A 72,089-nucleotide genomic window follows, 5' to 3' on the forward strand; every position below is an offset into this window, starting at 1 on the left:
CAATATGTCTTTTTCGAAAACTGTTAAAGATCCCAGAAATTTCTCAGGTGGTATCAGTGTTCTTAAGGAGTCATTCACAGGGACATGGTCATGTATTCTGGACAGGGCATTGGCCTTGGTGTTACGAGAACCTGGTCGGTAGGTGATGCAAAAATCGAATCTGTCCATGAAAAGAGCCCATCTAACTTGTCTAGAAGACAAAGTTTTGTTCTTTTTTAATTACTCCAAGTTTCTGTGATCAGTGTATATTATAAACGGAAACCTTGTTCCCTCTAGTAAATGTCGCCAATTTTCTAGAGAACTTTTGATGGCAAGTAGTTCCTTGTCCCCAATACTATAATTACATTTGGCCGGAAGTAATGTCCTGGAATAAACAGCTATTGGATGAAGCCTGGAAGTGGACTGGTTATGCTGAGACAGAACAGCTCCTATTCCTGAATTCGAAGCATCTACTTTGAGTACGAATTGAAGCTTATGGTCTTGGTAGAGTTAATATAGGAGCTATAGAAAAGTCTTGTTTCAGACTTTCAAACGCATCTTGGGCTTCAGTGGTCCATGAAAATCTATGATTCTTCTTAGTAAGTTGGGTCAAAGGTCTTACTTTGAAAGAGAAATTATGAATACATTTTCTGTAAAAGTTTGAAAAACCAAGAAATCTCTGAAGAGATTTTATTGAAGTAGGTGTAGGCCAAGTAGTGATTACTGTGACTTTATCAGGATCCATCTGAATGTTATTGGAAGATATGATATACCCAAGGAATTTTATTTTTGTTACATGAAAAATAAATTTTTCTAATTTCCCGAATAATTTATGTTCACGTAAACGGGTGAGTACCCATCTGACATATTTTTGGTGCTCATGTACATTTTTTGAGTAGATGAGTATGTCATCTAAATATATAATTACACACATGTCCGTTAGGTCTCTGAAAATCTCATTGATAAAATGCTGAAATGTGGCGGGGGCATTACAGAGCCCGAAAGTCATAACATTAAACTGAAATAGACCGTATCTGGTTCTAAAAGCGGTCTTCCACTTGTCACCCTTTTTAATACATATGAGGTTATAAGCACCTTTCAAATCCAGTTTCATATAAATAGTTGCGTTACTGAGTCGTTCAAGTAATTCTGGGATAAGTGGTAAGGGATACCGGTTTTTGACTGTAACTGCATTCAGGGCTCTGTAATCGATTATAGGTCGCAAAGTTTTGTCTGCTGCAGGAGAGGTGGAGTGAGTTATCAAACCTTTTTTAAGGTTTTCATCTAAATACTCATGTAAATAAACAAGTTCCTGTTGTGACAAAGGATACATTTTTCCATAGGGTATCTGTGACCCAGTAATGATATCAATGGGGCAGTCAAAAACTCTGTGAGGTGGCAAACACTCTGCCTCTTTCATATCAAAAACATCTGTTAAGTCCTGATATACCTGTGGAACTACAACATCAAGACTGGATACAACAGTATGTGGAAAAAAAGTTTTAAGACAGTAATCTGACTGGAATGTTATAATGTTCTGTGTCCAGTCTATTGTGGGGTTGTGAGCAAGTAACCATGGATGTCCTAAAATGGTTTTATGTATTGACATGGGAATAATGTCAAATGTAATGTATTCAGTGTGACCTTTGTCAGTAGTTAAAAGTAAAGGAATAGTATGTTGGGTAATAGGTCCTTTCCGAATGAAAGTTCCATCAATTAATTTGACAAAAATAGGTGTATGCTTACACACAGTAGGTATTTTATTTAGCTTAACAAAATTAGCATCTACAAAATTTCCACATGCACCTGAGTCTATTATTGTCTCAGTTTGGATATGATGTTGATCCCACTGTAATGAGAAAGTTATAGTGAGTTGGGTAAGAGGTTTGGTTGAGGCAAGACTATGTACAACTATTTCCTTACCCTTCTTTTGTTTAGCCAATGCTGGACAATTGGACACAGTATGATCTTTGTTACCACAGTACAGGCAAAGGTTTTTTATCCTACGTCTAGCCTTCTCTTCCTGTGACTGAGGTCCTTTTATAGCCCCAATCTCCATCGGTGTTGGATAACTAGATGATTTATCCTGACCGAGTGAGAATGAGTGAGTACGTTTAAACATAGGGTCAAATGCTTGTCTTTCTGCTTTTCTCTCTCTAAGTCTTCTATCAAGGGTGGTGCTTAGTTTAATCAAGCCTGCAAGAGTGTCTGGCATGTCTAAGCGAGAGAGCTCATCCTTTAGAGACTCAGAAAGTCCTAAGCGGAATTGGGTTTTTTAGACTTATTTGATTCCAGAGTGAATCTGAGGCCCACATCTGGAAATCTGTAATATACTCTTCAACTATTCTTTTACCTTGTGTCAGAGTGCGTAATTTAGTTTCAGCTTTGATTTGAGTATTTGTATCTTCATACAACTGGCCATAGCCAAATAGAAATCATTAAGTGAATCCACAATGGGGTCATTATTTTCAAAATAGCGGTTTGCCCAAGATCTGGGTTTGCCTGAGAGAAAAGAAATAGTGGCACATACCTTTATTCTTTCAGTGTGGTAAGTTCGTGCAGGGCCGGACTGGGGAAAAAAAAATCAGCCCTGGAAATGTATGAAGACCAGCCCTGAATTCCATCGATTGAATGTACATGCCCCATTTTTGTCAAAGGGGATTACTGGGACACTCCTTCCCCAATATTTTTATTTTTCAGAATTAACTTATATTACTTTGTATTAAATAAAAATGTCAGATTGATGTTATATAGCAATGCTACAACCCAATTGCAACCATTAATCACCCCTTTAAATTGTAGCTTTCCAGCCCTAGCTGCTACAGCCCACCGGGAAATCTCCTGGTATCCTGGTTGGCCAACCCGGCCTTGAGTTTGTAGTCTCATGGTAAACAGTAGATTGCAGGCATTTCTAAAGTATCTCAACTCATGGCGTTTGCCAGAAAATGGCATTGGTGAATTGATATGTGGTTCAGGTATATCAGTTTGTTTAGAAGCCATGCTATCCTTTAACAAAGATTTCAGAACAGAATTTTCAGCTTGCACCTCTGTTAAACCCCTTGCAAGGTATTTAATCTTTTGATTGAGATTTGCAAATTCATTTTTTATATCAATTGGGTCCATCTTACCCAAAAAATAACTGGCCTGAATATTATGTAATATTATTTAAGTTGATCAGGGAAATTTTAACAGAGAGAGATAGTGGAAGACTAGACCAATCACATATAGATGTCAAGATTTTACTCCATAGCTGAGGCTAGTTTAAATCATACCATCATACCACTGATTAGGATCTTTAGCAAGCATTATTCCAAGATACTTTATCTTTTGCATTGCTAAAGAAAAGGGATTTTCAGTTAAACTGTTCTTATGTTTAATAATCCATAATATTTCTGACTTGTTTGTATTGATTTTATACCCAGTAAAAGAGCTATATATTTTCAGGATCTCTAGTAATTTTGGAATAAAGACCTTCGAATCCTTAACATATAATAGGATATCATCCGCATAAAGTGATAACTCATGGCTCCTTCCCCCGATCAAAACCCCTTCAAGCGTTTTTCTACAAGAAATTGCCAACGATTCTAATGAGATATTAAATAGAAGAGGAGAGAGTGGACAGCCTTGTCTAGTCCCTTTCTCAATATAAATATTTGGAGTTATATTACCATTAACCATCAAAGAGGAAGCAGGCTTACTATATAACAGTTTAATAAAATTTAGAAAATACCCGGATATCCCAACATTTTCAAGTGAAGTAAACAAATGATCCCATGAGATGGAATCAAATGCTTTTTCTGCGTCCAACGTAATTAATGCAAAATCTTCCACGCTCTGTTTCTTATTCTCCCTTATATTCCTTTTATTTTGGTAAAACTCAATGATTGTTAAAACCGTTCTGATATTTTTTTGTGCTGTTCTTCCTTGCATGAATCCTGTCTGATCTAAGTGGATAAGAGGATCTAAAACTTGTTTAAGTCGCTTCGCTATGATAGATGCAAGGATTTTATAATCCGTATTGAGGAGAGAAATAGGACAATAGGAGTCCATAGACTCAGGGTCCCTATTTTTTTGTGAATTAACACTATATTGGATTTTGTAAAGAGATTAGATAACATTTCATTTTGTAGATAATATTTGTTAGAAAGGGAAGCAAGGGTGGGAGTAATATGCTCAGTTAATATCTTGTAGAACTCAGCCGGGATCTGATCTGGTCCAGGGGATTTTAAGTTGGAAGCATCTTTAATAGCTTGTATAATTTCATCCTGTTGTATTTCCCTATTCAATTCAACTAAAGAATCTCTAGTAATTTTAGGTAGATTCAATGATCTCCAGAAAACTTCTTTATTACTTAATGAAATCGGGTCCTTAGCATAATTTTTTTTTAAATACTGAAAGAAAGCTTCCTGTATGTCTTTGATATTCGTCAGACGCTGCTTCCCTACTCTTATAGCTTCTATATTGTTTTCTTTTCCTACTTTTAACAATACTGACCAAAAAATTTGAAGATCTGGAGACAAATTTATCAAAACTGGCTTTATTCTTTATCTCTGCTTTGACCAGTTGTTTATTAACCCCTTAATGACCACAGCACTTTTCCATTTTCTGTCCGTTTGGGACCAAGGCTATTTTTACATTTCTGCAGTGTTTGTGTTTAGCTGTAATTTTCCTCTTACTCATTTACTGTACCCACACATATTATATACCGTTTTTCTCGCCATTAAATGGACTTTCTAAAGATACCTTTATTTTCATCATATCTTATAATTTACTATAAAAAAAAATATAAAATATGAGGAAAAAATGGAAAAAAACACACTTTTTCTTACTTTGACCTCCAAAATCTGTTACACATCTACAACCACCAAAAAACACCCATGCTAAATAGTTTCTAAATTTTGTCCTGAGTTTAGAAATACCCAATGTTTACATTGCTTTTTTTGTAAGTTATAGGGCCATAAATATAAGTAGCACTTTGCAATTTCCAAACCATTATTTTTCAAAATTAGCGCTAGTTACATTAGAACACTAATATCTTTCAGGAATCTCTGAATATCCATTGACATGTATATATTTTTTTTAGTAGACATCCCAAAGTATTGATCTAGGTGCATTTTGGTATATTTCATGCCATCATTTCACCGCCAAATGCGATTAAATACAAAAAATCGTTCACTTTTTCACTAATTTTTTCACAAACTTTTGGTTTCTCACTGAAATTATTTACAAACAGCTTGTGCAATTATGGCTTAAATGGTTGTAAATTCTTCTCTGGGATCCCTTTGTTCAGAAATAGCAGACATATATGGCTTTGGTGTTGCTTTTTAGAAATTAGAAGGCTGCTAAATGCCACTGCGCACTACACGTGTATTATGCCCAGCAGTGAAGGGGTTAAGTAGGGAGCTTTTAGAGGTAATTTTAGCTTTAGTGTAGTGTAGTAGACAACCCCAAGTATTGATCTAGGCCAATTTTGGTATATTTCATGCCACCATTTCACCGCCAAATGCGATCAAATAAAAAAAAAGTTCCCTATTTCACAAACTTTTTCACAACCTTTAGGTTTCTCACTGAAATTATTTACAAACAGCTTGTGCAATTATGGCACAAATGGTTGTAAATGCTTCTCTGGGATCCCCTTTGTTCAGAAATAGCAGACATATATGGCTTTGGCGTTGCTTTTTGGTAATTAGAAGGCCCCCAAATGCCGCTGCGCATCACACGTGTATTATGGCTAGCAGTGATGGGGTTAATTATGTAGCTTGTAGGGAGCTTGCAGGGTTAATTTTAGCTTTAGTGTAGAGCTCAACCTCCCACCTGAAACATCAGACCCCCTGATCCCTCCCAAACAGCTCTCTTCCCTCCCCCACCCCACAATTGTCCCCGCCATCTTAAGTACTGGCAGAAACTCTGCTAGTACTAAAATAAAAGCTATATTTGGGCTTTTTTTTGTTTTTTCTTATTTACATATGCTGCTGTGTAGGATCCCCCCTTAGCCCCCAACCTCACTGATCCCCCACCAAACAGCTCTCTAACCCTACCCCTCTGCCTTAATGGGCGCCATCTTGGGTACTGGCAGCTGTCTGCCAGTACCCAGTTTAGTAAAAAAAAAAGTATGTTTTTTTTTATTTAATTGCCCTTTTCTGTAGTGTAGCTTCCCCCCCCCCCCAAGACCAACCCCCCACCCCTTCCAGATCCCTTAGATGATTATTTAATTTTTTTTAAAATGTTTTTTTTTTAACTTTTATTAAACTTTGTTTTTCTGCAGTGTAGCGGTTCCTCCCGCCTGTCCTGCCCCTGATCCCGCCCCCCTCCACTTCACTCGGCACATTGATGGCCGCCCACCCGCCTCCCAGACTTGCTCCCACCCACCAACGATACCGGCCACCTATGTCCAGTGCAGAGAGGGCCACAGAGTGGCTCTCTCTGCATCGGATGGCCAAGGGCGGTTATTGCAGGATGCCTCGGAAAGCATCTGGAAGCGAGCAGGATCTCTTCCATCTGCTTTCCAGACCAAGGACGTACGCCACACGTCCTCGGTCATTAACTGTATTTTTTTTGAGGACGTGTGGCGTATGTCCTTGGTCGTTAAGGGGTTAAGGAAGGTTTCTCTTTCCAGTTTAGCTTCTTGATATTTTTTCCAGCTTTCCTTGTCCTGGGATTGCATATAAGATATGTAATTATTCCTAAGCTGGTTGGCCAGTTGCAGATCTCTTGCATTCCAACATCTCTTTTTTTTATCCATATAAGCCTTAATTTCTCCTCTGAGTACTGCCTTCGCTGTCTCCCAAAATATCTCTGGTTTATATATATATTCCTGGTTGTGGAACTTGAACCATTTTCCTATCAGCCAATTCTTGAATCCTTGATCATTTAATAAAAATGTAGGAGGAAAAAAAGCATTCCCACTCCAATTTTCCTGGGGCTTCTTAACTTTAATTGACAGGGTAATTGGAGCGTGATCCGAAATCAAAATCTCCTTAATGTCTCCCTTAGTCTCAAAACGAGAACATATATATCCTAGAAAATGTACGATAAGATTTGGATTCACATGTAAATTGTTTGGAATCTGTATTCTGGCTGCGCCACATATCCTTAAAGTGATTGTCAATTTTCCTTATTTTGAACACATATTACTGTCTGCAATCATGATATTAACCTAACCGCCACTAAACATTTAAAAAAAATTATTAATATGTTCTTTATTTCTTTGTCAAAATATCGACGATTCACTGTACCTGTTCCTCCCACAGTTTACTTCCTTGTTTTGAGCCATCTCACGTATACAGCGGTCCCACCCGCTGTTTACGTCTCGTCAATGTGCGCTCCCGTTTTCATTTCACATTGAGCATGCGTGAAATTCAAGCAGTATCGGTTTGCAAAATAAGCTCTCAGTATAGAATGCGGAGCCCTGTTACTGATGTACTTACCGAGCGGTACAGTAAATCAGAAATGACAGGGCTCCGTAAAGTAAAACTACTGCGCATGCGCGAAATGTGCACGAGCGTAGAAGGAAATAGTCAGTCAACACAATAAGAATGCAGGCGCAGAAAGGAGTAGTTGAGTCAGCATAAGGAGGTGGGTCCCCCTGTGGTTAGAGACTTGATTGGTTTTTAAGAAGTCAATCAAAAGGAGAATAAGTAGGCGCGCGTGCCGGGTGGAGGATCAAAATAACGGGAGACAAGGTAAAAAAAAAAAAAAAAAAAAAGCTATTTAACAAAAAGAATGAAAAACGATGAATGAAACTACTATTTATTTTTCATAGATGTTAAGGGTAACATTAGTAACGATGCGCACTTTACATTCACTTTAAGTTTCAATTTTTTTAATAAAATTTTGAAAAAACTTAGCTTCCTTGTTATATCTATAATGATTCTTTGTCCGTAAGGATAGACAGTTAAATTAAAATCTCCAGGACTGTCAAATTAACATCTACAAATTGTAGTAATTTCCTATACAATATATCCCAAAATTCCACTTGTAGTTTATTGGGAGCATACATGTTACAAATAACTAAACGTATATTTTGTGTTAGGATTTCTATAATTACAAGGCTCCCATTTTTATCTATTTCCTTAGATAATATTTGATAATCTAGTTTCTTGTTAATAAGAAAGGCCACTCCTCTTTTCCTTTTATATGCAGGGACAGCAAGTACCGCCCCAACCCAACCTATCTTAAAGGGACATAATACTCATATACTAAATCACTTGAATCTGATGCAGTATAACTGTAAAAAGCTGACAGGAAAATATCACCTGAGCATCTCTATGTAAAAAAGGAAGATATTTTACCTCACAATTTCCTCAGCTCAGAAGAGTAAGTTCTGTATAAAAAGTTATACTCAGCTGCTCCCAGCTGCATGTAAAAAAATAAAAAAAATGAAGAAATGAACAGCAGCCAATCAGCATCAGCAGTGCTGAGGTCATGAACTCTTACTGTGATCTCATGAGATTAGACTTAACACTCATGAGATGTCATAGTAAGCTTCCTTTACCTGATTGGTGAAATAATATGAGAGTGCACGATGCTCATCCCTTCAGATGTCCCAGGACAGACACACTAAAATGCTGCTTAGAAATCCTTTACAATGGGAGGTGGCTACTGAGGAACTTTTGAGGTAAAATATCTTTCTTTTTTACATAGAGATGTTCAGGTGATATTTTCTAATCAGCGTTTTACAGCTATGCTGCATCACTTTCAAGTGTTTAAACATTTGGGTATTATGGCCCTTTAAGCTTATCCATTTCTTTAAGTGATAGATGTGTCTCCTGAATCATTGCTATATCTGTCGAAAGACGTTTCAGAGAATTAACAATCCTTTTCCTCTTGATTGGGGAGGTAATGCCCCCCACATTCCAAGAGGACAGCTCAATTGTATTTCTCAGCATACCTCAGCCGAGGGGATTGGGGGCCCTGAAAAAAACAGAAAGGGAAGGGAGAGGACAAAAAAAAAAATTACTTTAAAAACATGCCAGACCAAAACTAAAATGAAAGCCATTTTCCTCGCTTATATTTATACCATCTGGATTATGACGACTTAAACTACTTTCTTATGTCACCAAAAAGGTTAGAAAAACAGCACACCTTCTTTGCTTGTAGTGGGGCACGGAATAAAGGACTTGCCAGGTCCCAGTCAATCCAAATATAAAGAATATTCCAGCATCCAAATTCTTTAAAAGACCTTTATTTCATATAGGGTCCTGAGTAGAAAATTACAACGTTTCAAGCCTCAAAAGGCTCTTAATCATGTATAATTGAATACACACAGGTACATGTCTTTATATACCCTCACCTGTTATTCAACATCCTGTGTTAAACTGATTACACAACAGTGCCATCTTGTGGATACAAAATTCAATGTAGCACAAAGTTATCACAGGAAGTGCATAAACATTTAACAAAACATTTAATTAAAAACATATACATCTGGGGCGTGTCCAAGTAGCGGCTCTGTGCAGTCGCATGTTTCATGAGCTCCGGGTGAGATGACATTAATCCGCCGATTATAGCTCAGATTTTACAGCTTTTACCTATCAAAGAGTGAAATATCAACTTCAGTTTGCTGTGTTCATGATCCCTGTGCTGAAACTGGACAAAAGAGGCTTGCAGCGGCGGCTTATCTCGCAGGCAGCGTTCCCCCCCGGACCTCCGGGGTAATTTGCTGGAGCTGATCGTCTTTATCATCTCATAAAGAACAGCCTTTATTAACTCACAAAGAACAGCCTTTATCATATCATAGAGAAAACACATACTAACGCAAGATATAAGGGCGCCAAAGAGACTGTAGTTACACAGGAATGTCGCAATGGAGACCAGAGAGTTTAATGATAAGATTGACAGCTGCTTTGCTAAGCTGGAAGCCATGCTAATGGCACTAATTGGTAAAGCACCTACAGAGCAGGAGCTGCAGCTCCTTATTGACAGAGCAGAGGGATCTGATCGGATAACATTATCGGACCGGCCAGTTTTGTCTCAGGAGGCTGGAGAGGATTTGCACCGAGGTAAGCTCGATCCAGTCCATAAACCCCTGCAGGGAAAGCACAAGACCCAACACATTAAGAAAGCTCCGATGATCGTACAGCAGCTAACCATCATTAACTACACAATGCCTATCACTGGTCTGGTCGTGGCAAATGGAAATGCGCCCCGATGGCTGCCGCGGGAGCACCCGAGGCGGGAAAAACCTACATGCAATCCCAATATGGAGTCTATCCCACATCATAGCCAGCAGGCAACTCTCGGCACCTCTATTATGCAAGATCACAGAGATGAGTGGGGAACTGGCTGTTACAGATGGCAGAAGCAGAAAAACACTGAAAATGTGCACTTACATATACTTACTGACCTGCCTCAATTGAAACACCCGAGCATCGCTACAGGTACCGCATTCTATGAAGGAGTGCTGGGAATGGAGCCGGGTATCACGCCAGATTTCCACCTAAAGATGGACATGTGTGAATACCCGGCTGTGATTTATTCCGGCCGGGAGAAAAGGTGTGCTGGTGATACACAGATTATTAACCTGTCAGACTCTAGCCGTGATTTGACCTCACAATTACAATTTGAGGGGGGATAGATTTTATCATGAATGCTGGCAGAGCATGGACACACAAAGTTTAAAGAATGACTCAAAATAAGTTATAACCATGTTTTGTTTTCAATGTTTTTGTGTCTCTTTTACATTTTATCCGTTATGAACAGATATGTATGTACCTATCTAAATGCTTTGACGCGCTAAAGCTAGCTGAAACAGAATACTGAATTATTGTATCAGGACATAACCCTTTAATTATTACTTGCTAGGAAGCACTGAAATGTCAATACTGTTGTCCTACATCCCTTTTGGCTTTATGCGGGGGATGGGGGGCCCCCATAGTGATCTTAATAGTATGTATGGGATAGTATGCATAGAAGATAGCCCTAGCTCCGTGTAGAAGGGAAGAGGCGTGGCTGGGATTCGGGCGTGATCAGCGGCCGGGGTTGCGCCCGGGTTCTCAGCGACAACCACTGTACTCGTACGGAGGGGAGTCATACCTTGTATGTGCACTTTGAGATAGACTCAGTACAGTTATGACCTAGTAAGAAACACCAGATGAAACTTTGAACTAGATACAGCGCTCCAATTATCTCTATATAGAGCATAGGTACAATATAAAGTTTAGTAGATAGCATGGTAAGGGTAATATAGTAAAGGTCTCCTTGCTGCTTATGTACATAGTTTAAGTAACTACGAACGTCACTTAATTGTTTAAGTGTGAGCCTAGCTAACTGGAGGGGATCAGCTCCAGCTTAAGCATCTACAATATCAAAGTATGTTTTGCTTTGTAACCTTTTATATAACTTCAGATGCATATTGTTCTATGTTGTTTTTGTTTTTTTCAGTTCTAAGTAGGTATAACATAACCCCCTGGACATTTACAAGACAACAGAAAAGGCCCATAAGTGACCTGTATTGGTGTTAATAGGGGTAGAAAAAGGAGGACTGGCATTATCTCTGTACATCAATTGATTGTTATATGGCTGACTTTATCTGATCTGTACACATTTATCTACTTATTTTTTCCTCAATAAAAAATTGATTTAAAATTAAAAAAAAACAAACAAAAAAACATATACATCTATGTATAAAAATTAAAAAGAGGTACATAACACAATTTTTAAGATAAGATGTTTGGATCAACTCATATTTTTTCATATTATTCAAAATATATACATAATTCTTTACTCAATAATTCTTCAGAAAAAAAGACTCCAATCAAAATCTTTGTTCATGCCCTTTGGTCTCATTGATTCCAATTTATACACCCAAAACATTACCCTCATCTTCAACAAATGTTCTCTATCTCCACCCCTTCTAGGCCTATCTACCTGTTCTAAAATTTGAAACCTAAGTTGGCTGATATTGTGACCCATAGAGAGGAAGTGAGAGGATACTGGTGCTTCTTTGTTTTTACATCTAATATTAGATTTGTGCTCAGTTATCCTCTCCCTTACCTCTCTACAGGTCTCGCCTATATAAATTTGGTCACATGGACATTTAATAAGGTAGACACAGTATGTGGCTCTACATGTTAGATATTTGTTAATTTTAAATTTCTTCCCAGTGGTGGGATGATAAAAACTATCTCCTTTGATCATGGAACTGCAGTTGCTGAAATTCAGGCATGGGTAGCAACCTAGTTTCTTAGGCCCAATGGTTCTCTGGCTTTCTTGTTTATGGCTACCAATGTCTGAATGCACCAACATATCTCTAATGCTCCTATTCTTCTTATAAGCCACCATTGGGTTCTCTCTAAATTCAATAATTTCTGGGTGGCAATCTCTTATTATGGGCCAATTTTTCTTTAGAATACCAGTGACTTTGTTGCTCAACCTATTAAATTGTGTAACAAAAATCATACGATTAGTTTTTGGTTGCTTGTTTATCTTATCTGTTTCCTTCAAAATCGTATTTAATTGTTTAGAGATGAGCATAGGAGGATAATTTCTATCTATAAACTTATTAGCCAGCTACTGCAGTCTATATTTGCATTGGTCCTGATCTGACACTATTCTTTTAACTCGAGTAAATTGACTTTTGGGGATTGCTTGAAAGATATTTTCTGGATGACAACTCCCATATTTCAACAAATTATTCCTGTCTGTACTCTTAACATAGAGATCTGTATGTAAAAACCCTCCCTTATTGTACACAAATGTCTCCAAATATTCAACTCCCACTTCATTCATGTTCAATGTAAATTTGAGTCCCATAACTGAATCATTGAGATCTTGTACAAATGACAAGAGGCTACCAACGTCACCCCCCCCCCCACACGCCAAGCACATCATCAACATATCTCCACCAGGAGGCGCCATATCGTTGGAATAATGGATGGGAATATACAAAATTTTCCTCAAAATTATTCATGAAAATGTTGGCATATGTGGGGGCGACGTTGGAGCCCATTGCCGTCCCCTGTCTTTGTAAATAGTATACATAACCAAATAAAAAATAATTTTGATATAGTATAATAGTAAGTAATTCAACAAGAAAGCCAATTTCCATCTCAGTATAATCACCATTTGATCTCAAGAAATTCTCAACTGCTGTGACCCCACTAGTGTGTTTGATAGAGGTGTATAGGCTAGAAACATCCAAAGTATATCAAATACATTTACCTCCAACAAATCCAAGATCCTTAAGTTTAGCTAAAAAGTCACTGGTATCTCTAATATATGAATTTGCTTGTTTCACAAATAGCTGCAGTACCCTGTCTAAAAAGACAGAAATAGAGGAAAAAATGGAGCCCATACCTGCCACAATTGGCCTACCGGGGGGCTTTTTGGGGGCTTTATGAATTTTGGGTAATACATATATCACTGGCCTAATTGGATTAGTAACATATAAATCCTCTCCAAATGTTTCTGTTATTATTCCCCTTTTAACTGCACAATCCAAAATGCTCTTAATTTCTTTATTGATCTCAATAGTTGGATCTCTGCTTAATTCTTGATAAACTTGATTATCAGCCAATTAATTGTAAATTTCGGCCATATAATCTGTTTTGTCCAATAGGACAATGGCTCCGCCCTTATCCACTTCTTTAATTATTAACTCTTTGTTGTTCCTAAGCTTCTCAATAGCAAGTTTATCTTGTCTGTTTTTCTGTACCAATTTCTTTTTCCTTTCTCTTTTAAAAAGAATATCAATCTCTTTTTGAACTAGACTCATATATGTGGTTAAGCTGTGTGTAGCTGTAGGTGTAAAACTGCTTTTTTGGGGTGTAGGTGGGGTGTAGGTGTATATTCCCTTTGCATAGCGAAATAAATTTTTAATTTTAACTTTCTAAAGAATTTTTGCAAATCTTGTTGAACCAAAAATTAATTGCAGTGATTATCTAAACAGTAAGATAAACCATTATTTAGTGCCATCTCTTCTTCATTACTTAACATATATGAGGACAAATTGTAAACCAAATTTTTTTGTGATAGTGCAAAATCATTCATACCCAATTCACATTCACTCTCATTTACACAGATATTTTCATGTTCAAGTGTAACACCCGATGCAGTAATCTCATCTGTGACTGCGGTGTATGAACACACATTTTCAAAAGAGAGAGATTCTTTTTCAGACATATTCGTTACATTGGAATTTGTACTCTGATTGATACTAATATTTGTATCATGTGCTATCTGAACATCATGTATTGGAAAAAGGACATTGGCCCTAACTTTATCACGCTCTGAATCAGAGATACATATATCCAAATTTACATTATTTAAATCGTTTGAAGTATACTCATTATCAGATATAAATGTCCCAATTTCTTTTACTTTTTCACAGTCATTAGTTGTAACAGCTCTTATGCCTGTATGGGACACATGTTTGTAATTGTTACCTGGAGTCCCACATGTTTTAACATGGTGATATGCTTCACTCAATGACATTACAGGTTTACATGTATTATCTTCTTCGTTAGCATTACAAACATTCCCCAGAGATTCTACCCGCTCATACCTCACCGTCTGGCTGTGTGTCTATGTATGCATAGTGATCTCAGTTAGTACCGGTAGTATCCTCGTTGCGCTCCTCGCGCCCGGCGTGTCCGTTGTCGTGCTGATGTCATCGGCTGACCGGTAATACCGCCCCTTGTGTTTCCTCCCACCGCGATGGAGTCGGTGTCTGAATCTTCGGTCAAAAAACCAGCAGATGAATCCAGGCTGCTGTTAACCTCTTCCTGTATTGGTGCTTGTTTGTTTCGTCTGCTATGGTCTTGTGTTGTATAGTTTACTTTCTTATGTACCAGATACTACTGCTCTGTTGTTTGTGTTTGGTTTTGCAATAAAATCTCTAGCCTCCTGTGGGGTTTGTAATATGAGAACCTTGGAATCATGCCATATTTTAATTTTTGCTGGGTAAATAAGTGCAGCTTGAAAACCTTGTTTTATAATTTGAGTACAAAGTGGAGCCAGTTCTCTTCTCTTATTAAATGTGTCTGCTGCAAAATCTTGAAATATAAGGATACGATTCCCTTTGATTGTAAGAGAGTTAGTTTTACGGTACATAGACAGAATAAGAGCTTTATCCTGAAAATTCAGACACCTAAATATTATTGGGCTTTTGAAGATTTGTTGCATCATTATGCATTCTAATAGGACCTAATCTGTGGGCTCTTTCCACAGGAATCGGTATTTTATCACTGGGTATACCTAAGGCCTGAGGAAGTATATATGAAACAAAGTGTAACAGATCATTATGTTCTACGGTCTCCGCTAGACCAATGATTTTTAGATAATTTCTTCGAGATCTGTCTACCAGATCATCTAAGCGTTTCTGCATGAACTGTAACATGTCTTCTTGTTCTTTAATTACCTCCTGGTGAGTGTTATTTATATCCTCAAGGTCAGATACCCTACCCTCTACTTCAGAGATTCTATTTGCAAACTGCTGTAACTCCACTGTTAGACCATTTATCTCTTTTTTAATACTATCAAATTATGGGAGGAAAATCTCAGATATTTGTTTCACAAGATTATTTGTATCTATATGTGTTATCTATCTGTGTTAGAATGCGTGTTATGTTCAATGAGTCCTTCTGCAGCTAATTCTAAGCTGTTACGTACTTTCCTATCTTTGTTCTTGGGAGGCATCATTGGTGATTTAAGTTTATTAACATATACAAATTTATCCATGATGTGATGAATCCACTCTTGGATCGTGATATTCTATATGTGGGTGTAGAAAAAATAAAAAATAAAGAAATTGTGCATGTGTTTTTTTTTGTTTTTTTGTTTTGTTCCCCCCTCCTCTATAGAGAGACAATAAGGAGTATGGTTAGATGTGCAAAACGTGCAAAAAAAAAAAAAAACCTCCTAATAAGCAGAGATATCTATATCTTACAGAACATAACTAGATCTTAAGTATAAAACACAATCAATTAAGTAATAACAAGTTTAGCTCTTCTATTCACAGATTTTCAACCTTTTACCTTCAGCGTTTAAGATATCAATTAACGTCTAACAATTTATAAGACCTAGCATATGATTACCAGTATTAACCCTTCCCCCTTTAGTAGTATACTTGGCAGAGAAAGGCAATAGTTAATATCCTAGGCTAGCCCATCAACATCTTTTTAGGCAAAATACAATACACTTATGTCATCAGCTAATATAATATACAAATCAATCTGCTAATTGAAATACAAAAGAGGCTAGCAAGTCTCCTGAGTCCTACACATAGCCAGTATTTTATATTCAGGCTGAGAAAAGGAAAAAAAAAAAAGGGAAAGAAAAGAGAAAAAAAACACATAAATGCAGTACTATGCTTCTTTAGCTCTCACACAGTCGGTATAATTATGTCCAGCCTCAGTGTTATCCTGTAAAACTAGCTTGACTCTTGAATATTAACAGGGAGAGACTTCCAGTAGGCCAAGCAATAGCTTTTTAGGGATATAGGAGCGCTCTGCATTCGGCCTATAGAAATAGCTATACATATGTTTCCAGGGGCATTAAGCACACATGTATCTAGCAACAAGTTGTCCTTTTGTATGCAGGAGTCTTTTTTTTCCATGAACGCAAGTGATATGCCTGTCCAGCCCCTTGATAAGTAAACCAAAGTATAGTAGAACAGTCTACTTATCTGTCACAGCATAACAATCAGCGTTCATCACATTCTCTTAGTATATCCCGTAGCTTCTTCTTCTACCCAGTATACACACTCTATCCACTTCTTTCCAAAAATACTGTTTTACCAGCTATACCAATAAGTAGAGATATAGATAGATACCCTCCTACCCTTTTTAGGCAAATAAGAATGTAATGCAGGGTTTACCGCACAGCTTACCGCTCAAGTCCAGCCACAGGGTCCTGAGAGGTTTAGCAAATAGCGTTGCCAGCACTACTGATTTCCATTAGCCTGGATGGATGGCAGTTCTCTGTATCGAGGAGCGTCTCAGCACATATATGATAATAGTGAGTGGTAACTGGGGCTTTGATGCGTAGCTTAGCTGTCACTGCTTCTGCTACTGACGATACCTTGATACAGCTCCAGGGGGGTTCCCCCTACGATCTTTCCCTGCACTCTTTATCCACAGAGGCTTCCAGTAAATCCGGCAGTTCTGGCCGTGGCCCTAGCCAGTGGACCAAACAAAAGGGCTTGACACCTCACCCTGCTCCAGCACCCTGGTTGCACCCCAGGAATGCCTAGTAAGAGGCAGTCTGTGAGACTGCTAATCGCAACAGGCTATCGTGGATGTAGGTGAGTGGTAGCTTGCTGTTAGGCCTAGGACGCCGCACACACGCATCCAACCTGCTCCGCCCACTTCCGGGGAGTGTCGCAGTGAATTTGTAATTAATGTCTTAGCGTTGTAGGTCTAACGTGGTGTCGACTTAGCTCGCAAGCGATAAGTGTTAGTTTTGGATTTTTTTAAAGCTCGCTCCATTGAAGTCTATAGGGAGAAGTTAGCAATATCTTGATATCTAAAGTCCTGAAGTTAGCGCACATAGGGCTTCATTTGCACGCAAACATTTTACTTTCAACTTTTATTACGTGTGCTAACCCACGTGCATTAAAAGTTTACTTCCAGCGTGTTTGCATGAAAGCGATAAATATTGTGCCACTTGCCCAAAGTTGGAAGACTGGGGCATGGTAAGGTGGTGCTCTGCAATACTGAACTTTTATAACCTCCTTAGGTGCAGTGGGAGGGACATTCCATTAAAAAAACACTTATCTGAATCATGAGAGATTAGTTTTAGCTTTAGTTACCCATTAAAGAAACCAATATTCCCTGTCCAGAGATTCTAATTATAATCACTGTGCAAGAATATTATAAATGTAACTGACTTGATAACTGATAATGTTATAGAAATTGCTTCTTCTATAGCTAGTATCATTTTTAATTGAAATCTACCAATTACTATTTTTTTCATGTATACTTTTACCGTCTCATGTCACTGTGGAAGATTCTTGCTGAACTATTTGTTTTGCTCTTTTTTTTTGGTTCTGTTTTTAATAGCTGGCAAATGCAGAAGCACAATTAATATAGAGCAATTCCTGGAATTATTGTGGTAGTTTTTATATAGAGAAGCCAAAGTTCTGTTTCAAAGCTCAAAATCAACTAGCATCAGAATATTTTAACCGCTTATCTACTTTCTGTTATACACTGTCTATCTGTCCCTCTCGTGCATTCATTCTCTAGCCTATCCATCTATTTATCTAACATCTATGTATCTATCACCACTGCCCTAAACCTCATGCAATCACACTTACTTGCTCATATCCAATTTACCATCAAACCATAACTACCTTTGATTTACTTCTAATCCCACATTTTTTTTACCTTTAGTCTTACAGCCAATGTCCTCTCTGCACACTTTAACACCACATTCCTCACCATTATACATGGTATTCCCCCAGACCATATTACAACTTATTTTGTAATCGAGCACTGATTGTATACAACCTTTATAGTGACATACACTGTCATCTAAATTATAATATGTTCATAAAAAAATAAAACTTTATCTTTACCTACTTTAACCCACTACCCTTCAGAAATCTTTCCCTAACCTCACCAGATTTCTATCCCATAATTTCCAGTCTCTCTGATCAATGTTAAATATAATTTTCAATTACAAAATAGCAGGTCTACATTTATGAAGAGTGCACTTAAACTGTAAATTTATACTTGCAAAAGTCTGTTTGCCATCACAGACCAGAGAGTTATTTCAACAAAAATGTAACACTGTATGAGAGCATCTCAAAGAGGAATTGTTCAGTGTTAGTAAAAAGAGGAAATAATTTGGTTGTTAAACCCAATGGGCTAGATTGCAAGTTGTGCATGTTTATTACAAGTTGAAAGTAAACGTGTTTGCTCAAGTACAAACTAAATTACTGTGCATTGTGTTTCCATGAGTGAAGACCTAGGGGGATATTTATCAAAGCGTCAATCGCAGTGTATTCTCCTGGCGTCATTACGCTCGCCAGACATCGCTGCCATGGATCTGCATACAATGCCCTTATTTATCAAAAAAACTTTCAAAAATACGCGTCAAGTATGGCGCGATGAGCATCGGACTGTTGTTAACTAACAGTCATCGATGTCACAGTTTTTCTGTTTTTTTCCAACTTTATTTATACAATTTCATTACTGTCCATGAACAAGCACATTTCTCTAAAGCTAATCTTTTATTTTTCATTGCTAGATATATACCTCACCCAACAATATGTCATAGAAAGTTATTTTTATATTTATTTGTTATACAAAAAAAAATCAGTTTTATGATACTTTCACATAAATGAATGTATGTTTGTATTTCTAGTGTGTGTATGTGTGTGTTATGTCAGAAACCTTTTGCAAACATATTTACATGTCCCTAAATTCCTTTTTTTGTTCTAAACAATGTTTTCTTTCATATATCTGTGTTTATTCATACCACTATATGTATATAGTGTAAATGTATTATTATTCTGAGCAGGAATAATTGCGAATATAACATGTAATCAGGGTAATCCAATGGATATTTTAAGAACTGAGACAGTTTTCTCTCTGTGTAACCCCCCACTTGATTATTATCTAGTTTTAAAAATCACCCCTACACAGGTGTTATAAAATGGGCTGGCATATAAGATGACATTTCTTACTGAAAAAGAAATTCAAGAGAAGGAATAAATACACTGAAAATAGCATGACAGTAAAGAGGTGATTTTAATTTCTGCTGTATCTGATTCATGACAGTTTAATGTTAGGTGGGCTATCCCTTTGAGCTATCAGCTTAAGATTCTATTGAATCAAGCATCATTTGAATTTTAAAATCATTGTCTAAAATATTACACTGTGTGTCCTAATGTCAGCATCAATGTTTATCTTTAATACTAATTTCACATATACATACTTTCAAAGTATAATACACAATGTAACAGATGGCACTTACAAATTCTGATGTGTAATCAATGAAACAAGTATCGAGCAATTTGATTCGTTAGTGATAGTTTAAAATGTATGTTTTAATCAGATTGGCTGATGTCATAAATCATGTAATTATGCATATTCCAATCAAAAGTGGTTAAAAAATTGACTAGTGTGTGGGTTGTTTAGGTGTTTGTGTCATAATTAGTGCGAAAAGTGTGGCGTCACATTTGGTGCGAATTGGAGAGTGGGACTTGTATTATATGCCTTAAACATGATGCAAATAGATTTATAAAAAAATAAATAAAAAGGAAGTTAGCTATATTATGTTTTGTATTTATTTCATTTTTATCCCTATATCTATCAATGCAACAAGTTTGGGGCAAAACTTTGCACCAAATGTGAAGCAATAATATTGTTTGATTTAGAAAGGGTATACAATTTTAATAAAGTTTCTAATTTACTTTTATTATGTAATATACTTTATTGTCTTGCAGCATCCAACATAAGCTTTCTGTGTTTTCAGACTCCCATTGATTTCTATGGCATCCACGGCCTCAAGGGTGGCGGTTTGAAAACTAGGTACGCTGCGTTGGAATAGACGCAAGTGTACCTGTTAAATGTTTGATAAATTGGGAAAAAGGGTCAAATAGAGTTGAATGTGAATTCGAAACATCTGTAATGACGCAAGCATTGATCTGCGTCGGATTGAGATCACGGGAGCATATATTTTGTCACACATTTCAACATTGGACGATCTTGATGCTTTGTTAACTACGGCGGATCAATCTCGCATCAAATACGACGCTGGATTCCAGCGTATTATCAGTTGACGCTTTGATAAATATTCCCCCTAGCATAAAGTGAAATGGTTAAAAAAAATGTGCAGTAAACATAACATAAAAGGTATATGGTATATGACAAGGTGTCCTTATGTCTTTAATAGGGAGTTTCATAGGCCTTATTCTTCTATTTTGAGCTTTTATTAAATATTCAGTAAAACTGAAATTGTATCTACAATTTTGTTCTGTGATCTTTGAATGAAGCATCTACTTTTTTACGTATTCCCATGAGTATTTTCCTTTTAGTGCATTCAGTTTGACTTATTGCACTATTGCTGGCCTTTCTACTGAACAACAAGCCTTTCTTCTACTAGTTTCGGCAGTCTAATGCCTTTATCAAGACCATCTTGATAAAGGTATTACACTGCCGAAATTAGTAGAAGAAAGGCTTTTTGTTCAGGAGGATTACAAAATACACACTGCATCGACCATCCGATTGGTTACTAGTCATGTGACCCCCTTGCAGCACAGTCAGTGAAGATGCTGGGCAAAAGCTGAATGCTTACAGCTAGGAGATCCACAGCAGACAAGTCTGACTCAGTGTGACTGCATTTTGGGATTATAACAAGCATCACCATGGAGGTCCGGTAAGGATAGCAATACTTTAAAGTTAACAGTGGATCACTGACCTGTCATTTTTTTATCTACCTTGACACTTGGTGGCCTATTTATCAAAGCATCAACTATGTTGCATTCGCCGGCGTCAATACGCTCACCAGACATCGCCAAACATCGCTGCCGCGGACCTGAATACATTCTCCTTATTTATAAAAAAAGTGGTCAAAAACATGCGTGTCAAGTAGGGTGCAAAGAGCATCGGAATGGTGTTAACTAACAGTCATCAATGTCGCGGCTATTCGGGTTTTTCCCAACTTTATTTATACCACATTTCATTACTGTGCATGAACAAGCACATTTCTCTAAAGCTAATCTTTTATTTTTAACTGGTAATGTACAAGAAATAGCTACATTTATACCTCAACAAACAATATCTCATAGAAAGTTATTTCTATATTGATTTGTTATACAAAAAATCTGTTATATGATACTTTCACCTAAATTAATGTGTATTTGTAGTTCTAGAAATCATGATATGCTTTTATCTCATATTTTCTTTTTTTAGAAATTTGTTCATATATCTTTGCACATACTTTTATATATGCATATATATATATATATATATATATATATATATATATATACATGTGTGTTATGTCAGAAATCTTTTGCAAACATATTTACATGTCCCTAAATTCCTTTTTTTCTAAACAATTTTGTCTTTCATATATCTGTGTTTATTTATACCACTATACAGGGAGTGCAGAATTATTAGGCAAGTTGTATTTTTGAGGATTCATTTTATTATTGAACAGCAACCATGTTCTCAATGAACCCAAAAAACTCATTAATATCAAAGCTGAATATTTTTGGAAGTAGTTTTTAGTTTGTTTTTAGTTTTAGCTATTTTAGGGGGATATCTGTGTGTGCAGGTGACTATTACTGTGCATAATTATTAGGCAACTTAACAAAAAACAAATATATACCCATTTCAATTATTTATTTTTACCAGTGAAACCAATATAACATCTCAACATTCACAAATATACATTTCTGACATTCAAAAACAAAACAAATCAGTGACCAATATAGCCACCTTTCTTTGCAAGGACACTCAAAAGCCTGCCATCCATGGATTCTGTCAGTGTTTTGATCTGTTCACCATCAACATTGCGTGCAGCAGCAACCACAGCCTCCCAGACACTGTTCAGAGAGGTGTACTGTTTTCCCTCCTTGTAAATCTCACATTTGATGATGGACCACAGGTTCTCAATGGGGTTCAGATCAGGTGAACAAGGAGGCCATGTCATTAGATTTTCTTCTTTTATACCCTTTCTTGCCAGCCACGCTGTGGAGTACTTGGACGCGTGTGATGGAGCATTGTCCTGCATGAAAATCATGTTTTTCTTGAAGGATGCAGACTTCTTCCTGTACGACTGCTTGAAGAAGGTGTCTTCCAGAAACTGGCAGTAGGACTGGGAGTTGAGCTTGACTCCATCCTCAACCCGAAAAGGTCCCACAAGCTCATCTTTGATGATACCAGCCCAAACCAGTACTCCACCTCCACCTTGCTGGCGTCTGAGTCGGACTGGAGCTCTCTGCCCTTTACCAATCCAGCCACGGGCCCATCCATCTGGCCCATCAAGACTCACTCTCATTTCATCAGTCCATAAAACCTTAGAAAAATCAGTCTTGAGATATTTCTTGGCCCAGTCTTGACGTTTCAGCTTGTGTGTCTTGTTCAGTGGTGGTTGTCTTTCAGCCTTTCTTACCTTGGTCATGTCTCTGAGTATTGCACACCTTGTGCTTTTGGGCACTCCAGTGATGTTGCAGCTCTGAAATATGGCCAAACTGGTGGCAAGTGGCATCTTGGCAGCTGCACGCTTGACTTTTCTCAGTTCATGGGCAGTTATTTTGCGCCTTGGTTTTTCCACACGCTTCTTGCGACCCTGTTGACTATTTTGAATGAAACGCTTGATTGTTCGATGATCACGCTTCAGAAGCTTTGCAATTTTAAGAATGCTGCATCCCTCTGCAAGATATCTCACTATTTTTGACTTTTCTGAGCCTGTCAAGTCCTTCTTTTGACCCATTTTGCCAAAGGAAAGGAAGTTGCCTAATAATTATGCACACCTGATATAGGGTGTTGATGTCATTAGACCACACCCCTTCTCATTACAGAGATGCACATCACCTAATATGCTTAATTGGTAGTAGGCTTTCGAGCCTATACAGCTTGGAGTAAGACAACATGCATAAAGAGGATGATGTGGTCAAAATACTCATTTGCCTAATAATTCTGCACTCCCTGTATGTATATAGTGTAAATGTATTATCATTCTGAGCAGGAATAATTGCAAATTTAGCTTGTAATCAGAGTATCATATGCATTTATTTGCAATCAATGGATATTTTAAGAGTTGGGCCAGTTTTCTGTCTGTACCTGTGTAACCCCTCCTGATTGCAATCTAGTTTTAAAAACAATCCCTTCACAGACTGGCATATAAGATGACATGTCTTACTGAAAAAGAAATTCAAGAGAAGGAAGAAATACACTGAAAATAGCATGCCAGTAAAGAGGTGATTTTAATTTCTGCTGTATCTGAATCATGACAGTTTAAAGTTTGGTGGGCTATCCATTTGAGCTATCAGTTTAAAATTCTGTTGAATCAAACATCAATTCAAATTTTAAAATCCTTGTCTAATATATTACACTTGGTGTCCTAATGTCAGCATCAATGTTTTTCTTTAATACTAATTTCACATATACATACTTTGAAAGTATAATACACAATGTAACAATACACAATGTAAGAAATGGCACTTACACGTTCTGATGAGTGATCAATGACACAAGTATCGAGCAATTTTATTCGTTAGCGAGTTTATAATGTGTATTTGGATCAGATTGGCTGATGTCATAAATCATGTGATTATACATATTCCAATCAAAAGTGGTGGAAAAATCCACTAATGTGTGGGTTGTTTAGGAGTTGGCGTCATAACTGTTGCGAAAAGTGTTGAGTCAAATATGGCGCAAAGAGGAGAGTGGGACTTGTATTACATGGCTTAAACATGGTGCACATAGATTTTAGAAGTTAGCTATATTATGTTGTGTATTTATTTCATTTGTATCTCTATATCTATTAGTGCAACAAGTTTGGGGCAAAACTTTGCACCAAATTTGTAGAAATAATATTGTCCCCTTGCTTTGTAATGAGAGACAAAGTTGTAACATAATCCATAAGTAGTAATGTATTTTTTATTTTAATCCCTATATCTACTAGTGCACCAAATGTGCAGCAATTATATTGTTTGATTTAGAAACACATAAGCTTTCTGTGTTTTCAGACTCCCATTGAGTTCTATGGCATCTGAGACCTCAAGGTTGGCGAATTGAAGACCAGGTACGCTGAGTCAGAAAAGACACAAGCGTAAATGTAAAAATTTTTGATAACTTAGTGAGAGGTTCAAATAGTGTTGATTAGGAGGGTGAATGAACACAATTCTGCTCGAATACCACTGTTTTCAACTCGCATCGATCTGCGTCGGATTGAGATCGCGGGATCGTATTTTACATCACGAATTTCAACATTTGCTGATCTTGATGCTTTGATAACTATGGCGGATCAATCTCGCGACAAATACGACGTGGAATTCCAGTTTTTTTTTCAGTTGACGCTTTGATAAATATGCCCCCTGGAGTACAATATTACATATACTGAAATACAGCAGAGAAACCTTTCTGCTATTCTAAAGGAAATATACACATTACATTAAGTTTCCATCTACTATTCTGCCGATTAGCAACAGTGTATTTGATTTATTTATATTAACCTGATTACAGTGTGAAGCCTAATACCCATGCATTAGCAGATTATGACAATAGATTTGAACCAGTTTTCTTTTGCTTTTCAGTCAGCTGTTTATACATAGAACCGTGCTACAAATTACTGAACTAGAGGATACCTTACGTAACACTGCTTGAACTCACCTATTGTAACTGATTACATTTTAAATTATAGCACGTTTTTATGTAGATTATATCTGTATGTTGCTGAATTTTTTATAGTTGTGGCCACAACATTTTTACACACTATTATGCATATTCTGACAATTATTTTATCTGTCATATACCCTTTTTTATTTTACGTATTTCATATAAATTAAACATTTTTATATAGTATTTTCAGTATTTGATTATTGCCCACCTACACCCTCTAGCTCTCTCCAGAGTGCCACTCTAAACAACCCCTTTTTTTGTGCAACTATATTCAACCGTGTGTGAGAGAATCACGGTATACTTTGTGAGTATGCTTAGAGGACAAGATTGGAGTCACAGATAAACCTGTTTTGTTTTGTGTTAATATATATATATATATATATATATATATATATATATATATATATAAATATATATATATATATATATATATTTGTATTTGCATGTGTATTTATGTATTTATATTTGTTTATACATACATATATACACTTATAAACATATACATGTGTAATTACATATTTACACATATTTATACACTTTGGAGGCCTTTTCCACTCAAATACCGTAAAACTTGAAAAAGCATTTTTAATCAAGTTTAATATTTTATAGTGGGCTAGATTACAAATAGAGCAGTATTTAGCACTCCCACTCGAGTGTAAACACCACTAGAAGTAATCTTTTTGTGCGTGCGGGTAAGTTTAGGACCTCAGATATGGCAACTGCACTAACTTTTTCTCCCCATAGACTTCAATGGAGAGAGCAGAAGAAATAAACTAACACTTATCGCTCCCACACTAACACAACAGGGGTTATTAATATTTCACATTCCAATGTTCTTCACATACAGGAAAATGTTATTTTTATTTTAATCAAATATTTTGAGATATATATATATATATTTTACAATAACATTATCAGACATATATAGAATGATAAATTTAATAATAAAAAAATTAAAAAAAATCTATATAAAGAACATTGGAATGTAAAATATGCGTAACACGCTTTGGTTTTCACGCTTTAGGTCTAATACGGTGTCGGGTTAGCACACATGAAGAATTAGTTATCTTAAGGTGCGTTATATAAATATTAAAAAGATTAATAATAATTATTAATAATTGTTTTAGATTGTATAATATATATATATTTATATATATATATATATATATATTTATTTATTTTTTTAAGGTACGTTATATAAATATTAAAAATTATTCATAATAATTATTAATAATTGTTTTAGATTGTATAATATATATATATTTTTATATATATATATATATATTTTTTATTTTTTTCCTTTGGCTTTTTTAGTACATCTATAATATTTATTTACATTAACTATTAATAATTTTTCCATATTTTATATTCAAATACATAACGCACCTTAAGGTAACTCATCGAGTTAGCGCACATGAAGAACTAAAGCATGAAGTGTGTTAAGCATATTTTACATTTCAATGTTTTCACGTAGAACCAAATGTAATTTGTATTATTAACTATATATTTATATATATATATATATATATGTATATAATAATGTTGATGTAAAATATATATTTATACCTATATGTCTATAGGAATAGATATAAAGGTATAGGTATACAGGGAGTGCAGAATTATTAGGCAAGTTGTATTTTTGAGGATTAATTTTATTATTGAACAACAACCATGTTCTCAATGAACCCAGAAAACTCCTTAATATCAAAGCTGAATATTTTTGGAAGTAGTTTTTAGTTTGTTTTTAGTTTTAGCTATTTTAGGGGGATATCTGTGTGTGCAGGTGACTATTACTGTGCATAATTATTAGGCAACTTAACAAAAAACAAATATATACCCATTTCAATTATTTATTTTTACCAGTGAAAACATAATTTATGTAAGAACTTACCTGATAAATTCATTTCTTTCATATTAGCAAGAGTCCATGAGCTAGTGACGTATGGGATATACATTCCTACCAGGAGGGGCAAAGTTTCCCAAACCTCAAAATGCCTATAAATACACCCCTCGCCACACCCACAATTCAGTTTAACGAATAGCCAAGAAGTGGGGTGATAAAAAAGTGCGAAAGCATATAAAATAAGGAATTGGAATAAATTGTGCTTTATACAAAATCATAACCACCACAAAAAAAGGGCGGGCCTCATGGACTCTTGCTAATATGAAAGAAATGAATTTATCAGGTAAGTTCTTACATAAATTATGTTTTCTTTCATGTAATTAGCAAGAGTCCATGAGCTAGTAACGTATGGGATAATGACTACCCAAGATGTGGATCTTTCCACACAAGAGTCACTAGAGAGGGAGGGATAAAATAAAGACAGCCAATTCCTGCTGAAAATAATCCACACCCAAAATAAAGTTTAACGAAAAACATAAGCAGAAGATTCAAACTGAAACCGCTGCCTGAAGTACTTTTCTACCAAAAGCTGCTTCAGAAGAAGAAAATACATCAAAATGGTAGAATTTAGTAAAAGTATGCAAAGAGGACCAAGTTGCTGCTTTGCAAATCTGGTCAACCGAAGCTTCATTCCTAAACGCCCAGGAAGTAGAAACTGACCTAGTAGAATGAGCTGTAATTCTCTGAGGCGGAGTTTTACCCGACTCAACATAGGCAAGATGAATTAAAGATTTCAACCAAGATGCCAAAGAAATGGCAGAAGCTTTCTGGCCTTTTCTAGAACCGGAAAAGATAACAAATAGACTAGAAGTCTTACGGAAAGATTTCGTAGCTTCAACATAATATTTCAAAGCTCTAACAACATCCAAAGAATGCAACGATTTCTCCTTAGAATTCTTAGGATTAGGACATAATGAAGGAACCACAATTTCTCTACTAATGTTGTTGGAATTCACAACTTTAGGTAAAAATTCAAAAGAAGTTCGCAACACCGCCTTATCCTGATGAAAAATCAGAAAAGGAGACTCACAAGAAAGAGCAGATAATTCAGAAACTCTTCTGGCAGAAGAGATGGCCAAAAGGAACAAAACTTTCCAAGAAAGTAATTTAATGTCCAATGAATGCATAGGTTCAAACGGAGGAGCTTGAAGAGCTCCCAGAACCAAATTCAAACTCCAAGGAGGAGAAATTGACTTAATGACAGGTTTTATACGAACCAAAGCTTGTACAAAACAATGAATATCAGGAAGAATAGCAATCTTTCTGTGAAAAAGAACAGAAAGAGCAGAGATTTGTCCTTTCAAAGAACTTGCGGACAAACCCTTATCTAAACCATCCTGAAGAAACTGTAAAATTCTCGGTATTCTAAAAGAATGCCAAGAAAAATGATGAGAAAGACACCAAGAAATATAAGTCTTCCAGACTCTATAATATATCTCTCGAGATACAGATTTACGAGCCTGTAACATAGTATTAATCACAGAGTCAGAGAAACCTCTTTGACCAAGAATCAAGCGTTCAATCTCCATACCTTTAAATTTAAGGATTTCAGATCCTGATGGAAAAAAGGACCTTGTGACAGAAGGTCTGGTCTTAACGGAAGAGTCCACGGTTGGCAAGAGGCCATCCGGACAAGATCCGCATACCAAAACCTGTGAGGCCATGCCGGAGCTACCAGCAGAACAAACGAGCATTCCTTCAGAATCTTGGAGATTACTCTTGGAAGAAGAACTAGAGGCGGAAAGATATAGGCAGGATGATACTTCCAAGGAAGTGATAATGCATCCACTGCCTCCGCCTGAGGATCCCGGGATCTGGACAGATACCTGGGAAGTTTCTTGTTTAGATGGGACGCCATCAGATCTATTTCTGGAAGTTCCCACATTTGAACAATCTGAAGAAATACCTCTGGGTGAAGAGACCATTCGCCCGGATGTAACGTTTGGCGACTGAGATAATCCGCTTCCCAATTGTCTATACCTGGGATATGAACCGCAGAGATTAGACAGGAGCTGGATTCCGCCCAAACCAAAATTCGAGATACTTCTTTCATAGCCAGAGGACTGTGAGTCCCTCCTTGATGATTGATGTATGCCACAGTTGTGACATTGTCCGTCTGAAAACAAATGAACGATTCTCTCTTCAGAAGAGGCCAAAACTGAAGAGCTCTGAAAATTGCACGGAGTTCCAAAATATTGATCGGTAATCTCACCTCCTGAGATTCCCAAACTCCTTGTGCCGTCAGAGATCCCCACACAGCTCCCCAACCTGTGAGACTTGCATCTGTTGAAATTACAGTCCAGGTCGGAAGCACAAAAGAAGCCCCCTGAATTAGACGATGGTGATCTGTCCACCATGTTAGAGAGTGTCGAACAATCGGTTTTAAAGATATTGTTTGAGATATCTTCGTGTAATCCTTGCACCATTGCTTCAGCATACAGAGCTGAAGAGGTCGCATGTGAAAATGAGCAAAGGGGATCACGTCCGATGCAGCAGTCATAAGACCTAGAATTTCCATGCATAAGGCTACCGAAGGGAATGATTGTGACTGAAGGTTTCGACAAGCTGCAATCAATTTTAGACGTCTCTTGTCTGTTAAAGACAGAGTCATGGACACTGAATCCATCTGGAAACCCAGAAAGGTTACCCTTGTCTGAGGAATCAAAGAACTTTTTGGTAAATTGATCCTCCAACCATGATCTTGAAGAAACAACACAAGTCGATTCGTATGAGATTCTGCTAAATGTAAAGACTGAGCAAGTACCAAGATATCGTCCAAATAAGGAAATACCACAATACCCTGTTCTCTGATTACAGACAGAAGGGCACCGAGAACCTTTGTAAAAATTCTTGGAACTGTAGCTAGGCCAAACGGCAGAGCCACAAACTGGTAATGCTTGTCCAGAAAAGAGAATCTCAGGAACTGATAATGATCTGGATGAATCGGAATATGCAGATATGCATCCTGTAAATCTATTGTGGACATATAATTCCCTTGCTGAACAAAAGGCAAGATAGTCCTTACAGTTACCATCTTGAACGTTGGTATCCTTACATAACGATTCAATATTTTTAGATCCAGAACTGGTCTGAAGGAATTCTCCTTCTTTGGTACAATGAAGAGATTTGAATAAAACCCCATCCCCTGTTCCGGAACTGGAACTGGCATAATTACTCCAGTCAACTCTAGATCTGAAACACATTTCAGAAATGCTTGAGCTTTTACTGGATTTACTGGGACACGGGAAAGAAAAAATCTCTTTGCAGGAGGTCTCATCTTGAAACCAATTCTGTACCCTTCTGAAACAATGCTCTGAATCCAAAGATTGTGAACAGAATTGATCCAAATTTCCTTGAAAAAACGTAACCTGCCCCCTACCAGCTGAGCTGGAATGAGGGCCGCACCTTCATGTGGACTTAGAAGCAGGCTTTGCCTTTCTAGCTGGCTTGGATTTATTCCAGACTGGAGATGGTTTCCAAACTGAAACTGCTCCTGAGGATGAAGGATCAGGCTTTTGTTCTTTGTTGAAACGAAAGGAACGAAAACGATTATTAGCCCTGTTTTTACCTTTAGATTTTTTATCCTGTGGTAAAAAAGTTCCTTTCCCACCAGTAACAGTTGAAATAATGGAATCCAACTGAGAACCAAATAATTTGTTACCCTGGAAAGAAATGGAAAGTAAAGTTGATTTAGAAGCCATATCAGCATTCCAAGTTTTAAGCCATAAAGCTCTTCTAGCTAAAATAGCTAGAGACATAAACCTGACATCAACTCTGATAATATCAAAAATAGCATCACAGATAAAATTATTAGCATGCTGAAGAAGAATAATAATATCATGAGAATCACGATGTGTTACTTGTTGCGCTAAAGTTTCCAACCAAAAAGTTGAAGCTGCAGCAACATCAGCCAAAGATATAGCAGGTCTAAGAAGATTACCTGAACACAGATAAGCTTTTCTTAGAAAGGATTCAATTTTCCTATCTAGAGGATCCTTAAACGAAGTACCATCTGACGTAGGAATAGTAGTACGTTTAGCAAGGGTAGAAATAGCCCCATCAACTTTAGGGATCTTGTCCCAAAATTCTAATCTGTCAGACGGCACAGGATATAAATGCTTAAAACGTTTAGAAGGAGTAAATTAATTACCCAATTTATCCCATTCCTTGGAAATTACTGCAGAAATAGCATTAGGAACAGGAAAAACTTCTGGAATAACCACAGGAGCTTTAAATACCTTATCCAAACGTTTAGAATTAGTATCAAGAGGACCAGAATCCTCTATTTCTAAAGCAATTAGTACTTCTTTAAGTAAAGAACGAATAAATTCCATTTTAAATAAATATGAAGATTTATCAGCATCAACCTCTGAAACAGAATCCTCTGAACCAGAGGAGTCATCAGAATCAGAATGATGATGTTCATTTAAAAATTCATCTGTAGGGAGAGAAGTTTTAAAAGATTTTTTACGTTTACTAGAAGGAGAAATAACAGACATAGCCTTCTTTATGGATTCAGAAACAAAATCTCTTATATTATCAGGAACATTCTGCACCTTAGATGTTGAAGGAACTGCAACAGGCAATGGTACTTTACTAAAGGAAATATTATCTGCTTTAACAAGTTTGTCATGACAATCAATACAAACAACAGCTGGAGGAATAGCTACCAAAAGTTTACAGCAGATACACTTAGCTTTGGTAGATTCAGCACTAGACAGCGATTTTCCTGTAGTATCTTCTGACTCAGATGCAACGTGGGACATCTTGCAATATGTAAGAGAAAAAACAACATATATATAAAGCAAAATTGATCAAATTCCTTAAATGACAGTTTCAGGAATGGGAAAAAATGCCAAAGAACAAGCTTCTAGCAACCAGAAGCAATAAAAAATGAGACTAAAATAATGTGGAGACAAAAGCGACGCCCATATTTTTTCGCGCCAAATAAGACGCCCACATTATTTGGCGCCTAAATGCTTTTGGCGCCAAAAATGACGCCACATCCGGAACGCCGACATTTTTGGCGCAAAATAACGTCAAAAAAATGACGCAAATTCCGGCGACACGTATGACGCCGGAAACGGAAATAGAATTTTTGCGTCAAAAGAGTCCGCGCCAAGAATGACGCAATAAAATGAAGCATTTTCAGCCCCCGCGAGCCTAACAGCCCACAGGGAAGAGTCAAATTTTTTGAAGGTAAGAAAAAATTATTAAATCAAATGCATTATCCCAAATATGAAACTGACTGTCTGAAAATAAGGAAAGTTGAACATTCTGAGTCAAGGCAAATAAATGTTTGAATACATATATTTAGAACTTTATAAACAAAGTGCCCAACCATAGCTTAGAGTGTCACAGAAAATAAGATTTACTTACCCCAGGACACTCATCTACATGTTTGTAGAAAGCCAAACCAGTACTGAAACGAGAATCAGCAGAGGTAATGGTATATATAAGAGTATATCGTCGATCTGAAAAGGGAGGTAAGAGATGAATCTCTACGACCGATAACAGAGAACCTATGAAATAAACCCCGTAGAAGGAGATCACTGCATTCAAATAGGAAATACTCTCCTCACATCCCTCTGACATTCACTGCACGCTGAGAGGAAAACCGGGCTCCAACTTGCTGCGGAGCGCATATCAACGTAGAATCTAGCACAAACTTACTTCACCACCTCCATCGGAGGCAAAGTTTGTAAAAACTGAATTGTGGGTGTGGTGAGGGGTGTATTTATAGGCATTTTGAGGTTTGGGAAACTTTGCCCCTCCTGGTAGGAATGTATATCCCATACGTCACTAGCTCATGGACTCTTGCTAATTACATGAAAGAAACCAATATAACATCTCAACATTCACAAATATACATTTCTGACATTCAAAAACAAAACAAAAACAAATCAGTGACCAATATAGCCACCTTTCTTTGCAAGGACACTCAAAAGCCTGCCATCCATGGATTCTGTCAGTGTTTTGATCTGTTCACCATCAACATTGCGTGCAGCAGCAACCACAGCCTCCCAGACACTGTTCAGAGAGGTGTACTGTTTTCCCTCCTTGTAAATCTCACATTTGATGATGGACCACAGGTTCTCAATGGGGTTCAGATCAGGTGAACAAGGAGGCCATGTCATTAGATTTTCTTCTTTTATACCCTTTCTTGCCAGCCACGCTGTGGAGTACTTGGACGCGTGTGATGGAGCATTGTCCTGCATGAAAATCATGTTTTTCTTGAAGGATGCAGACTTCTTCCTGTACCACTGCTTGAAGAAGGTGTCTTCCAGAAACTGGCAGTAGGACTGAGAGTTGAGCTTGACTCCATCCTCAACCCGAAAAGGCCCCACAAGCTCATCTTTGATGATACCAGCCCAAACCAGTACTCCACCTCCACCTTGCTGGCGTCTGAGTCGGACTGGAGCTCTCTGCCCTTTACCAATCCAGCCACGGGCCCATCCATCTGGCCCATCAAGACTCACTCTCATTTCATCAGTCCATAAAACCTTAGAAAAATCAGTCTTGAGATATTTCTTGGCCCAGTCTTGACGTTTCAGCTTGTGTGTCTTGTTCAGTGGTGGTCGTCTTTCAGCCTTTCTTACCTTGGCCATGTCTCTGAGTATTGCACACCTTGTGCTTTTGGGCACTCCAGTGATGTTGCAGCTCTGAAATATGGCCAAACTGGTGGCAAGTGGCATCTTGGCAGCTGCACGCTTGACTTTTCTCAGTTCATGGGCAGTTATTTTGCGCCTTGGTTTTTCCACACGCTTCTTGCGACCCTGTTGACTATTTTGAATGAAACTCTTGATTGTTCGATGATCAATCAGAAGCTTCAGAAGCTTTGTAATTTTAAGAGAGCTGCATCCCTCTGCAAGATATCTCACTATTTTTGACTTTTCTGAGCCTGTCAAGTCCTTCTTTTGACCCATTTTGCCAAAGGAAAGGAAGTTGCCTAATAATTATGCACACCTGATATAGGGTGTTGATGTCATTAGACCACACCCCTTCTCATTACAGAGATGCACATCACCTAATATGCTTAATTGGTAGTAGGCTTTCGAGCCTATACAGCTTGGAGTAAGACAACATGCATAAAGAGGATGATGTGGTCAAAATACTAATTTGCCTAATAATTCTGCACTCCCTGTATATATATATATATATATATATATATATATATATATAAATAATTATAAATAACAAATAACATTTTCCTGTATGCAAAGAACATTAGAATGTGAAATATTTACAGTAAATATACATTATTAAAAAGTATTATTGCATTATTATTTAGAAACATATATGAATTATAGTATTTTGCAGTCACATACATGGCTATATACCATATACCTTTGAACCCTTACAAAAATGTTATTAATGTTTATATGTCTAATTTTTATCAGATAGTGTTTATATTAGTGTAACAGTTTAGTTTAATGTATTTATGTTAGCGTACCACTTGTAATCAAGCCCAATGTATTTTACTGTGTATTTAATGAAAAAAATTATATTCTCTTTATTTTTAAATATACATATTCCTATATGTATATATTTATATATCTATACCTGTATATATTCATATAGATATATATAGGTACAGATAAATATTGTAAAAAATAATCATAATTTGATATATATATATATATATATATATATATCCACAAGCCCAAAGTTTTCAGCAAAAAGAGCAAAATAGCGGTAAAAACATAAACTTTATTCAAGTGTAGTCACACTCATTAAAACATGGGGGTATCAGCATAAAAATAGAACAAAAAACAAAAATCAAACATGAGAACAAATAGCTGACATGTTTCGGCACACAGCCGTAATCATAGCTAATGGGCACACCTGTGTTAGACATTTAGTACCCTTCTCTAAATTCTCATTGGTTGCAATAAAATCATGTTGAAAATTGTCACTCCTCCTTATTATTTATTAATAACTTACAATACAATCTTGATTAAATCTAATAGGATAGAACTCTTAACTGGAGGAACATAATTCTAACAAAATTGCGTCTATTATATTTGATATAAATTCAAACTTAAACACTTAGCCAGACTAACGTTACAATAGGAATGAATGATAACTAGATGGATAGCAGCAGTTCTAATATCTTGTATATTAATAATAAAAAACCTTAGTAGATAGTAAAAAAAGTTGTAACCATACAATTCCTTCATTAAAGATATATTAAAAAACTTATTGCATCCAAATGTGTAGATAAAGAGTGTATGAAAATTCCATGAAAAAAGTGTAAAGTGTTTTTGAAACACCAAATACAGCAATGAATCCGGACTTGGTATGTAGTTAATGAATCAACAAATAAGATCAAGTGTATTCATTCAGGATTATCCTGTCTTTGTTTAAGTATATACCACACCAAATCCACATTCATTACAGTAACACAAATTAAGAAAGATTGGAAGAAATCTATTTCCAATAGTTAATTAAGTCAAACTCAGAGTTCAAACCTGAGGGGACTCTGGTGCCCAATCTAAATATCCAGAACATCTCCCTCTTGCCCAGCAATTTATCTCTGTCCCCTCCCCTAGGGGGGGTAGCCACCCTTTCAATAGCCTGCCAGCGAAAAGTGGTCAAAGTCTTATTGTGCCTTTTAGCAAAGTGCTGGACAAGAGGGGTTGTTGCTGTTCCTGAACTGATCGTGGATAAATGGTTCCTAATTCTCGTGTTGGCATCATTTGAGGTTAGTCCTACATACTGTAGGGAACACTCTATACATGTTATTAAATAAATAACATAAGTAGTGGTACAGTTGAGACATGTATCAATCTTAAATGTTTCTCCTGTACTAGTCGAATGGAAGCTGTCAGAAAATATTGCGTATTCACAAGGTCTGCATTTACGTTTACCACACTTATATAGCCCTTTGTGTTGTATCCACGAGCTCTCAGACTTTCTATTAGATTTAGGTAAACAAGAAGGGGACAGAATGTTACCCAAAGTTCTACATTTCCTATATGAACATTTTAGGCCTCTGTCCACACACTCTACTAGACCATCGTCTGCTGCCAACATTTTAAAGTGTTTTTTCACTATTCTACAGATATCTCTGTATTGGGCGCTGTACTCAGTGACAAAATAAGACTCTCTCTTTTTCACTGGGTTGATGTTATCTGTTCTCTTTCTTGTATTGAGCAATTTCTTCCTATCTATCCTGGCTACCTGCCCCTGTGCTTTATCCAGGATAGTATCTGCATAGCCTCTCTCTTTGAGTCTTTTTCTCAAATCCTCACTTTGCATGCTAAAAGCTCCATCCTCCGTACAATTTCTCTTTAACCTTATAAATTGTCCCTTAGCCACTGAAAAGGGTACATGTGGAGGATGGCAACTCCTAGCATGCAAAAGTGTGTTGCGTGTTATTGGCTTGCAACATATCGCAAGCCAATAACACGCAACACACTTTTGCATGCTAGGAGTTGCCATCCTCCACATGTACCCTTTTCAGTGGCTAAGGGACAATTTATAAGGTTAAAGAGAAATTGTACGGAGGATGGAGCTTTTAGCATGCAAAGTGAGGATTTGAGAAAAAGACTCAAAGAGAGAGGCTATGCAGATACTATCCTGGATAAAGCACAGGGGCAGGTAGCCAGGATAGATAGGAAGAAATTGCTCAATACAAGAAAGAGAACAGATAACATCAACCCAGTGAAAAAGAGAGAGTCTTATTTTGTCACTGAGTACAGCGCCCAATACAGAGATATCTGTAGAATAGTGAAAAAACACTTTAAAATGTTGGCAGCAGACGATGGTCTAGTAGAGTGTGTGGACAGAGGCCTAAAATGTTCATATAGGAAATGTAGAACTTTGGGTAACATTCTGTCCCCTTCTTGTTTACCGAAATCTAATAGAAAGTCTGAGAGCTCGTGGATACAACACAAAGGGCTATATAAGTGTTTTAAACGTAAATGCAGACCTTGTGAATACGCAATATTTTCTGACAGCTTCCATTCGACTAGTACAGGAGAAACATTTAAGATTGATACATGTCTCAACTGTACCACTACTTATGTTATTTATTTAATAACATGTATAGAGTGTTCCCTACAGTATGTAGGACTAACCTCAAATGATGCCAACACGAGAATTAGGAACCATTTATCCACGATCAGTTCAGGAACAGCAACAACCCCTCTTGTCCAGCACTTTGCTAAAAGGCACAATAAGACTTTGACCACTTTTCGCTGGCAGGCTATTGAAAGGGTGGCTACCCCCCCTAGGGGAGGGGACAGAGATAAATTGCTGGGCAAGAGGGAGATGTTCTGGATATTTAGATTGGGCACCAGAGTCCCCTCAGGTTTGAACTCTGAGTTTGACTTAATTAACTATTGGAAATAGATTTCTTCCAATCTTTCTTAATTTGTGTTACTGTAATGAATGTGGATTGTATTGTAAGTTATTAATAAATAATAAGGAGGAGTGACAATTTTCAACATGATTTTATTGCAACCAATGAGAATTTAGAGAAGGGTACTAAATGTCTAACACAGGTGTGCCCATTAGCTATGATTACGGCTGTGTGCCGAAACATGTCAGCTATTTGTTCTCATGTTTGATTTTTGTTTTTTGTTCTATTTTTATGCTGATACCCCCATGTTTTAATGAGTGTGACTACACTTGAATAAAGTTTATGTTTTTACCGCTATTTTGCTCTTTTTGCTGAAAACTTTGGGCTTGTGGATTCGTGAACTTTTCAGGTCAGCAGTTGTGCAATAGCGGTATCAAGTGCTCTATTTACACCCCAGTTTGGCTTGGACAGCTAGACTTCCCTATTGAGGCTTATTTTCATTCAAGAAAGGTGTCCCGGATTCTCTCCAATCTGATTGGACGAGTACGTACACGTGGTACGTTACACACGCATCTACACGTATCCACGCTGTTTCCAGTGCGTGGATATCGGATTGGCATTGGAAGTACAGAGGGCTGCTCCAATGCTGAAGTAAAAAGACGGACATAGCGGTGGATAACAACTTCCAGGACGCCAAGAGCAATCACCCATCGAGGAAATATCCGGTGAGGTCGGTAAGTGGGTAGCCGCATAGCGGTTTCTTGCATGAGTAAGACACATTTTAAGGAAGATTGTGTATTAGACCCACACCGACATTTACTCACAACAGAGATTATGCTCCTTGATTGATCTAATTGTTTCAGATGAGACTGTTGTTGCCTCTCAAATGAAGTCTTAGGGCAATAGCCATGTGGGGTTATTAAAGGATAAGACTATCTTTGGACATATACATATTATTAAAGGAGGATTGAAAACCACTTTCTTTATTTTATATATATATATATATATATATACATACATAAATAAAAAGAGAGAAGCGCTCAACCTGGAAATGAGCAATAGCATAATAGCTTGTTCTGTGGCTAGTTACCACCCAAGAAGCAGCCTCTTTTTGCTCAACATGTGCCTGTCACAGAGAAGAACTTTCCTGAAGCATATCAGTCTGATCCTGACTTCACAGTCCAGTCCAGCCCCGAAATACCAGGCAATCCTTCTCTGAACGATAGAAACAGCAAAACCCCAGATGTACGTTTCGGCCTATTGTGGGCCTCGTCAGGGAGGTGCAGCCATATATATACATATTTAAAAATAAAAAGAACATTTTCGTCTGTGTGAAGAACATTTGAATGTTAAATATTCCTGACTACCTTCAGCTTAAGTGTTGTAGGTCTAACGCAGTGTTGGATTAGTGTGTGAACGATAAGTATTAATGTTTCTTTTAACAGCTTGCTTCATTGAAGCCTATGAGGAGAAGTTAACGACGTCCTGAAGTTAGCGTGCATCAAGTTTCACTTGCGTGCAAACTATTTACTTTCAACTTGTAATACACTTGCTAACCCACCAGAGTTAAAGGTTTACTTCCAGAGGTGTTTGCACACAATAGAGCTCCACTTTTAATCTAGCCCAATGTTAAAAAGAATACAGGAACAGGTAACCCGCACTTCCAGTTTCATGAAAACTCTGATCATAAGATAAAAAAACTTGTTATTGATGTAAAAAGTTTAAATCATGAGATATAACATTTAAAACTCATAGGCCTAGATTTGGAGTTCGGCGGTAGCCGTCAAAACCAGCGTTAGAGGCTCCTAACGCTGGTTTTGGCCGCCCGCTGGTATTTGGAGTCAGTGATTAAAGGGTCTAACGCTCACTTTACAGCCGCGACTTTTCCATACCGCAGATCCCCCTACGCCATTTGCGTAGCCTATATTTTCAATGGGATCTTTCTAACGCTGGTATTTAGAGTCGTTTCTGAAGTGAGCGTTAGAGCTCTAACGACAAGATTCCAGCCGCCTGAAAATAGCAGGAGTTAAGAGCTTTCTGGCTAACGCCGGTTCATAAAGCTCTTAACTACTGTACCCTAAAGTACACTAACACCCATAAACTACCTATGTACCCCTAAACCGAGGTCCCCCCACACCGCCGCCACTCGATTAAAATTTTTAACCCCTAATCTGCCGACCGCCACCTACGTTATATTTATGTACCCCTAATCTGCTGCCCCTAACCCCGCCGACCCCTGTATTACATTTATTAACCCCTAACTTGCCCCCCACAACGTCGCCGCCAGCTACTTAAAATAATTAACCCCTAATCTTCCGACCGCAAATCGCCGCCACCTACGTTATCCCTATGTACCCCTAATCTGCTGCCCCTAACATCGCCGACCCCTATATTATATTTATTAACCCCTAATCTGCCCCCCTCAACGTCGCCGACACCTGCCTACACTTATTAACCCCTAATCTGCCGAGCGGACCTGAGCGCTACTATAATAAATGTATTAACCCCTAATCCGCCTCACTAACCCTATCATAAATAGTATTAACCCCTAATCTGCCCTCCCTAACATCGCCGACACCTACCTTCAATTATTAACCCCTAATCTGCCGACCGGAGCTCACCGCTATTCTAATAAATGTATTAACCCCTAAAGCTAAGTCTAACCCTAACACTAACACCCCCCTAAGTTAAATATAATTTTTATCTAACGAAATAAATTAACTCTTATTAAATAACTTATTCCTATTTAAAGCTAAATACTTACCTGTAAAATAAATCCTAATATAGCTACAATATAAATTATAATTATATTATAGATATTTTAGGATTAATATTTATTTTACAGGCAACTTTGTAATTATTTTAACCAGGTACAATAGCTATTAAATAGTTAAGAACTATTTAATAGTTACCTAGTTAAAATAATAACAAATGTACCTGTAAAATAAATCCTAACCTAAGTTATAATTAAACCTAACACTACCCTATCAATAAAATAATTAAATAAACTACCTACAATTACCTACAATTAACCTAACACTACACTATCAATAAATTAATTAAACACAATTCCTACAAATAAATACAATTAAATAAACTAGCTAAAGTACAAAAAATAAAAAAGAACTAAGTTACAGAAAATAAAAAAATATTTACAAACATAAGAAAAATATTACAACAATTTTAAACTAATTACACCTACTCTAAGCCCCCTAATAAAATAACAAAGACCCCCAAAATAAAAAATTCCCTACCCTATTCTAAATTAAAAAAGTTACAAGCTCTTTTACCTTACCAGCCCTGAACAGGGCCCTTTGCGGGGCATGCCCCAAGAATTTCAGCTCTTTTGCCTGTAAAAAAAAACATACAATACCCCCCCCCAACATTACAACCCACCACCCACATACCCCTAATCTAACCCAAGCCCCCCTTAAATAAAGCTAACACTAAGCCCCTGAAGATCTTCTTACCTTGTCTTCACCATCCAGGTATCACCGATCCGTCCTGGCTCCAAGATCTTCATCCAACCCAAGCGGGGGTTGGCGATCCATAATCCGGTCCAGAAGAGGCTCCAAAGTCTTCCTCCTATCCGGCAAGAAGAGGACATCCGGACCGGCAAACATCTTCTCCAAGCGGCATCTTCGATCTTCTTCCATCCGGAGCGAAGCGGCAGGATCCTGAAGACATCCAGCGCGGAACATCCATCCGGACCGACGACTGAACGACGAATGACTGTTCCTTTAAGGGACGTCATCCAAGATGGCGTCCCTCGAATTCCGATTGGCTGATAGGATTCTATCAGCCAATCGGAATTAAGGTAGGAATTTTCTGATTGGCTGATGGAATCAGCCAATCAGAATCAAGTTCAATCCGATTGGCTGATCCAATCAGCCAATCAGATTGAGCTCGCATTCTATTGGCTGTTCCGATCAGCCAATAGAATGCGAGCTCAATCTGATTGGCTGATTGGATCGGCCAATCGGATTGAACTAGATTCTGATTGGCTGATTCCATCAGCCAATCAGAAAATTCCTACCTTAATTCCGATTGGCTGATAGAATCCTATCAGCCAATCGGAATTCGAGGAACACCATCTTGGATGACGTCCCTTAAAGGAACAGTCATTCGTCGTTCAGTCGTCGGTCCGGATGGATGTTCCGCGCTGGATGTCTTCAGGATCCTGCCGCTTCGCTCCGGATGGAAGAAGATCGAAGATGCCGCTTGGAGAAGATGTTTGCCGGTCCGGATGTCCTCTTCTTGCCGGATAGGAGGAAGACTTTGGAGCCTCTTCTGGACCGGATTATGGATCGCCAACCCCCGCTTGGGTTGGATGAAGATCTTGGAGCCAGGACGGATCGGTGATACCTGGATGGTGAAGACAAGGTAGGAAGATCTTCAGGGGCTTAGTGTTAGGTTTATTTAAGGGGGGTTTGGGTTAGATTAGGGGTATGTGGGTGGTGGGTTGTAATGTTGGGGGGGGTATTCTATGTTTTTTTTTACAGGCAAAAGAGCTGAAATTCTTGGGGCATGCCCCGCAAAGGGCCCTGTTCAGGGCTGGTAAGGTAAAAGAGCTTGTAACTTTTTTAATTTAGAATAGGGTAGGGAATTTTTTATTTTGGGGGGCTTTGTTATTTTATTAGGGGGCTTAGAGTAGGTGTAATTAGTTTAAAATTGTTGTAATATTTTTCTTATGTTTGTAAATATTTTTTTATTTTCTGTAACTTAGTTCTTTTTTATTTTTTGTACTTTAGCTAGTTTATTTAATTGTATTTATTTGTAGGAATTGTGTTTAATTAATTTATTGATAGTGTAGTGTTAGGTTAATTGTAGGTAATTGTAGGTAGTTTATTTAATTAATTTATTGATAGGGTAGTGTTAGGTTTAATTATAACTTAGGTTAGGATTTATTTTACAGGTAAATTTGTTATTATTTTAACTAGGTAACTATTAAATAGTTCTTAACTATTTAATAGCTATTGTACCTAGTTAAAATAAATACAAAGTTACCTGTAAAATAAATATTAATCCTAAAATAGCTATAATATAATTATAATTTATATTGTAGCTATATTAGGATTTATTTTACAGGTAAGTATTTAGCTTTAAATAGAAATAAGTTATTTAATAAGAGTTAATTTATTTCGTTAGATAAATATTATATTTAACTTAGGGGGGTGTTAGTGTTAGGGTTAGACTTAGCTTTAGGGGTTAATCCATTTATTAGAATAGCGGTGAGCTCCGATCGGAAGATTAGGGGTTAATAATTGAAGGTAGGTGTCGGCGATGTTAGGGAGGGCAGATTAGGGGTTAATACTATTTATGATAGGGTTAGTGAGGCGGATTAGGGGTTAATAACTTTATTATAGTAGCGCTCAGGTCCGCTCGGCAGATTAGGGGTTAATAAGTGTAGGCAGGTGTCGGCGACGTTGTGGGGGGCAGGTTAGGGGTTAATAAATATAATATAGGGGTCGGCGGTGTTAGGGGTAGCAGATTAGGGGTACATAGGGATAACGTAGGTGGCGGCGGTTTACGGAGCGGCAGATTAGGGGTTTAAAAAATATGCAGGGGTCAGCGATAGCGGGGGCGGCAGATTAGGGGTTAATAAGTGTAAGGCTAGGGGTGTTTAGACTCGGGGTACATGTTAGAGTGTTAGGTGCAGACGTAGGAAGTGTTTCCCCATAGGAAACAATGGGGCTGCGTTAGGAGCTGAACGCTGCTTTTTTGCAGGTGTTAGGTTTTTTTTCAGCTCAAACAGCCCCATTGTTTCCTATGGGGGAATCGTGCACGAGCACGTTTTTGAGGCCGGCCGCGTCCGTAAGCAACTCTGGTATCGAGAGTTGTATTTGCGGTAAAAATGCTCTACGCTCCTTTTTTGGAGCCTAACGCAGCATTTGTTTGAACTCTCGATACCAGAGTTAATTTTATGGTGCGGCCAGAAAAAAGCCCGCGGAGCGTTAACAGCCCTTTTACCGCCGAACTCCAAATCTAGGCCATAGAGAATCCAGTGAAGATCTCAGTAAGAGTGCCATGCCATGCGTCTTTCAAGCCTGTCCTTCTGATCAAAAAGTGAAAATCGGTGATGCTCAGAAATAAAAGGAGAAAACAGGACAATCATGAAATCCAATTGGGTCATATAGTGTAGAAGAGACCAAAGAGATATACTCACATGGCATTGAGCAATCAACTAAAAGTATGCATGCTCATAGAGACCATTCACGGGTCAAGTGACAACTGGAACCAGAGCTTAGTTAAACTGCCTTAATGTTAAAAGGACTTACAAGGTATTAAGAGACACAAAAACACTGCACACTACGGGGCCCATTTAACAAGCTCCGTAGGGAGCTTGTGGGCCCGTGTTTCTGGCAAGTCTAAAGACCGCTGCTCCATAACCCTGTCCGCCTGCTCTGAGCAGGCAGACAGGAATCATCAGAAATCAACCGATCGAGTACAATCGGGTTGATTGACACCCCCTTGCTGGCGGCCCCTGCTGGCGAGTCTGCAGGGGGCGGCGTTGCACCAGCAGCTCTTGTGAGCTGCTGGTGCAATGCTGAATATGGAGTGCGTATTGCTCTCCGTATTCAACAAGGTCTTGTGGACCTGATCCGCAGTGTCGGATCAGGTCCGCAAGACCTTTCTTAAATAGGGACCAATATATCAACAGAAGACACCACAGAACAGGTGTATCTTACTATTAAAAGCAAAGCAGTTTGTGTTAAGTTTTGCCCTCCTAGGGACGTCATGTCCAATAAAACATACAATATACGTTTCACCAATTTGGCTTTCTCAAGGATTTATTCATTCATCAACTATGCTCCTTTTAAATGGTAACATTATCTCCAATTGGTTAGTGATGTTAAATGGACAGTCTACCATAGAATTGTTATTGTTTAAAAAGATAGATAATCCCTTTATTACACATTCCCCAGTTTTGCATAACCAACACAGTTATATTAATACACTTTGTACCTCTGTGATTACCTTGTATCTAGGAACCTTCTTCACTGTGACTGTTTATTATCTATTGTCTTGCATTTAGCATTGTTTTGTGCTAAATCTTAAATAACCCCCTGTGCCTGAACACAGTGTTATCTATATGGCCCATGTGTACTTTCTGTCTCTTTGTGTTGAAAAGAGATTTAAAAAGCATGTGATAAGAGGCAGCCCTCAAAGGCTTAGAAATTAGCATATGAGCCTACCTATGTTTAGTTTAAACTAAGAATACCAAGAGAACAAAGCAAATTTGATGATAAAAGTAAATTGGAAAATTGATTAAAATTAAAAGTCCTATCTGAATAATGAAAGTTTAATTTATACTAGACTATCCCTTTAACTCTTTCAGTCCCATAACGGATTTCTTATTAAATTGTCACAGAAAATATTTCAGGCATATAAAATTATGATAACATCAAATAATTCACAAATCAATTCACCAAAACATCATTGTATTAATTTACACTAAAATATATAAAAAATATGTATTAAAAATCTCCTATATAAATATCTAATAAAAAGTAACAAAGAGGAATCGAACCCAGGATAAAAATAAAGAATTATACCACCGCAATATCACAGGCAGACAGCAAAATTCATACTTAACATGATTAAATCATTGTATAATCCTAATATAAAAAATATAAAATATATAGGTTATAGGAAACTTTGTAAGAGATATGTGACCCCGCACAGACATGTTAAACCACAGTTGATATATAAAAATATATTTAAAACAATACCTTATTTTAATGTAAAATATGTCAACATATCTATAGTCTTACCTGGGAATAGAACTTATAATATAAAAACAGGGACAATATATAAGGCTAGAGAGTTACCACTATTCAAAACCAATAACACCAATCAAAACAGAGAAAAAGATTCAATATAAGAAACAATCTTCAATATAAGAAAAAAATCTATATAGGAGTTTTAGAATCTAAAATAAAAATTCAAATACTACAATAGTAATACAGAATAACACAATACTAGATAGACCTATTACAAATGCAAGTAATATTTCTTAAATTAAATGTATCAAATTCAACTTATTCCAAAAAAATGATGTAACTCAAAATCTTTGTTAAGACCCTTTGGTAAAAGAATGTTTAAAAAATTTTTTTATAGATTATCTATAAAATCTATAAAAAATTGTGTAAACCTATTGTAACGGTGACTGGTAGGAATGCTTTCCAATGGGGTAATGTGAAACTGACATTTCCCTAAAATATGCTTTGGGCAGCAATGTCTCGAAACACTGTGTTTGGGTGATTTTCTTAACACATTTCTCAGATGTTTGCCCCATCTTACTCTAATTTTTCTGCATGTGCGCCCTATATATTGGATAAAATTCGTTAGAGATCAATTAGATTATACGAATAATATGGTCTATGTCTGGAACAGAAAAGAGAGATTTCAAACCAGACGGGACTTTAACCAAAGGAATAATTTTGGCAACAGAGGCAGGGGTAGAGGTCGTAGACACAGGGGAAGAGGTAGAAGTGGAAAACATATTCAATTCTCAGACAGTGAAACAGAAGGAACAGGGGATAGTTCATTTTCTGGGGGTGAAGAAGACACAAGGCAAATTGTGCAGAGTAGCCAAAATGTGAGCAACCATCAGAATAGCGAGATTGTGAGCAACTATCACTATGTTCAACAACAGATAGGGAAAGCTGGTTACATTCAACAAACAACTACACCAATAGAAAACATTCAATTACAGGTAGTTACACCTAAAGTGAATACACAACAACCAGTGTCAATACTAAAAAATACCCAAAAAGGTGCTAAATCTAAGTACAGTACACCAGTACTAGAATCAGTTCCTAGTGGAAGCAATCTGATTAATAATCCAGATAACATTGAGAGAACTGAAATGAATCAGGTTTTTTGCATCGCCCAGCCCAAACAAGACGGGGGGGGGGGGGGCGAGATACCACAGGTTCAGCAAGAGGGAGGTACCCTCGCAGGACACAACAGAGACGAACACATTACCAGGAGTAGTTGTTACAACTAGTTCCCCAAGTATCAATGTTATTAATCTATCAGATTATTCACTGAATGATGTGGAATTAAAGTTGCTAGGATTAGGTTTGGGCTTTGTCCCCACCAGCTCATTTAATCTATTTGACACATTATTGGATGTGAATAAGCTGATTAGAAAACTAACCTTAAAAAAGCATTTCTCTATGAATAAACATATTTCCAATGAATCCCAGCCACATGAGAGCATGGTTGTTCAGCCTAGCTCTATAATTGGAAGGGATCAAAGTGATTCAGATTTTCAGCACTTATGTGACTTGAATACATTGGAAACTCTAGCAGAAGAAAGTGTTGAAGATAGGTCTGTCCCTAGTCATTACCCTATTTCCATTCCTACTTATGATATTGACTCTGATCCTCTCAGATGCCCTGATTCCCTTTCCAACTCTTTTTCTAATTCTATGCCTAACCGTGAAACACGACTGTGCACTCCTAAATTTAAGAAAAAGTCCACCTTTTACCCGATACAGAGCAGAGGGAATATAATAGAAAAGTTCCAGAATAGGGTGGAACAAGATCTGACCAAGTTATATTACACTCAGACTAACACCAAATGTAACTTAACTTATAATGAAAGAGAAGTACTAAAAACATTGGCACAGAATAAAGATTTGGTGATACGTGCCGCAGATAAAGGAGGCACAGTAGTGGTTCAGAATAGGGATGATTTTGTAAAAGAAGCACTAAGACAATTGAATAACCCATTAAATTATAGGACACTAACTAACGATCCAACTAAAATCTTTAATAAAAAGCTGAGGGATTTAGTTGATGATGGTGTTGAAATGGGTTTCATTGACTCAGACACAAGTGCGTACTTACTGACTACCAATCCAAAAATACCTACATTTAATCACCTGCCAAAAGTACATAAGAGTACAGAGAATGTGGTAGGAAGACCTATAGTAAGTGGAATAGGGTCTTTCTCAGAACATCTGTCAGAATGGCTAGATAGTATTCTACAACCAATGGTTTTAGATCTTTGGAGCCATGTAAAAGATACAAAACATATATTACAGATAATTTCAGATATAGAGTGGAATGACAAATTCACTTGGCTTACAGTGGACGTCCAATCACTCTATTCCTCTATACCACATGAGTGTGGATTACAAGCAATAGCCTTTTTTATGAGAAAGTATTATGGTAACAACTCAGACTACTGTGAATTTGTTGTAAGGGTCACAGATTTCCTTTTGAAACACAACTACTTCTCTTTTGAGGGGGTTTTCTATCTTCAAGTATGCGGCACCGCCATGGGGGCAAAGTTTGCGCCCTCATATGCTAACCTATTTTTGGGTTGGTGGGAGCGGTGCAGCATATTTGGAGATGAAAACCCTTACAGGGAGAATATAGTGATATACAAACGTTTCATAGATGACCTGCTTTTCATTTGGCAAGGAGACCAAGAAAAAATGAAAATGTTTGTAGAAGGCTTGAACATAAATAATGTAGGTCTAAGATTTACTTCAGAACATGACTGTAAACAGATTAATTATCTGGATGTTACACTCAGTGGAACAAAAGGGAAACTTGTTAAGTCAACAGTATACAGAAAGCCCATAGCTGGCAACACTTTGCTACATGCATCAAGTTGTCATCCAGTAAGCACGTTCAGAGGGATAGCAAAAGGACAGTATACACGACTTAAACGAAATTGTTCTGATGATAACAGTTACCTTGAACAGTCCACTCTACTAACAGAGAGGTTAAAACAAAGAGGGTATCAGAGAAATCTAATAGATTCAGCGAAAAAATCTGTAATGAAACTAAACAGAAATGATCTATTAGAAAAAGAGAGAAGGGGAAAAGAAATGAAAGCTCAATCTAACGACTTATTGTTTGTAACAACATACAGTAGTCAATACTCTAACATTTGCAACATAATAAGGAAACATCTCCCTCTTTTAAGAGCAGATGATGGCTTAGCTGATATCAATATTAAAGATTGTAGGTTTGCATACAAAAGAAATATGAGCTTAGGAAATATGGTTTCACCAACGAAACTACCCAGTAAGAAATTGACACAGGACTCATCCTGGTTGACATCTAGAGGCATGTACAGATGCCACTACACTAATTGTGTGGCCTGTGCAAAGGTAGACACAGGGGCAAGCTTCATCTCCACACATACAGGACAAGAGTATCAGAAATATATGTGCATGAACTGCAGGTCTACGTTTATTATTTACCTTATAACCTGTAAAGATTGTCAAAAACAGTATGTAGGGCTCACAATTAGAGAGGTCAGAACAAGGATAAGGGAACATCTCTCATCAATAAAAACTGGGCTAGCTAGTACACCATTAGTACAACATTTCGTTACAGTTCACAATCAGGACACCAGTAGTTTCACATGGACCGCCATAGAAAGAATCCCTCCACAAAATAATGGTGGGGATAGAGAAACAATTCTAGGTAGACAGGAAGTATTTTGGATTTTTAAGTTAAAGACCAGGGTGCCAAATGGTTTCAACTCAGATTATGATCTCATGAACTTTTGGCAATGATAGATTAGGTATGTATGTAAGGCTTTCTTTAAATAGAAATAGATACATTACCAAAACAATGTCTAACAAAATAATTCTTCTTTATATACTAAGGATAACATTGAAAAAGTTTTTTATAAAGAATTATTATATTATAGATTGGGAAAATCATGTGTACTTATAGAGTTCTGTTCTTCAAACTTGAAATTTATACAGAAATTTACCTTATGCAATTTTTGAATAGCATGGAAATATTTCTTAACAGTAGTAACTTAAACTAGGTAAACCGCTAAGTATATATGTCAAATAAAATTAGACTACAACTTAAACCAAAAGAATTTTTCTGACATTAGACATTAGATAGGAGAAATAAGTAGATATAGTACATCTGAAGTGATTAGAAATAGAATATGTAGTTTACTAAACATATCACTATTGTAGCCAAAGTTCCAAGGAATAGGTATGTGGCTTTGCACTTCTAAATTCTTTGTAAGACAGGGGAAATAAAGGGTTAAAATACCTGCAATGTGAAAAAAACAACAGGTGTTATATAATTGATAATTAGGTTGTAACCTATTGGATTAGTCTGTTGCTTTTAAAAGTGTCAGTTTTAGCATACTGGACAGCAGCTTATGAGGACGGCTTTCTAAGCCGAAACATGTAAGGCTGTTGTCATCAGACAGTCCTATGTCTTTTATCTGTTTGTGCCCATCTTGTAAAAAGATTTTAAAGACACTAAGGTGTTACAAATAAAATTGGAATTTTTTAACTCAACTCAGTGCCGGTGCTCCTATTTTCCACTTTGAACTAGTATTGAACTTTACCCACAGTGAGCACGGCAACTTTTGGAGTTTCAGAAGCAGTTACAGGACCTTTGTTATCCGGTAAACGAGTCCGGAACAAGCAACTGCAGAGGTGAGCAGAACGTCATCAGACGCATCAGAGGCGTAAACCGCGCCCCCTATTGCAACGAGCAGCTGAGGAGGGTATGGCAGGCTGAATGGAGGACGCTGAGGAGTACAAGGAGGTACCGGACAGGATCCGAGAGGGGATTGCTGCAGCGTAGGAACCATAGCCTCTACCCAAGGACCGGCAGGCTGACACACAGGGGGCACGGTAAGGAAAACTTTATCCAGTGTATGGAACTTATATCACTAAAGGTTAAAAAACACGCTTATAATTCACCTCACCTCCACCTCTGCTTGGGCTACGAGCCACATTAGGTAACTTTAAATACACCAGCCACGGTTGTTGTTTCTTGCTGTTAATTTTGGTTGACCTATATATTGGATCCCACATTTACACGTGAGAGCATATATGACGTAACAGGAATCACAGGACAAACGTTCCAATATATCGAATTGTTCGCCTGTGGTATATGAGGTTAAAGAGATGGCACCATGTGTTATATATTTACACATGTGGCAATGCCTTTTCCCGCATTTAAAAGTGCCCTTATTGATTGGGTTTCTCTGTACAGTTAAATTGTTGTCATTCTTTTTATTTTTATGTTGTTTACCCAATTTCCTAGTCATAACCACTTTGCTTGGGGCTAGTTTTTGTTTTAAAGTTGGTGCCCTCCTGTAAACAACTCTAGGTTGTGGGGTTAGTATTTTCTTTAAGATAGGGTCCTTTAGCAGTATTGGCCAATGTTTCTTTAGAACTTTACTGACGGCCTTTTGGTTCGAGTCATACTGAGTGACAAAAAGGGGTTGTCCCTCAGACTGTTTTATCTCATTCTCTTTTTTTTTTTTTTTCCTAAGGTTAGGAGATCCCCTCTATCTAAAGATCTTGCTCTATTACAGCCATTTTCTATGAGCTCTGGGGAATATACCTTTTCCCAAAATCTTTCTTTCAATATCTCTGATTGTTCATTATATTTTTCAAGGGAGCTGCAGTTTTGCCTAATTCTACAGAATTGGCTGTAAGGAATGTTAACTTTTCAACTACTGAGGTGATTACTGGAAAAGTGTAGAAAGTTGTTACAGTCTACTGGCTCGAAAAAGGTTGATGTAGACACTTGGTTATCCTTGCCCCAAGTCAAAACTACATCCAAAAATTCAATAGTCTGTTCTTGTATATTTGAAGTAAACTTAATACCCATGTTATTGTTGTTAAGGGAATTAACAAAATCTTGTGCTTCTGTGATAGATCCTTCAAAAATGAATAAGAGGTCGTCTATGTACTGTCCATAGAACACCAGATTGCCCCTCCATTTCGTATTATAGATGTAAATTTCCTCAAATATAAAGAGGCTTGCGAAACTGGGGGCAAATCTGGTGCCTCCTTGGTCTGGGGGTTTATTCCACACATTGTGGGACTTTTGGGACATTTTATTTATTGTACCATTATGATTCTGTTTATGCTATTTATCATATATATTACATTTACACTGATATACCCTTCGGCATAGATATAACCTGATATTGAAGATTAGATTATTGATACACCTTATATTGTATGTAACTTAGCGCCTCCTAGAGGATATCATACAGCATTCTTGTTTATGTTTTTATTGATATCTATGATTCACACTATTTTAAATATAACCCCAAGAAGTGAACGCATCTCTCCATCTTTAACAGAATTTTTCTGGTCAGTCCAACCTGACAAAGACAGACAAAGGTGAGGTCCATGTCCCTAACACTTAGCCGTGGCAGTAGAAGACGAGTCAGGAGGGTGATAGTCGATGACAGTCTTGAGATTAGCCCTGCACCATCCCCTGGCACAATTAGTTCAACGCCCATACAGCATCATGGGGATACACAGCAGACTGAGACTTGTACTGAAACGGAGGAAGAGGTTGTTCCCAGCTCTGTAACATCCCAAGTTACTATTTGCACACCCTTCTTGCAGCAATATTTAGATGCAAAGTCACCTGTTTTTACTACTGCAATGGACAGGATGTTGTGGGGACACTTGCCTTAATGGCCCCACAGCAGCACACAGATTGGTAACATAGATTTTTTTTCTATCATCGTTCTTGTTTTTCATAGTGAATGTAACAGTGTACATTTTTATTTTTATTTGTTTTTTTCTAGGTGAACCCATCACAATCCATAGGAACATTGGCAACATTTTAATTAAATTAAAAGTTTTAAAAAAAAATGTTTTAAAGACTAAAAATTTTTTTGTTAGAATAATGGTTTGCATATATGCAGTTTGCATTATAATTATATTGTAATTTGACTTTTCATTATGGTCATCGAAGATTATTAAAAATAGTTTTCCATTTTGAATAGTAGCAGTGATAAAATTTAAAAATTGTATTTTTCTCTCTCTTTGAGTAGCTGCAGCACACTATTTAGGGTCCCTTTCATAACATCTAGTTGTTCTCGTAATTGAAGGGCATTCTACCTATCCATTTGCTACGGCCAGTTAAACATTTGTCATTCATAGTTAAAATGCTTCCTAGATATCCTCGATTCCTCTTCAGAAGCTTTGGCAATCACATTGACCACTCTGCCCATAGTCTCCATACAAACACAGATGACCTGCATCATTTGTCTGTGGTCATCTCTATAGTCTCTTATCAGATCCACCATGTCACATATTGCCATATCCTCGTCATGTTGCTGTGGTGCGTTTTGCAGCAATGTGCCATCAGCTGTAGGATCACAGGGCTGAGCTCTTGGTGATGTAAGTGGGGATAGAGTGGGAGGGAACAAATTGTCATCCTTATCGCCTTCTTCAAATAGTGGTTCTGAATTGTGAAGGTTTGGAAGTTGTTCTTAGTTTCTGCCAGGTTTAACAACTATGACAATTTCATCTGGATCCACTGGTCTCAGGTTCAAAATTACTTAAGTTTCTTATGGATGTAAGTCTGTAACAAAATACAAGATAAAGAACAGTTATACAGTAGTTAAAACATATTTCACCACTTAAATGTAATAAAAACATTTACAGATACAGAGATGCTTTTTCCCTATCTTTTCATACATTAAAACATACTAATATATCCTAAAGCACTGGTTCTCAACTTCTTTTTCATTTTGCTGTGAGACACCATCCAATGGACTTTTCAAATATATAGATCTGAAAAAACTGTTAATGTCGTCCACTCATTAACACATAAACAATTAATATATTTAAGTGGATCACTGCTAATGTCTGTTGGTTGATGAATCAGCAAGATTCTGCTCTTAACTATCAGTGATATTTCTATATAAATTAAAAATAAAATAAAAAAGACCTGTCATATACCTTGATTAAAGTCAATAGCTTCATCTTTGCTCCAAAAAATGATTACCATTCTGCTAGATTGGGTGTTGGTGATCCATTCGCAATATGCAAATAAATTAGGAATTTCTTTGAAATCTTTTCATCTTTATAATCACAATTCTGTTTTTTATTCACATGTTCCATGAATTCAAGATCTTTGGGTCTAAAACATTAAAATTTCCTGCTCAACATACAGCCGCACAGTTGTTCAAATTAGTTAAACTCTTCAGTTTAGACTGATATAAATCTGGGACATCTCTTTTTAATATTTAGACTGAGTGAACATGCTAGGAGCTAAAAGGGGTTTTATTTATTTATTTATTTATTTTTGGAAAGGACTTTGCTAACCTACACCAAAACGAAATATGCGCATAAATTGCGTAAGGGTAACATGATAACTGATTAATTCAGTATTGGAGTTAATTGCCTTATGTGTTGGAAGGGAGTTTTTTTGTGTTCATTTGCAGTTACAAATAGCATCTGCAAAACATTCAAACACTTAGTACTAGATTACAAGAGGTGCACTAACATTTGCACACAAACCATATTAGAATATTGTAAGCGGGTTAATTTGCGTGCGAATTACAAGTTGAAAAGTAAAAGCATTAGCTAGAGCTCAATCAGATTTAACACACTTTGCATTAGCATGACTGAAGGGTTAGGGATAAAAAAAAAATGCACCAAAAACAACATAATACATTTAGGGCCAGATTACGAGTGGATCGTAATATTGCGTCTATGCGAGTGCGATATTTTCACTCCACTCATAATACCAGTGCACGGGACCTTGCGTTCACATTGAGTTCGCATTGCTAGGAAGCTCGAGTGGGAGCTCTTAATACCACTCTACTTGTAATCTAGCTCTTTATTGTAATTATGAACAAATATTGATATGATCGTGTTTCATTTGTTTACAAGCTAAATATCTTAAAATTGGAGTTTAAGCATTATTATGTATCTGGGGTACATTCATGCATATTCAAATGTGAACTGGGCATGCATGAAAATATAAACATTTATAAAAAAGTAAAAAATAATAAATAAATAACAAGGCTATCATATGCCATGCAAATCAGGCCAGAATTGGACTTTCAAATGGTTCATTCTATTAAAGGAGATATATAGAGAAACTGATATGAAAATCATTTTACGATGGGTTGGAGTTCTATTTAAAAGCCTGAGAAAACCAGGTTTTCTTATGAATATAATTTAGGATTCAAAATCCAATGAAAACCCAACTAGAGAGATTAACATGGGGCCCGTGCATGAGAAAAAGACAGTTGTGTCCCTTGAGAATATAAATGTGTCTATGTCACCTGGGTTTCTGTATAGAGACCAAAAAAACATTAGTAAACAGCATTTCTTTGAAGTAGAAGTGAAAGAAGAACTGAGGCCAGGAACGGGACTACTGATGAATTTATAGTGGAGAGGTTTCTATAGCCTTTCATTTTCTAGCTCTGTAAATGGACAAGAAACTGCAACCCATTGGTAAAGGGGCAATGTACTAAACTCTTTCATTTTCTAGGTCTCTAAATAGTCAAAATACCCCAAAGCATTGTTAAATGGATAATGTGCTCAGACAAGCAACTGATAAGAGCTCATTGTATTAACATCTGTATCAGGAACACACTTCAAAAGGCCTGGGCTGTTTCTCTTACCCTCCACTATTTACTATGGCTAATACTGCAGTAATAGAATTTTTACAATAACTGGTGGTTTCAACAGACAAAAGACGATATTTAAAATAACAACATAAAGGTAAAGGGATTATTTGTAAATAATTGAATACACCCCAGAAGATACAATGGATTATTTCAAACACATTAAAGGGGAGAATATTTTACAGTACAGTCGTCACTTTATGACTAGTTGCATGTGCTATTACAGTAGATATTAAATTAAATTTAAACAAACACGGTGAATCTATGGAAATACAGGCCCTTGTTAAACTGGTAAGTTGCTCTATATAGATATATTCATTCAAATCATTCTGTGACTACCCGTTATTTTCCTTTGCCGCTCACTGATGCTGATCATAAAACCTACAGAATCCTGTATTTACAGGAATATATGTGTGTTTCTTTTTGGCCAACCTAAGCACATTGACATTTCTCAGACGCATGTGATTAACACCTATTAGAGATCTGCAAACATACTTGAAACCATTTCTTTGAGATTAAGGACATCTCTTCAAGTGTTTTTCTGCCCAATACGATGACACTGCTAAAAATAGTCCATGTTTGCTTAATCAAGAATGTTATGTTTCGGGTTTTCCTACTATTTGTCATGCACATTCCTTGTACAGTTTTGACTACTATGAAAACCAGGAATTCAGCAATTCCCTGCAGGGCTAGAATGCTTTAATATACAATTATAAAATGCATACCCTGTGTCATTTATTCAACCAGATTCATTTTCAATGGATCCTTACTCATTTTTTTTTTATTATTCTACTTTTTTTATTGCCAAGAGTTCCAATTTAACAAAAAAAGAAGACTGTTAAATGGAAGATTACTTTAAAAATATTTCTATGTGGCACAAGCTTTTAATCTGACCACCTAATCAGTTTGGCATTCGTTATTTTCCATTGAGCATAAGTAGTGATCGTTAAAACATCAGGGGAATAAAAACAGACCTAGTACTGGAATTCTGAGAATATACTGCATGCATTGTGCTTAAAAAAGACCCAAGGGATAAGTAACAAGAAATAGTAAGGAGTTGGCTAAAGTGGAATGTGGTCACTAGATAAACCACTCCCTTGGTATGCAGCCTAACAGCCCAAGGGATACTTGATTCAGTGCCCATCACTATTAGACTTCATAAATCAGAATGTAATTAGAGGAAATATTTACACTCACTGCAAAAAAATATAAAAACCATGTGAGTAAAGATGAGGCAATCATAAAAATATTACCAACGGTCATAATGTGTAAAATGCTTAGAGAACTAATGTATTTCAGTTTTACAACACCTTTAAAAACAAGCCAGCCTTTAAAAAAAAAAAAATACTTTGTATAATTTATGTCTTGCCTTAGGGGAACTTGTAGGTGTTCCTCCATTATGCATCATCATTATGTAAATATGCATAAATAGCTGCATTATGGGCAAAGAAAGAAAATTAAATTTTAACATTTAGAGAACTAAATAAATGTTTTTAATATTTTACCATGTGCTATTAAAATGGCAGAAAATAGCAGTCTTAGGGTAGAAACATGAATGCAGATATAAAATGAAACTTTATTATAACATTTAATAATGATACAGCTTAGCATTAGACTTGTGTACGGCGGAAAAATTTGTTTCAGTTCAGATCGATTCAGATGTTTTCGAATTTCGGTTCGGATCGATTCGAATTCGGAAAAATTTGAATGAATTTGTTTCGGATTTGTTTCGGATTCATTCGGATTCGAATAAATTCGGCTGGATTCGGTTTGGTTCGATTCGGGAATTCAGAATTTCGGTATGGGTTAGGTGGGATGTGCTTTGTATTAGACTAGTATTATGTACTGTATATTAGGTGTAACCCATAGCAGAGTGATATAACCTAATATACTGTACAATACTAGTGTAATCCATGGCCATCCGAATGTAACGAATAAATCCGAACTAATTTGGATTTATTCGGTAGATTCGGTACTACCGTAATTCGGAAATTCAAATCGATCTGAATCTCCGAATTTTACAAATTCGTCCGAATTTTGATTTGGAACGAATCGAACCGCCCATGTCTACTTAGCATGATAGCTATTATAATATGCATTTTGTGCCCATACAAACTACACTTTGTCAGAGATGCCTATTTAAAAGTAGATATGTCTTTAACAAAAATGGTGTAAAAAGCTGACATATTTTGAAGGTAAATTCTAAAACTGAGTGATGAAACAATATATCAGATAGACCAAATAAATGTGTGTTTGTCTACCTTATAGAAAATAGCTATGGATGCAGTTTATCTAATGAGCCATAGCTCCATAGAAAATCAGTCTACTAAACGCATATGATTTCTTTACCGCTTATCAATTTGCATAATTTTGGCTTTGTTTTTCTATTCCATTTGATTTGGATAAGTTAAAGGGGATTGTTTGCCTGAAAAGGGGAAGTAAAGCTGATTAAAATTACAAACACAAAACAAAAACTACCAAATGTTATAGAAGCTGTAATCTTGGCACCTGGATAGTGGATAGTCACACTGCTAGACCACACAGCTAGGTCAGTCACAACCAGTATGCCAATTGAGTGTGTGCATAAATTAAAGTAGTAAAATAAATATTACGGCTACAATAGAGATTGGCAGGTTAGGACCGTCTGTAGTATTGTTGGCTCGGGACTTGTATATTTTTAGCAACCGACTTGTGGGGGGAAAAAATTCTAAAATGCAATCTTGATAAATTTAATTAGCAGCACACCTTTGTTTAAATAAAGCCTAGTTAAATTTGCCTATGATAATTACATTTTTCTTTACCAAATGTTGTGCGTCTTCTTGATTTTTTAGTAATTAACTCCCCCCCACACACACACACACACCACCACCACCTCCTTTTTTTTGTTAAAGTGCGCTCCCACATTTGAGACTCGACTTGAAACTTGACTTGAAAGTATCTTGCAAGGACTTGAGACTCAACTTACAACTTGAAGGTAGAGACTTGGGGGTAGATTTATCAAATGTCAGGCGGACATGATTCGCTGTAACGGATCATGTCTGTCCGACATCGCTAAATGCCGACAGCATATGCTGTCAGCATTTAACATTGCACAAGTATTTCTGGTGAAATGTTTGTGCTATGCTGCCCCCTGCACATTCGCGGCCAATTGGCCACTAGCAGGGGGTGTCAATCATCCTGATCGGATCAGGATGATTGCGGTCCGCCATGTCAGATGAGTTAAGGAGCAGCAGTCTTATGACCGCTGCTTCTTAACTTATGTTTCCAGCAAGCCAGAAGTCTGGCACGGAAACAGCAGCATAGGCTTCTTCATAAATCTACCCCTTGGAGTAAAAGACCTGAATACATCACTGATTATTATATATCTACTGTATGTGTATGGATATGGATATAGATACCAAAATAACAAGAGTATTGTATTGAGCAATGATATTTTTTTAACAACTATACATTAATAAGTAGACAAGCTTTCTGAACAATTCCTTCCTTTCTCAAGTCTAAAGCAATACTGACTTAACAGATCTGTAAATTCCATTGAATTGGTCAGTATTGCTTCAGACTTGAGAAAGGATGGAATTCTTCAGAAAGCTTGTCTACTTATAAATGTAATAGTTAGTCCACTAAAAAAAAGTATCATTGCTCAATGCAATACTCTTGTTATTTTGGTATCTAAATCACTGGATTAACATGGCTACTGCAATCAGCGTATATATATATATATATATATATATATATATATATATATATATATATATATATATATATATATATATATATATATTACTTTTCCCCTCTCCTTTCTATTCTCTTTATCTTATTATGTCTCCTCTCTCTCTCCAATCATTTTCTGAAGTGTAAGAAATTCTTTTTTGTTTACGTTATCATTATTTATGTGTTTTTCACATAACATCAACTACATTTATTTTAAAATTAAAAAGAAAATATGTTTATGAGTAGCACAAAGATAAAGATCTGAAGCTAAATCAGTAATGATTTCCCTATCTTGACCTGGAAAATCTATACTTTAAAGTGAGGGGATAATTCCACGATTCTCTCTTTAATGGTCTTATGAAAGGAATTTGTATTTTTAGAACAAAGGAGTAGAGAACTTGTTACAAATCAATAACGTTAAATAGAAAAGAGCTTGGAGATTGATTTAATTAGTTTGGCTGTAAGACATGCATGCTGCTGACATGTATGCTTTTTCAGAAGAATAGAAAACACTCTTATCTATTAGGAAACAAAAATAGCTCTATGGAATATCTGATTAAGTAGTCCAAGAAGCGCTGGCTAATACCTGATTTGCACTGAAACGCTTTCATTTCTTGTAAGGTATGTAACAATAATTTATTCCCAATGGAAATGACAGATTTTACTATCCCTGACTTCAAGTGCTTAATGTCTATTTGTGTAATACAGGACACACAAGTGGAATCCCAATGGCTAATGAAAAAAACAAAACAGCACACAAACAACAAATATCAGTTTCCTCACGTTTTTTATTTTGATAATCTATTGCTGTTAGAATTCCTTCTAAAAGAAAGAAAAAATGTTAATCACAAAGCTTTAATTAAAACTAAGCACTTATTATTTATGTGTTATTTATATGTGTTATTTATATTTTATCTTACATTTGTATGTGGTTTTAATAATTTTATGTATATTAAAGGGACAGTAAAGTCATAATTAGACATTCATGATTTAGTCACAGCATACAATTTTAAACAACTTCTCAATTTACTTCTATTATTTAATTTGCTTCCTTCTCTTGTTGTCCTTTGCTGAAAGGTTTATCTAGGTAAGCTCAGGAGCAGCAAAAAAAAAAATAGGTTCTAGCTGCTGATTGGTGGCTGCATATATATATATAATGTTTGGGTTTCATGTTCCTTTAAGTAATGGCTGAGATTTAGAGACCAACTGTAATATTTTGGGTTATTTTAAAGTACTTTAAAGGACAATTATTATCCTACGCCATTTGCTTTGTGTGACATAATATGCCAATTAGTGGGAATGTATATTTTTGTAGGTTAATTAGTATATCTGATGTTAGCAATAAGTATGTTATTCCCTCTCTGGCAGTAATCAAGCACCCTGGCTTAGTTACAAAAAAATCTCAGCGAGATGCTAAAGTTATATCCATCTGCACTATAAGGTTTCTTGTGTGATGCAAAAAAAATGGAGCTGTTTACATTAAAAACTCTGTACCTTTCTCTTTCTGAAAGACAACTGTAGTACAACATAGTGTGCCATGAAATTTGAGTTTTATTCACTAGACAATGTGTACTCTGCATTTTGTGTACAGCAGTTCATTGAATTAGTTTTTCTTTGTTAAACTATGCAAATGGAATGGAACACTAATATTGATGAGCAGCAATCCATACTGCTTGCATTTTTACCCTCAGACTGCTAGGTGTTGGTTCATTATTTTGTGCCTTATGATAATTTTGTGACAGGTATTGCAGTTTGCACTAGCACAATATCTTTGAAAGGCGTAAAAAAATAAAAATGCAGTAAGCACATTACTTAAAGTGAAAGTAAATCCTAGCGTTTTACAAACGCTAGGATTTACTATTGAAACAAATAAAGGGCACTTTTATTCATGAAGTATAAGATACTTTAAGTAGAAAGCTCCTTTATTTGATTCAATCGATCGTTGCTCTTAGCTCCTACAGAAGCCCACGGCTAAAAAAAAAATTGGCTAAGAGGTGACGTTTTCACCTCTTAGCCAATAGCCGTGCGGTAAATTTCGGCTTGGTGCCCATGGGAGCCGGATTTACCGCACGGCTATTGGCTAAGAGATTAAAACGTCACCTCTTAGCAATAGATTTATAGCCATGCGCTGCTGTAGGAGCTAAGAGCGGCGATCGATTGAAACAAATAAAGGAGCTTTCTATACATGAAGTATATTACACTTCATGAATAAAAGTGCCCTTTATTTGTTTCAATAGTAAATCCTAGCGTTTGTAAAACGCTAGGATTTACTTTCACTTTAAGCAGCAGAATATTCAACCAATGGGTTAATGGAGCCCATATGTGTGTGTTTCTGAAGTGCCATTTTTATAATGGCACGATCAGTATAGAGGGCATGTTTTTAAAACTTTTAGGGCCAGATTACAAGTGGTGTTCTAACAGATTTTTTTGCTTGGGCACTAAGAGTGCTCAAAGTAAACTTTTGGCACGCTTATTACAAGTTAAAAAGTAAATAGTTAGCATGAGCGAAACCCGATGCACGCCAACTTCAAGATATTAACATTTTTTCCATGTAGACTTCAATGAACACTTATTGTTTCCTCGCTAACCCCCCAACTGCACTAAAGCCAAAGTTAACATTCCAATGTTCTTCACATAGAAGAAAATGTTCTTTTATATATATATATATATATATATATATATATAGTAAACACATTACAATATATAAAAAATTACTACAAATTGGAAAATGTTCCAATCTGAATATATGTCTATATATGTGTAAACATGTGGATATATGTACGTATATACATATTGAGACATATAAACACATAAATACATATATATATATATATATATATATATATATATATATATATATATATATATATATACACACAAATTTAGACATATCTGCATACATAATAGTCCTTCCCAGTCAGACACCTTGTCATATACCATATCCATTTTAACCCTTATAAAACATTTGACTAATATTAATATACAATATTATTTGTCAGAAAGGGTATATATGAGTGTAATACTATATTTTATTGTATTTATGTTGTATTTGGTGCAACTTTTTTTAAACCCTTACAATTTACACAAGGTCCTAGCCATGCTAATCCGGTGAGGGCAAATTTGGTTTGTGCGCTCAAGCGCAACCCTTTACTTTCAACTTGTAAAATGCATGCTAGTTAGCTTGGTTGCAAAGTATCTTGTCTTGTCCCCGCCACTTGTAATCTACCCCTTAATATATTAAAAGTATATATTTTTAAAATTCCTTAAAAAAAATCGTTTTCACCAGATTTTCAACTGAAATGGAGAACACAGCAGGAAATGAATTTCCATAAGAATGTTGCAGCAATTTATATTATCTATACTATAATTGCGTTTGTAATGTCCGTCGCCATCTGCAGTTGCGCACACATTCTCAAAAGAATGTTGGCAGCGCAAGGCAAAATAAGCTGCATCCAGGTGGATTCTGAAAATGGCAGGGTGGTGAAAGAATCCACCGAAGGCTCGTTATAAACGTTCTGATTACTGCTGCAACTGAGTTTTGACTGATTTTTAGTGGTCATTGATTTTCCTGTATCCTTTTCTACCTTTGTAAAGTCTCACAATGAGATTTTTTTAATTCTCCTGGCAATTTTTATCTATGTGGAGGCACGATACAGACATGCAGACAGACACAGACCATAGGTCCAACATTGAAAAAGTTGAAAAAGTTCATGGTCATTTTTATAACCATGTTCATGAAATTAGGCTAATTGGAAATAACAGATGTTTTCAATTTTGTTTCAATGATCACAGGTTTTCTAACTTTGTGTCAGTGATCACAGGTGTATTCACTTTTCTTGCATTGAGATTTCTACTTTGGGGACTGTATTTTCAATAAAGTCTTTCTAAAGTATTTGTTTTTTTATTGTTCATAAGAAGAAATGCTCTAATTGTCAACTTAGAAATAATGCAGCTATTGAGAGGTGATACAATTTTGAATCATTTGACATTTAAGTCATATTGCACAGGGGTGTACTCACTTTTGTTGTATATGTTGACCTGATGTTGGATTCCAGTCCACGTGATCATCTTTTGAGATGTCTTTGTGGTCTAACAATTTGTTTTCTATCAATAAGCTAATCCTTCCTCAGTATCAGTTTTTTTTAAAGTCATTTCAAACCTCTCTCCTTATTATTGGAGAAATCCAAAGCACTTATAATTTAATCAAAGCTATACAAATAAGGCTTTCTTCTTTCTTTCATATTGAATTTAAAAAATACATTTGGTTTTCATTTTCAATTTAAAAACATTTTGAGTAACAATTTGTAATAAAGCATATGTACACTAAAATATTGATTCAAATTAAATATTTATTAAAATAGTAAAATTCAAGTTTGATTTTAAAACGTTTTCATTTTGATATGGATGTTATATTTGCTGTGTGCGTATGTATATTAAAGGGACATGAAAGCAAAAATATTTCTTTCATGATTCAGAAAGAGAATATGATTTTAAACAACATTCCAATTTACTTCTATTAAATAATTTGCTTCATTCTTTAGATATCCCTTGTTGAAGAAATAGCAATGCACATAGGTGAGCTAATAACAAGAGGCATCTATGTGCAGCAACCAATCAGCAGATACTGAGCATATCTAGATATGCTTTTCAACCAACAATATCACGAGAATGAAGCAAATTAGATAACAGAAGTAAATTGGAAAACTGTTTAAAATAGCATGCTCTTTCTAAAGCATGAAAGAACGTTTTTGGCTAGAATGTCCCTTTAAATGGCAATTTTTTTTTATTTATGCTAAAGTTCTCACTAATTTGTGAAATATTTGGATGTTTGATCATAGCTTTACGTTTTATAAGTGCTTCACATATAAAAAATATACTGTGAGACTATCATAAACACGTGTTTAGTTTGTTTACAAGCAAACTACTTGTGTAAATGTTTTTCACTCCACATTTATCCTTAAACTATGTACAAAGTACAACTGAGTTCGATTATATTGCTTTTAAAATTTAGATAAATAAATATCCAAACTTCCTCTCAGGGGATTTTTTATCTGTTAGGTCTAATTGAGCAGCAATATGTATTAACAAATTAGCTTTTTATGCAAAATATGTACAGTGGAGATTTGTTTGAGCTAATACTAAGCACAAAAATGTATTTTAATTCTTAAATTAGCTTTGACAGTTAAAACTTTGAAAGTTTATTTTGACTTGCATGTCCCTTGTATAAGGACCACCCAATACTGTAGAATTGCATACTTATCAAGTGCATAATAAAACACAAATATTTAACACCTACTCTGAATTTCAAATTTAATTTCTCTCATTTTCCGGCCCCCTGAATCATGTGACAGACATGAGCGAATCACAGGCTAGTATATGTATACCCTGTGAGCTTGTGCAGATGCTTAGTAGGATCTTGTTCCCTAGAAAGTGTGTATATAACAAGATTGGGCAAAATTTGATAATGGAAGTAAATTGGAAAGTGTCTTAAAAACCGCATGCTCTTTCTGAATCATAAAAGTTTATTTTGACTTGTGTCCCTTTAAATAAAAAATATATATAAAATAAGTTTATTATAGAATTAGTGTTGCACTGGATGTGGTAGACACTGTAATTTGGAAAGTACATTATTATGTTTTATGGGGGGGTTACTGTGTCTGTGAAAAAAAGAAAATTTAGGAAACCGGAATTCTCTTTCAAGCCTTAATAAATTAATTTAAATAGACTTTAACAACAAAAAAGCTTAAAGGGACAAGAAATTAAAGAGTAAACGTTTATGATCAAGAATTAAGATTTTTTTTAAATTTAATTCTGTAATCAAATGTACTTTTTTCACTTTTCATCCTTTGTTGAAAAGCATAGATAGGCTCAGTAGCTGCAGTGCATTAATGGGAGCTAGGCAGTGACTGGTAGCTATGTGCATAGGCCTCTTGTCGTTGATTCACCAGATGTGCTCAGCTAGCTCTCAATAGGGTATTCCTGCTCTGAAGATCACTTAAAGGGACATTCCAGTCAAAATATGAATGCACATAGATTTATTACATCTTTGAATAGAAACATATTTGCAATATACATGTATTAGCAAAAATGCTTCTAGTAAGAGTTATCACTGTTTTAGAGTTAACATTTTTCTCTGCACGTCGATGTGAAGCTGCACCCACATTTTTTTTTTTTTTAAATATTTATTTATACATGCCATCAGTGTAACAAATATAACACAACAGAAAAAGGAGAAAAACAGACCTCACAGGGCCACCTTTTCAGTAGATATCTTTAAAAAACACAAAATCCTCTGAAAAGGTCTACATAGACCGTATCATCTACCATAGAAATAACTCTTTTTCACTTTAGATTTAATACATCAAACATAAATATTACAAAATCTGCTTTTACACTTCTGGCATATTTTTTTTTTTTCTGCAGAAAAGGGTAAGGACAAAAAAAAAGGAGAAAAAGAGAAGAAAAAAAAAAAAGAGAGAACACATATTCCCCCACCTCTCTCCTCCACCTCCTAGTTGAGTCAGTTCCGGGCTATAGCTCCTAATCCATTCCTCCGGGAAATCACCCAGAAGGACCAGATCCGAAAAACTTTCTGAACTAAAAAATGGATATAAAATCCCTTTCTGAGCTCCTTCTGGATATGACTTAATAATCTGTAACCATCTTACTAAAAACTTCTTAACTTCTCTTTCCCTAGCTTCTCTCAAGTGGAAAGATTCAAAGATTATATGCATTTGAATTTCTTTCACGAATACTGAGAAGCCCGGCATTTTTTTGGCTTTCCAGTTCTTTAGTATAAGATATCTAACAAGGAGAATGATTACATTTACACTTTTTCTATATGGAGAAGACACCCCGGTAGACTGATCAAAAAATAAAATAGTGTCAGAATCAAAACAAATATTAGTTCCAAACAAAGTATTAAACCAAAACGCTACCTTTTTCCAAAACTGATATACTCTAGGACAATATACAAACATATGTAAGCTGTCAGCATTTATGTGGCAACATCGTGGACAGGGGAAGCTTTGCTTAGGGTATATTTTGGCCAATCTCTGCGGTGTGTAATAGGCATTATGGATTATCTTCATATGACTCTCTTTCCAACTTATTGGTATTTGAAGTTTATTAATTAAATTAAAACTAGTTCTTATTTTATCTTGGTCAATTCTCGGGATTGCTACCCTCCATTTTGAGCTAAGATTTTCCAACCAGGAGTCGCTTTGTTTAGACAGCATAATACTGTATATAAGTAGTGAAATGGAAGGGGATTTGATTCTAGAAATAGTAATACAAGCTCTTAACTCAGACTATACAGCTGCCTCAATGCCGTTCCATTTCTTAGATTTTATAAAATGAAGGATTTGAAAATAGGAAAAAAAGTTATTACTTGGTAGATTAAATTGGCTTCTCAAATGATCAAATTCTTCTATTTGTCCATCGGCTGTAAACAATTGGTGAACTGCTTTAAGCCCCTTATTGGACCAACTTCTAAATGTTTTTTGATTAATCCCCGGCGAAAATTCAGGATTACCCAATATCGGTAGATATTCAGAAAAGGAGTACTCTATACCAGTTACCGAACAAAGAATTTGCCAAGCAGCAATTATATTTTTAATAGAAATTAAGCTCTTAATATTATTAGGTAGTTCTTTTATAGATATATGTAGTAATGCTTTGAGAGAAAATGGGTATGTCATAAAACTTTCAATTTCTTTAGATGAGAGCCAATTTGTTTCTGCACCCACATTTTAAATAATGCAGCTGCTCATATCATCAGTGGGGCTTGAATCATGTCAGCAATTAACAAATTGAGTCATTACAAGATGGTACAAGCACCTTAGACTCTCAGAGCAAGTGTTGTGTTTAAAATGCTGATGCACGGTGCATACTTAAATATACTTTTGAAACAGCTATTACAAAATTGCTTTTGTTCAATACCAAAATGCACCCATGTGGTTTTCAATTTTGGCTGGAATATCCCTTTAAGCTATATGTTTAATCCCTTTGTAGATGTTAAACACATACAGCTAGATTACGAGTTGTGCGTTACAGCTCTTAACACTGAAAATATGGTATTCTCAGCGTTAAAACAGCACTGCAGCCATTACGAGTCTTGTCGGTATAGGTGTACTGCAAGCCTTTTAGTCTGTAACGTAACGTCAGTACCACACTCTTAAAAATGACGTTTTTTAATGGGATTCCCATAGCCCTGGTGTTACAAGTTTTGCAGTGAGGCTAAAAAGCGAGCGTTACACTCTAAAACAACAAGATCCGTAACGCCATCTAAAGTCAGTAGTTATGAGTTTTACGCTACAAAGCTGTAACATAAAACTCATAACTAATGTGTTAAAAAGTACACTAACACCCATAAACCACCTATTAACCCCTAAACTGAGGCCCTCCCGCATCTCTGAAAAACTATAATAAATTTATTAACCCCTAATCTGCCGCTCACGACATCGCCCCCACTAATAAAATGTATTTACCCCTATTCTGCAGCTTCCCGACATTGTCACCACTATACTAAAGTTATTAACCCCTAAACCGCTGCCCTCCTGCATCGCAAACACTATTTAAATATTATTAACCCCTAATCTGCCGTCCACCCACATCGCCCCCACTGTACTAAAGTTATTAAGCCCTACACCGCAGCCACTATAATAAACCAACTAACCCCTAAACCAAAAGCCCCCCACAACAAAATATAATAAATTAAACTATTAACCCTGTCACGGATACCGGGCTGCAAGGGCTAAACCCCTACCCCCCTACAACCTCACCCCTGTTGTTTCTCAGTGGTTTTGGGCTCCTCAGAGCAACCACAATCTCTGGAAGCTTTTTGTTTGCTTTTTGTTGGCTTGTTTTTGTGTTCTAAACTTAAGAGAAGAGCTGGTGTATGACCGGGAAAACCCTCCTAGGCTGGCCGGGCTCTTGAAACTCCCGCTCGGCCGCCTCACAACGGACACCCGCCTAACCCCTCTCAGGCTGGCCAGGATCCTGGAACTCCCGGTCGGCCACAGGACAGCAGGACACTGGCTAACTTTACCCCTGGTGGCTCCAGCAGCCCTTTTCCCCAGAGCTCCGCTCTTTTGGGGATTGGTAGCCCCTAGGGAGGACAAGAGCTGGGGGAATTATTGGAGGGGAGCTCCTTTGGGAACCGGCCACAGGACAGCAGGACACTGGCTAACTTTACCCCGGTTCGCTCCATCAGCCCTTTTCCCCAGAGCTCTGCTCTTTTGGGGATTGGTAGCCCCTAGGGAGGACAAGAGCTGGGGGAATTATTGAAGGGGAGCTCCTTTGGGAACCGGGGGTTTTGGACACCCCTAACCCCATAATCAAACTGATTGTTGGACTGTGGCATCTGGGGGCCGAATGCTTTAAAATGACACAATGATCACCCCGAAACCACCACCAATAGGTACTGGGATTCTGTGGGACTGTGGCTACTATGGAGGTGCCGGTCGGTCTGGAGGGGCGGGAATGGTGGGAAAATTGTGGGATTGTCCAGGGTCTTATCAAGAGGAGCTGTTTTTTATAAAAGGAGTGTATGTTTTACAATAAAGAGAGTTCTTGTTTCTCCTGAATGCTAGTTTGTCTAGTTATTTGGGTGGGCTCCTGCTAAACTCACTTTTCTGGGCTACATAGCAGCCTGTTCCAGGCAGAGGAAGGACCCTCTGGCAGAGCTACCTAGTCTGGGTAGCCAGAGTCTGCCACAGCGTGGTACCCTGAGTACTGGTGCTGACAGGCATCAGGGTGGCTACAGGCTGTGGTCACTTGCCAGCTACATAGCTGCAGTCGGCAGGGAGGAAGCAGGACCCATTTGGCGGAGCTACCTAGTCGGGGTAGCCGGGGTATCCGTCACAAACCCCTAAACCGAAAGCCCCCCACATCGCAATAAACTCATTTAAACTAGTAACCCTTAAAGCTAAAGCCCCCTAATGTTATATTAAAATTACAATTTCCCTAGCTTAAATTAAATTTAAACTTACCTGTCAAATTAAAAAACTAAGTTTAAACTAACAATTAAACTAATATAATTATTAAACTAAAATTAAACTAACTACCAATAAAATAAAATAAACTACACATTAAAAAAAATCCTTAACACTATTCTAAAAATTACATGCGGCTAGATTCCGAGTTTTGCGTTATGAGTGAAAAAGTCTCATAACGCTGCTTTTTCACTACCGCTGGTATTACAAGTATTGCAGGTATAGGTGTTTCGCACACCTTTTTGGCCGTAACGCAACGTAACTACCGCACCTTTCAAAAAGTCCTTTTTCAATGGGACTTCCTTAGCGCCAGTATTACGAGTTTTGCCTGCGAGGCCAAAATGTGAGCGGTACATCCTATACCATCAAGATTCGTACTGCCATCTAAAGTCAGTAGTTATGAGTTTTGCGTTACAAATCTATAGCATAAAACTCATAACTAAAGTGTTACAAAGTACACTAACACCCATAAACTACCTATTAACCCCTAAACTGAGGCCCTCCCGCATCGCAAACACTAAAATAAATTTATTAACCTCTAATCTGTTGCTCCGGACATCGCTGCCACTATAATAAACATATTAACCCCTAAACCGCCGCACTCCCGCATCGCAAACACTAGTTAAATATTATTAACCCCTAATCTGCCGCCCCAAATGTCACCGCCGCCACTATCCTAAACCTAACCCTAAGTCTAGCCCTAACACCCACTAACTTTAATATAATAAAAATAAATCTAAATAAAAATTACTATCATTAACTAAATACTTACCTGTAAAATAAATCCTAAGCTAGCTACAATATAATTTATAGTTCCATTGTAGCTAGCTTAGGTTTTATTTTTATTTCACAGGCAAGTTTGTATTTATTTTAACTAGGTAGACTAGTTAGTAAATAGTTATTAATTATATACTAACTATCCAGTTAAAATAAATACAAATTTACCTGTAAAATAAAACCTAACCTGTCTTACACTAACACCTAACATTACACTACAATTAAATCAATTACATTAATTAAATACAATTAACTAAATTACAAAAAAATAAACACTAAATTATACAAAATAAAAAAGAAATTATCAAATATTTAAACTAATTACACCTAATCTAATAGCCCTATCAAAATAAAAAAGCCCCCCCCCCCAAAAAAAAAAACCTAGCCTAAACTAAACTGCCAATAGCCCTTAAAAGGGCCTTTTGTGGGGCATTGCCCCAAAAAAATCAGCTCTTTTACCTGTAAAAAATATACAAACAACCCCCAACAGTAAAACCCACCACCCACACAACCAAACCCCCCCAAATAGAATCCTATCTAAAAAACCTAAGCTCCCCATTGCCCTGAAAGGGCATTTGGATGGGCATTGCCCTTATAAGGGCATTTAGCTCTTTTCCACTGCCCAAACCCTATGCTAAAAATAAAACCCACCCAATAAACCCTTAAAGAAACCTAACACTAACCCCAAAGATCCACTTACAGTTTTTGAAGACCGGACATCCATCCTCATCAAGCCGGGAGAAGATTTCATCCAAGCAGGCAGAAGTCCTCAACGAAGCCGGGAGAAGTATTCATCCAAGCGGCAAGAAGTGGTCCTCCAGGCGGGCAGAAGTCTTCATCCAGATGGCATCTTCTATCTCCATCCTTCCGATGCGGAGCGGCTCCATCTTCAAGACATCCGGCGCGGAGCATCCTCTTTTGTCGACGGGTACTGAAGAATGAAGGTTCCTTTAAGGGACGTCATCCAAGATGGTGTCCCTTGAATTCCGATTGCCTGATAGAATTCTATCAGCCAATTGGAATTAAAGTTGAAAAAATCCTATTGGCTGATGCAATCAGCCAAAAGGATTGAGCTTCAATCCTATTGGCTGATCCAATTAGCCAATAGGATTGAGCTTGCATTCTATTGGCTATTCCAATCAGTTTGCCCCCAAAAACAAAAGTATTTTTTTTCTTTTGACCTTTAAACTTTTTCTGTAGTGTAGCAGCCCCCCACAATACCCCCATCCCCCTCCCAGATCCTTTTATATTTAATTTTATTTAACTTTTTCCCCCCTCTCCCTCTAAAGATCTCATTGGTGTCAGTGGCTAATGCGCGCGCGCCCCCGCAGGCCCCCCCGCACGCTCCCGGGACCCGGCGTGCACATTGCACTTACAGGAACCAGATGCCGGGTAGCGATGGGCCACCCACCCACCTCCCTGCTACACTCCCACCCACCAACGAACGGCACCATCGCTACCGGTGCAGAGAGGGCCACAGAATGGCTCTCTCTGCATTGGAGGCTTGTAAAAAGGTATTGCAGGATGCCTCCATATCAAGACATCACTGCAATACCCTGAGAGCTGCTGGATGCGATTGCGATCGCTTCCAGCACTCTGTTAGACAACTGACGTACCAGGTATGTCTATTGTCATTAACTGTTAGTTTTTGCATGACGTACCTGATACGTCAGTTGTCATTAAGGGGTTAAATACAATTAACTAAAATACAAAAAAAAATAAACACTAAATTACACAAAATAAAAAAGAAATGATCAAATATTTAAACTAATTACACCTAATCTAATAGACCTATCAAAATAAAAAAGCCCCCCCCCCAAAAAAAAAAACAAAAAAAAACCCCTAGGCTAAACTAAACTGCCAATAGCCCTTAAAAAAATCAGCTCTTTTACTTGTAAAACAAAATACAAACAACCCCCAACAGTAAAAACCACCACCCACACAACCAAACCCTGCAAATAAAATCCTATCTAAAAAACCTAAGCTCCCCATTGCCCTGAAAAGGACATTTGGATGGGCATTGCCCTTAAAAGGGCATTTAGCTCTTTTTAATTTCCCAAACCCTAAGCTAAAAATAACCCCCCCCAATAAACCCTTAAAAAAACCTAACACTAACCCCGAAGATCCACTTACAGTTTTTGAAGACCGGATATCCATCCTCATCAAGCGGGGAGAAGTTTTCATCCAAGCAGGCAGAAGTCCTCAACGAAGCCGGGAGAAGTCTTTATCCAAGCGGCAAGAAGTGGTCCTCCAGGCGGGCAGAAGTCTTCATCCAGATGGCATCTTCTATCTTCATCCATCTGACGTGGAGTGGCTCCATCTTCAAGACATCCAGCATGGAGCATCCTCTTCTGTCGACGGGTACTGAAGAATGAAGGTTCCTTTAACCCCTTAACGACCGAGGACGTGCAGGGTACGTCCTCAAAAAAAAGGCAGTTAACGCCTGAGGACGTACCCTGCACGTCCTCGGTGTGGAAAGCAGCTGGAAGCGATCCTGCTCGCTTCCAGCTGCTTTCCGGTTATTGCAGTGATGCCTCGATATGGAGGCATCCTGCAATAACCTTTTAAAGCCATCCGATGCATCTGTGGCCCTCTCTGCACCGGAGATCGGTGGCTTACTTCGTTGGTGGGTGGGAGCAGGACCGGGAGGCGGGTGGCAGCCATCGATGGCCATGGATGATGCGGAGGGGGGCGGGGTCAAGGGCGGGGATGA

Source organism: Bombina bombina, chromosome 4 (assembly GCF_027579735.1).
Source record: "Bombina bombina isolate aBomBom1 chromosome 4, aBomBom1.pri, whole genome shotgun sequence".
NCBI lineage: Eukaryota > Metazoa > Chordata > Amphibia > Anura > Bombinatoridae > Bombina > Bombina bombina.